The following is a 72,089-nucleotide window of genomic DNA, read 5'->3' on the forward strand; positions in this document are numbered from 1 at the left end:
GACACCTAAGGAAAATTATAAGACCTACAAAAAATTACTGTGTTTTTCTTAAGAGTATTATCTCTTATATTCAGAAGACGACATATTGCTTATACATAAAACTCTGTTTCTGGCCACTTTTCATACACATTTTCACTGAAGTAGAAATAAGTAACCAATGTCATTTGCAGAAGAAATAGCTTTTGTGGTGAAATGGGTTTCCCACCTTTTAAAAAATCAGTTCCAATATTGAACTGGAAATTATCTTTCTTTATGGTTCTGCCTGGAAAAAAAAAAATTGTACAGCTCTGAAATAGTTTTTTTTACCCATGGCAGTTTTACTCATGGCAGTTTTGGCACCAAAAAAAAAAAAATAAAGATAATCAGTTCCCACATGTATAATTCTGTTTAAGCCTGTAGGACATGAAGCTGCTAAGCAATATGCTACTTACTTAGCTGTCCTGACAGGTCTTAAGACCTTCCCACTAAAATTTCATGTTTAAGTTAGACACAGAAATAAATTCAGTGATCTGAGAGAGGAAGAAAAAAAGTACACCCTTTCTCAATAGATTGAGGTGATGATCCCTTTTTTATTTATCTTAAAAGTAAAAAGTGTTTTAAGCTAGAAATAATGCCTTTCACATGGCTTCACACATAACAGATAAAGTCTTTTAAGGGACTACTGTAAACTGAAGAACTGACAAAATCCAAAGAATATTACAAATACCGCTGCAGACTGATTTTGTTTGACTTTTATTATAGTTTGACAACTTGTATTTCTGTTTCTAGAACACATGATCAGTAGAGACAATTTCAAGAGAAGATATACTTACTTAATGTAAGTCCTATGTCACGGGGTTTTCTTCACAGCTTTAGAGTGAATGAAATTAGTCCAGTTTGGAGAAAAAAAAGTGAAAAATAGAAGAGGGATTTTTCACAAAAAACAGTAATATCTGAGTTTTTATATTCAAATTACGTGAATGAATATGCAGTGTACTACATATCTCCTGAAGTGTTCTGGCTCTTAGGGTTGGTAATTGTGTATATAATACTTTTGTCACTTTGCCTTTTCTTTGTTGCTCACAGGAAAAAAATATAAAAGTTTATTAGTTGGCTAGATGAGAAGTATAAATGCCGAAGATTTATGAGAAGTATAAATGCTGAAAATGTACCTTGACTTGTTCACTGTTTGTAACTCAGCTTGGTTGTCTTTTACCCCATATGCTGTTTTATTTCATTCCAAAGATGTAGGGAGCAAGTTACTTGGTCATCATAAGATAGATGCAGTGTTAATATTTATGTTAACTAGTGAAATTAAATGATCCAGATGTGTTATGGGAAACTCTTGTTTGACCTGGGGTCATATGATAATTATCAGAAAGCTAGTTTTAAAATATGCTCTAAATAATCTCCCATCTCTGTCAATTGCTTTCTATCTTTACTTGTCACTCTTAGGAAATTAAATGAAACCCACTTCTCTACAAAGGCTACACAACCCGTGGAATTAATAATGCCACATTTATAAATACCAAAGAGCATCACTGAGAACAAGTGTCTCATTTCATTTCTCATTCATTATCATAGAAAATCGAAGTATTTACGAAGGACCTCGGGACAGTTCTGTGAGATATAAAACAGAGCCAGGGGGCCTGAGGCAGGGTTTTGAAGCTTTGAAGCAGCCTTCCAGTGTATTTGAAACAGTATAAAGAATAGTAACTTTTTCTTAATCCTCTCTTTGAATAAAACAGTGACATTTCAAAGGCTGAGACAGTTTTGAAAACATTACTAAGCTAAACCCCTTTAGCTTTGCATCGTGCTAATTCTGTGGGATCATATGTAACCAATGGCTAAAGCGAATAACTGGATCAAGATATATGCCCCTAGTTTAGCAGGACCTCTGGTTCATACTTTGAATCAAGCCAACCCTGAACATTTTTTTCCCCTCATTGATCCCTGCTAGGAAGTTCCATGAAAAGCACAAGCAGCACAATGCATCAGCTGTTTTCATCAGGGCTTTTTAGGTTCTCGAAAAAGTGAACAAAAATACTCAGGCTGCTTTGTTTTTAATGAAGGTCGTGGCATTGCAATAAGTTTGTATCCCTTTTAGTGTAGACAGGGAAAAATAGAGCTAGAATTAATGGATTTGCTCCAAACAGGCCACAAAACAGCAGTTTATTAAGACAAGTTCTTTTAAAATAATATCATTGCAACATTTGTCTTCTCAATATGTAGAATAATTCCTAGTATTCCTTTATTATTTCTAATGTCTTATGTCAGAGGGAAATGATGATTTCCATCATGAATTCAAAAGAAAGGAAAACCATTGCAACCGATACTGTGATTAAAAAGTGAAATTAAAGGATCAAAATCATTGAAGGAAACAGTCTTGCACAAGTCTTCTCAATGCATCCAAAATCTGTGACAACTTACGTATTCAATTTACATCAGCAAGTATGGTTTGGGGCCTGGCATCAGGTTCTGAGGGGCGATGTGTGTCGAGTTACAGAGCTCTCTGTGCTCGTGGCCTCGTGCAGCAGCATCCCGGCACGCTGGGTACTGCGGTGGTGCTCAGAGCCAGAGCCACTGACTGCAGACCGCAGCACTGCGATTATCAGAAAACTCTGACAAAAGCGAGAGCCTGGGCTCACTGATTCCTCTCCCTTGCTGTGGCAGACAGCTGCATGACTGTAATTCTGTTTATAGATCTGATGTCCCTGCTAGAACACTGGGCCAGGATCCCGCTGCTGTGACAGTTTCAGACATTCTCCTACTTTTCAATTATGCTGGTGGCTGTGCTGAACTCTTTGCTGCCTATGCTACCAACCACAGATAAAATAATTGAACACATACAGGCTTGGCCTAGATTTTGGGAAGTTAATAAGCCAAGTTGTCTTAATTTTCTCTCATAAGAGAGGCTACCTATTCCTCTTATCATCTGAATAGACTTTCTTTGTATGTTTTCCAGTCTTTTACCTTTCTTGAATGTCAGTGATGAGAGTTTATCTACATGACCTCAGGTGCATTAGTACTAGGGCATGGTGCAATAGTTTCAGTAATTCCCTTTTCTACTTTGCCTGAAGCCTTGAGAGGTTGCATTTGGTTTTTTTAAGTGCTGGCAGTGATCAAATAAAATACCATGCTCATTTTCCTCCTTTTCTGCGTAAATTACAGTCTGTGAGCTTGGAAGGGAAATTCTGTTTTTCACTTGCTGATGTATTGCTGTCCATGCAGCTGAATGCTGTTAAGATCATTCCTGTGCAATACTCCTGCTTCCTCAACAGGGGCAGAGCTCCCTGGCTTCATGTGATCAGTAACTTTGAATTGAGTATTTCTATTGATTGTTTCCAAAGTCAATAAAGAAAGTATTAAATACTTCCTGCTCCAGACTAATGTTTTTTAGGTACATGTCTAATAACCTTCCAGTCCTTCAGGTTTGTGCTTTGTTGTGTTCTTATTTGGTTTGTTATATCTATTGAAATACTGGAACTAATACTCACCTTCTCGGTATTATTTTTTCCCCTATATCTGACATATCTGATGATTTTCTGAAAGCCAGATAATTTCCTTTTTCATATAGCAGTGTGTAGCATACTTTTGGCATACCTTTGACAAACCTCAGGTGTGTTTTATTCTGTATTCTTTTATGTTGAGAGGTCTTTAATTTAACCTTACTATTTTCTCCTAGGTTTTAGTACTGACTAATAGCCCATGATGGCACCTGTGATTGCTCAGACCACTCATTTCCCACTCTGAAATATAATTCTCTAGTTGTGTACTATGAATACAGTGGTATGAGTTAAGCTTTTTTGTATGGAGACTCCTTGGAGTTTCTTGACTTCAGTGCATTTAACTATGAGCTGTTCTTTCATTTCTGTTCATATTAATTACCTTTTCTTGTCTGCAGTTGTTCAATATCATTAGACAATGAGCTGCTCTCAACAGCAATAACAAGATCTTTGTGAGTAATTTCCCAAATATCATAATTAAAATCTATGTTTCATTAGGTTCTCAAGTGTTCTGTTAACTCTAGACAAAGGCAGGGATTTTCATAGTCACAGATAGGATTTAGACATCAAATCTCACCTTTTCACCTTTAGAAAGTCTTCCCACGAAAATCTATATGATTTCTGAGCTATTGTTTCTCAGGAGGCAGAGAGTAACATAAGGAGCAGCTACCTCTGACTCTTTTTAATACCTGCCAGCTCTGTAGCACCTCTGGCTTTTTTCTTTGGGGCTTCAGTAATTAGAGCTGTGTGAAGTTTCACACGTAGAATGGAACTGGATGATTCTGGCATCTAATCAGGTCAAAGGCTAAATTCCTCTGGTGTGCAACATGTTACCCTAGGCTGAATTATAGCCCTGTAAACCGGAATGGTTAGATCCTTAACTCTGGAATATTAACTTGTTCGTTTATTTTTTTGCAATGGATAAAGAATCACCACATCACACAACTGTCAATTTTATATCACTACTGACATCTTTTCCCCATACCTGAATCACAGGACGTGTTTCCATGCTCTGTTGTAGTATCTATTTGCTTTTCTAATTTCAAGAGGGTATGTGCATGATACAAAGCATCTCACAGCCTTGGCCCAACAGGCTGATCCACTGCTGACATAAAACAGTGTAGCTGCCTGATTGTGTGCTCTGTAAATCTGGCCCCAAATGTGGCAATCTCACTGCAAGTGGTAACCACTGGTGTACACTGGAATGTGTAAGCTGGCATGCTTGATTTAAATTGTATAAACTGGTTATGGCCTTGACCCTGCTGTGAGAATGACAAGCTCTGATCGTGCAAATCAGATTCCTTAGAAGAATCAGATGGTAAGGAAGCTTTGCAGATAAGTACACATTTGGGCACAAGTTTTAAACAACCTCTGTGTAAAATCCCACTTTGTGCCAAGTGCCTGGAGAGTTAGATACCCGTTTGTTATATGTTTTCTAAAGTTGATATATTTAAAGTACTGAAAGCTTTCCTTAAGATTTATATGTCCTTCCAAAGGGCACCCAATGAATAGGCCAAATGCCTGGCATGCTTTCATCCTGGCTCTGGCAAAGGCTATGGATAACTGGGTCCACAGTCAGAAAATGCAGCTCTCCCCCTTTTCCCAGATGAGAGTCTTAACAGTTCTCTTTAGTTTGGCAGTCGATCATTTCTATCAAGATGAAGTTGCCTTTGGCCAAGCCTCTGAGATCTCTGCAAAGCTTTTCTCAGCCACAAATCATTTCTTCATCCAGTATGTCACTTGACATCTTTGTGTTATAAATTAGTTCAAGAGGGTGGACACCCATTTCACCTCCTCACCAAGAACTCAGTTCTCATGTTTTCTGAAGTTATTTATTTTTGCTTTAGGGGACAATGCAGTTTTACTCTCTTACTGTGCTATCAAGAGAACAAGTCCCTTTGAGCCAAACACCTGCTTTCCTTTAGAAAGAATGATGGGGAAATGCCTTTTGAAAAGCCTCTATTTAGCGACTTTTTTAATTTACAAAAAGTCTCTTATTACTCAGATCCCCAGAGGTCTAGTCAAAAAGTATAGTGGAGCAAAGAAAGAAAAGGAGAAACAAAGTGCCACCTTTCTCTTGCCACAACAGGGACAAAGCCATGGCAATGTGCCCTCAAGGTTACCAGACCTTTATTCTCTCATGGAGTCAAAATCCAGAAGCAAGTGGTCTTCACTAAGAAAATGATATGTTACTTGGGAGACTTTGCTGGCCAATGCTTGCAAGCTGGAAACCATTTGAGACACACCGAATGTTACTTCTCCTTGCAGGCTCCAGTCCCCTTATCCATACACTTCCCCTCAAACTGAGCACAATGTGCTTGTTAGAAAGTGCCCAGGATATTCCTGGAGGCTATGACCTGTCATGATTTCATGCATTTTCTCTTCTCTGGCAAATCAAAAGAAAGATGGCACAAAACCTTATTCTCTTTTATTCTTATTCTTATTCTTATTCTTATTCTTATCTAAGAGTGTTAAACACCTAAATCTTATTAAATTCCTAATTTTTTTTTTTTTTTTTTTTTTTTTTTTTTTTTTTTTTTTTTGGGGTCACACCCTCAATTTTTTTTCCCCCACAGGTTTTAAGGTGACAACTAGCAGAGATAACATGACTGTTCTTAATGGCATTGCTACAGTTTCTGGCTAGGCCATGTCCTTCTGTCCATCTTTCTTGAGCGGTGTCTTACAGTGCCACAGGAAAAAGCTGGTTTTGTTGATAGTGCCAGAAATTGTAAGCAACAGCTCATGTTCTATGGACTAAAGAGCACAAACACTGCAAGTATACGTGCAATGGATTTGGCTACAATTTAAGCTGTTGTGACCTTAATAACTTTGTCATTGTAACAGTGCATGAAGAGCTCAGTCACACACTGCAACTGCATTGTACGGCACAAAGACACAGAGGAAAAGGTATTTCTTGCTACCAACTGGTTTATACTCTTGGGTCATCCTGCTTCTAGTTTATTATCTTGGTCTGGTATGTGCAAAACAGTGTGGTCCAATTTGTTTCTAGTGTAACATTCTAAGGCCAACACAGGACAGGGACATGAGTGTTGCAGTGACTCCTATGGCTACAGCTGCTCCTGAGATCTTCAAGCAGTGGTGTTCAGTTTTGGCCTTGGTAGATGGCCTGTGGCCCACAAGCCACAGCACAACCCTCGGTGCTGCCTTCACACTGCTTCCTGAATCTACCTAAAACAAGTTCTCTCTGAGGCCAGGTTGCTGCATCTCTTTGTGCTTTGCCCTCTGGGCTGCTGCACATCCAGCTGTTGGCTGAAAAAAGGAAGGCAGCATCACCTTCAGATTGGACTTTTTTCCTTTCAAATCAATCCAGATTTGGTAATTATTTATCAAAAATCACAGGAATATCTATAAATATCTATATATCACAGGAATATCTATAAAGAAATTACCTTAACTAATGATGGCTAATAACTAAAGTTGCCTTGTGTGTTGGGGGGTTTTCCTTGCTTCTTTTTGTTTTGTTTTTTCTTCCCATGGTAATCAGTAAATTCTAGTCAGCCCCAGAATGCGCAATATTCAGATGCAGGTCTCAGGTCAGGGTGAACTGGGGCAAGAACTGAGGTTTGTTTTTTCCTATCACAGGCAACTCAACTCTCCTAATCTGGAGACTACTGAAAACTGTGTGGGGAATTTTTCATGTTATTCTCTTTTGAAGAGAGTTAAAAAAAAAAAAAAAAGGCATGTCAACTTTTTAAATAAAATATACAGAGATTTTAGGAAAAGAATAATAATTTTCTGCATGGGCTGAAGATGCTGATTGACTCTAACAGATATATTTTGCAGTTTAGTGGTGAGAACAGAACAAAGTTTTCAGGAGAAAGCAGGGGCAAGAACCCCTGGCTTTCAGTGCCTTAAACTCTAAGATTCATCATTTCCAGCAGTTGGGTGGGGGCAGAGAATGAAAAAAACAAAAAATCTTAAATCTTAATCTGGAATCCTTTAGAGTTGCAGTGAAGAGCCAGAAAGTATGTTATGACTAACAGTGTATTGGCATTAAAATAAAATGTTGAGTAAAGGACAAATATTTGTGACATATATTTTCAAGCTCAGCAGAAATGAATTTTCAGCTTGGTCTCAGATATCACACTGTAGTCGAGATTATGTATACTGTAAATATCATGTGTAGAATATAATGTCTCTTTTAGCTATGTACTTAGGCACTATTTCACTGGCAACAGAGCATACTTTGAAATATTTTCCATAATGGTAACTTTGAGATTATATGTGACTTGAAACGTGAAATAGTTCAAGACACCATTGCACATCTAAATGGAAAAGCAACTGAAGAAGCATAATATAATATTTATAATAAATTGCATGCAATTTTACAGACACACCATTTCATATCTAGTGACCAAGCATATTTCCTCTCATTTACACACCCATTGTTGTACTAGGACAGTGTTTGTAGTTAGTGAATTTCTTTCATGTGAATGAATAACCTAGGCTTTATAGAGAACTGCAAAAACAGTTGTGTCTTAAAAAGAACAAGAGTGAGATGCCTTTTATTCTGAATAAATACGCACTTGGCAGGTAACCCAGTGGACTCTAGTTTGATACTGAGTAGTAAAAGATCTGAAAGTCTGATGAAATGTGAAAAAATATTTAATTTTCTCTCTCATTTTCTTTTTATTGCCTTGGAAATGTTAATTGAAGCTTGACTAAAAGTTTATAGTGAGTGTGAGTGGGTTGTCCAGAGGCTGGATGTCTGAAATATGAGGGAAATCCTTTGTATGTGCTTCAGTTGGCAGAGGGAAGCCTGTGTACTGTGGAGGCTTCTTGAATTTTGAATTCATTTTTGTTCAGGCAACATTTTTATTTGCTCTCCAGTCACTAGATTTGGTAATGACTTGCGTAAGAATGGCCCAGTACAGTTTAATTTTCAAAAATTACTACATTGAGAAAAGCAGTTATTCTCAAGAGCAAACACATAATCTCATACACGAAACACACCTCGGATTTTACTCATCTCTCACTGACATAAGGTGTAATTTAGTTGTCTGAAATGGAGTCATTCATGATGTACGTCAGAAACAGGCCCAGAAAAGCTATTTTTAACACACACACACAGAGCCAAATGACATTTAATTTTTTCACATTCACTCCCCAGTGTTGTTGTATACATCCTCAGTGGCATTATTAAGTGGAGCTTTTCAAACAGATGAAGTATGTTACTTACTGTGGCTAAACTGTAATGAAAGAAGAGATGGCTGTTTGCCAGTGAATGGTGTGTAGCTTGTAGAAGCATGTAATTACATAAATCACAAACATATGCAGAAGATGTTTTCTCTTTACATTTAACTGGTGTTGCCTGGAGTTATAGCTGCTTGCAACTCTATTTAATTACCATAATTATTTTAAATGTGTATATCTGGCAATCTTTGAGCTTTATGAGAATGTTAGTCATACCTTATCTGCAAAAATCTAGAGGGTCCCATTCTTCCCCAAGGGGCTGCAGTAACCAGGTTTCTCCAGATTTCAGGCATAGGGTGGCTGCTATGTTTATACCTTTACTTTGATTTACAGGTTTTTTAAAAACCTGAGCCTCTGAAACTAATCAGATCTTGAAATCTCAGTAGATGCTATAATTTCCTGGTAGGAAATTAAGCATTGTACATTGTTTGTGGAAAGAAAGTACCTGGAGAGGTCCTGATTAGCTTCTTTTATCTCTTAATTTGCTGACTGTGTAAATGTTTGGCCAAACAGATTGACAAGTGTCTAAAAAAGGTATTGATTGTGTTAAAATGGAGACTTTCTATGGGAAATGTAAAAAAACCGTGACAGACTAGTTAGGATTTTCCAGTTCATTTTGTCAAGCAGTGAAACGAGTTAGAGCAAAGCATTTTTCTAAATTCTCTTTTGCACCAGAGCAAACCCAATTCAAAGAGATGATGCTAATGGAGTTGGCCTAGAAACACTACAGTGTAATGTGAGCTTTTGTTTCTGCTCTCATTTATATCAGTTTTGTGTTGGCTTTGTGGCATTTGATATTGGTTGAGATACTCATGGCTCAGACCAATAGAAATGGGAGAAGATGTGAGTATTAATATATAAGCTGACTAGCCAATGTAGACACACCTCAGTTGCCCTCACTAATGTAATGTGGTGAGAATAGAATTCCTGCAGTTGAATCCATTGGAGGTGGTGAAACACCCAGGAATAAGAAATCTGATAGCTAAATAACCTCAGAAGGCCGAGCAGTAAGAACCATAAGCAGCTGTCACACACAAATGATGAAGAATTATTGTTACAGAATCCTTGTGCACTGAAAGACCAAGAAAGGCAGATTTTGTGAGAAAAAAATCAGTTCAGCTTTGCATTTATAAAAACACATATTTATTGACAAATGAGATCTCCCAATGTTACAAAAACCAGTCAAACATCTGAATGTAAAGATAAGTTGCAAAGGGTTCATATTACACTAAAACAAGAAATAGCTATTATTAGAAAATTTAGAAGTTTAGTCCAAGAAATCAGGTAAATATAAATAATTACCCAATGGAGAATCAGGATGAACCAACCCACTTCTTTTACTTCATTCAGTGTCAGGGAAATACGGTAATCGTTTGCACCTTGTCTCTTTTGTCAGCCACTATAGTTAACCTTGCAAGTGATGCCTCCTTAAGAGCTTTTGTAAGTCATGAGATTGTTTTTCTTTGGTTATAATGTGACATGCCAGCTGTAGATCATATGTGCAGTTTTGTGACATGGATTAGTCTTCCACCACCCAAGAGGCAACATATACAAAGCAGTATTGTTAGAGATCAGTTGCTGCAATCTCTTGCGGGGAAAAAAAAAAAAAAAAAAAAAAAAAAAGAGGGAAGCCTCTGGAATGCTAGGGAACGATGCACTTTTCACAACAGAGACAGCTTATTTAATAACCACAAATTACTTCAGGTAATTTGGCACTAATTTAATTGCACCCACAAGAATGTCCTTAACAACAACAACAAAAAGAAGTAACAAAAGAACCACCCCTACTATCAAACCCATCAGGATGAAATGAAGGCAGAGTTTCCATTCATTAATTTATGATTAGTCTTGCTAATACCTTGTCTATCAAAACCCCATTCCATGCTGCAGACACATGAAAGGGAAACACGTATGTGATGTTTTGAAAAGGAAGTTGATGGAAAGTGATGTCTCTCCCATGCATTAGAATGACAATGAAATCCTTCAGATGATGGTGCACAGCAAAACAGTCATTAAAAATGCAGGTTATGAACAGCTGAAATTAAAATCAAGCCAAGACATTGTCAGTTGATGTCTTTCATTAATCCAAACAGCAACATTTCCTAACTTTGAGGAGCAATTAATCTGGATTTTTTGGTAGATTTCATTCTGTTCTATTTCATTTCACATATTTCCAAATCTCTGTGTGATTGAAAGACTCTGATGGTTGCATTCGCCTACCAACTCTGTAGTATCAGCATCTACACAGAGAGTGATATATGCCCTGTCAGTAGGTTACAAAGCTCTTTACTGAATACCAGAAGAATGTGGGAATGGGAAATCCCCCTAGTTTTGCCTCTAGGAAGAATAAATCATGGACATTTGAAAGATTTGTTTTAAATGCTGATGCTGGAGAGCTGGTGCGAATTCCATTTAATTCAAGTGGTTTGGGTTCTCTCCAGCAGAGTGGAGAAATCTCCTTCTGGCCTCCCTGAAATGCTTTTACCTGCAGTTGACCAAAGGTAGTGCAACAGGAAGAACAAAGACCTTTATAAGAAAGGCTTTGTACATATCCTCATGAAAGCAATGTTCACTGTGGCTATATTTACAAGGAGATTTTACCCTTCTGTGGACCGAAGGAGAGCCCACAAGCCCAGTTATGATACAAAGTCCTTGTCTACAAATAAGAAAAGAACTTCATGCAAATTGAGTCAATATGATTATTCCTTAAATCTGAGAATAATTTTGTTTGAACCTGATCAAGGACTCCTTAAGGTAAAACAAAAATATCTGATTTCAAGACAGAAGGAGACCAGAGTCATTGTTCATTATTCTCAGACTACCTACTGTCCATCTTTCCAGTTTTGTGACAGCTGGCTATTTTGGCTCTGATCGTTGCATTCTCCAAAAAAATGTATCCTAACCTCATTCAAACCTACCAGTTTGTCATAAAATTTGCAAAACATTTGATCTTCTGTTAGAAAAACATGTTAAATTCCCCATCTTAAAGTTATGCCCACACAATGACAGGACGTAGTACTTGAGACTTGAAGAGAAAGGGGTTGGATGTGATTACAAATTGAACTGTAATGCAAACTGTACTTTTTCAATCAAGTTTTCCAGTGATGGTTGAGGTTGGCTAACAATGTCTTTCCTGTGCACTGCCCTAAGGATCTGTTCTGTTTCTCCAGGGCATCTTGGCAAGAGACTTGAAGATATTTAAAGTCCCTAATTAAAACCAGGTATTTCACTTCACTTTTATTTTTAAAACATGAAAAAAAAATTACTGAGCCAAAGTAAAAAACAAATATTTTCCATTTGCCATTCATTACAGATGTCAGACAGCCATAAATATAGAAATGGTCAGCTGCAGGTGTAACCTGGTTCTGTTGTGTAATGCACACTCTGCTCCTATAACATTACTAAAAATGGTCTGTCTGGCTAATAAATAGCACTACCATTACACAGTAAAAGGTGAAAATTAATGTGAATGCTGCTGGTGAGTTAGCTATATTAACAAGCCAATCTTGTAGTATTAGCAGTTATAATGGGGAACAACATAAACTTTTAAGAGCTTGTGCAAAATCTTTAAGTCCTTGCAATGTTGGGAAGTTAAAATGAGTGCTGTCCAGTCACTTTATTTCTTTAAATTTGGGAGGAAAGGTATGTAGGAAGTTTTAAAATAAAGTCACTGGCATCTACACCTAAAATATTAAATAAATAAATAAATAAATAAATAAATAAATAAATAAATAAATAAATATATATATAGAGTCCAACCCACCCACATATATCCAGCCCACTATTGTTTCAGATGCTCTTCTGGTAAAACTCCCTTGCCTTCATCAAAGGTTCTGGTCCATGTGTGATAACCTTTGATAGCCTACTGATAAAAAAACTGATAACCCCTTACTGATAGCAAAACCTTTCCACACCAGAGCAAGAAGGGAGTGCAGCCTGAAATGGCAGTAAGTAAAGGAAGGCAATAAACAAACAGAAGACTAATTGATTTCTTCTACTTAGAGCTATGTCTGTTCAACAGCCCATCTGGCCCCATGTCCTCTTGCTGCTGTTGCATAGAACTTTGGGAAAAACTTAAGACCAGGTCATATAACCAGTGTTTCCTCCCTGGAGCTTCTTTCCAGATTGTGTAAACATTTGAGGGAGTTTCTGAAATAGATGTATCTTGGCCATTATGGGTAATACCCAGTAACAGATCTACCATCTCCAAATTGTCTAATCCTTCTCTGAATCCAGTTTGGTCTCCAGTATCAGTACTATAATTTAATTGTGAGCTGTGTGAAATGCAGCGTGCTGAGAGTTACAGCCTTTGCCAGGGGGGTTCATAGGTCCCACTTGTATGTCCTGAGAGACTTGCTGTTGTGTGTAGCTCTAGAATGTCTTCTTCAATATCCTGCACATCTGGGGAGAAACCACACGCAGTGTGGCCCAAGATGATAAGTAGGATGATGGGAATCTGCCTGATTAGTAACATATTTTGTGGGTTGCTTATATTTGAGTCAAATGTGCTAATTCCCCCTCTCTGTCTTTCGCCCATTCTTTTAATTTTATTCTTGGCTGCAGAAAAGTCACTAAAGAAAAATGTACCTTGAAAGGCAGTTTGTTATTCTTGGCAATGCTTTATTATGTTGCTGTGCCTCTGCACCATATTTGATCTGAACTTACTTCATAGTAGTAAGGAGATAAGTAGCAGATAAGTAGATTAAAAACAAAATTAATTGGAAATATTCCTATTTCATTTATTGGCTGTTAGCAAACATCAGAAGGTAAAAACTAAAAGACAAATGTCTATCAACTTTAAAAAGCAAGTCTGCTCTCAAATCTAGTGCTATGAGCTCCTGTGGAAAACTTCCCAATGACATTCCTAACCTGCCTGAACAGGAGAGTGTGGAAGAACTGATAGTCATTTTATTCTGCTCCATACTTCTAAAATTATTGCAGTAAAAATTTTGTATCTTCCAAAGTCAAGTGCCTATGAATTTGTACTGCAACTGCATTTTTAATTGCAGTTTATCAGTACTGTGATTGGATGCATGTTGTGTTGAAGAGGAGAAGGAGGAAGGAATTTAATTATTATTTATTTGTAAAGTGATATTAAATTCTGGTCTCAGTCAAGTTAACGTCAAAGTTGGGAGTTCAATGGAAGCTGATTAAACCCAAAGAATGTATTGTTACTGCTTGTGACTAACAAGCTAACAGGCAACTTCAAAAATTTTTTGTCTCCAGTCCCTCACAGCAGCTTTGAACTGCTTTGGTCAAGAGCATTGCTGCCCAAGAACTGTCCACTGTTTTCAAGTGTAGGGCCAGAAGACATGGAAGCAGGTCAGGAACAGGGACCCAGCAAGATAGCTCCTCTTTTCCCCCAAGTGTGTGTTCACATGGGGTGTGATCCTTACTGTCTTTAAACAAGTGGAGGAGACAGCAGTGCCATTTTTCATGGCAGGCACAGCACTTGCTAAGGAAGGTACTGTAAGCAGATCAGAATTTGCTGCCTCTGGGTTTAACAGCTGGTTTGGGAAATGGCTGTGATTTTACAAGCCAGCTCCACTAAACCAGACAAAACTGCCCTTGGTGGTCTCTGCTTTGAGTTGCAGTTTAAAGCTATTGAATTTCCATGGTTACATTTAGTATTCTCCCCTAGTGAAACCCAGGTGAAATGTTGCTGCCAGGAGGTATCACCTGGGAAAGAAAGGACAGGTTGCACAAGGAGACAGGCTTAGAAGCACCCCAGAGGGGTGAGAGCCCCTATGAACTACTGCTTCTTGAATTATCTTTGATGCCTGAGGGGAAGTGGACATCTTTCAAGAAAGCAGACTGCATGGAAATGCCTTGTTGATTTTGCAGTGCTAATGCTACTCTGAGTTAAAACATTTGATGATTACCCATCCCTGCTCAAAACACAAGTATCTGTGAAATATCATTGAAGAGAATGATACAGAGCCAAAACAGTTTTTGGCACTGTGAAAGATGAAGAGAGCATAACAAGGGTGCAGTAGTGATTCTCTGCCTCCTGTGGTATTCTGGCATTTGTAGATGTCACAGAAAAAATTTATTGTAATAAAGTGTACTTAAGAATTATCAGTGTCCTAAACAAACTTCCAGTCTAGACACTGTATGCCACAAATGATGCTTCCAAATTCAGTCTTCAATTATAATTGAACTGGCAGGAAACACCCCAGAGAAAACAACATTGTTCTATCTGTATGAATTAGAAGGTGTTTTCAGGATACTTTAAGAAATATCTGCTGACTGGCTCAAAAATAAACACAAGAATTGTTGTTATGTTGAAAAGATGGCTTTTTCAAAAAACCTGTATTAGACAATATCTACATGGCTAGTGAGCTAACCTAGTATTTTTTCATTGACATGTCATCTCCACCTAGTTTGCTACAGAGGAAAAATGAAGAAGTTTATCAAAATATCATTTTCTAAAATACATTACTGAAAATAGGAAAATGAAAAATAGGAAAGTGGGAAAGAGATAGGGCCATTTAAAAAGTCAGAGAGAAAAAAAAGGAGCAATAGAAAGGTAAAATGAAAGCATGGTGAAAGAGTTGATATGCAGGTAAAATGTAGTAGCAAAAAAGAGAAGATTGGAAGAAAAGGTAGTAACAAAGAGAAAGAGACGGAAAAATAATCACAGGCAGAAATTAAAGAGAAAAGAATATAAAATAAAATAATAACAGAAGATGGAAGGAGAGCTAGACAGGAAACAGAAAAATAAGGAAAGGAGAAAAGAGAAAAGGAAAAAAGAGTTGTATTTAATTAACATCTGTTGCTACCTTTTATCAGAAGGAAGCTGATGCAGGGCAGTCAGGCCAGTTAGGGCTACAGCATGGAGCTTTAGAGGGGCAATGCCTTTTTTCCTCTGATTTTTAGAGCACTCTTCAAGCTTTTTTAGCCAAGGACAAGCATAATGAGGGCCAAAAGAGAATGTTTAAAACATTGCAAGTGAAATACAGATACTAGCAGCAGCCCCTCCTGAGGAGGTCCCCATCAAGCATGGCAGGCACAGTGTAGCACTGACATCCCTAAATTGTTCTGAACTCTGACCTCTACTTCCAGCACTTACAGTGTTTACCCTTACTGTGGTGTGTTTTACAGGAGAAAAAGCAAAAGGCCAGCTGGGGTTGTTGGGCTGCTTTGTAGGGCTGCAGAGGGTTACAAACAATCCTAATACTCGATACTCTGGCTTTGCTGGCGAGACCCTGTGGTGACAAGGTGTGTCAATGTGAACCAGACAGCAAGCTATCAGATGTGGGGAGCCGCTGGATAATGGACTCTTTCTCCTCCCTTCTGTCATATTTTCATGACAGAAGTCTAGCATTGGTGTGGTCCCTGCTTCAAAGGGTTTTCTGTAGGCAGTTTTAATAAGCAATATTTTAAAATGTGAATTGCAAGCTCTTTAATAAGTGTGAGCTGGTGAGCAAATTTTGTGCTGAAATGTGTAACAGTAACACTCTTGCCCTGGCGTGGAACCATCAAGAACAAATCCTAGACAGGTTTTGCTGAGCATTAGTTACCTTTGAATTCCAAGGGGCAGTAGCCAGAAGAAGGTTAGTTTTTGTGGGTTTAAATGAAAAAATTTGCTTTTATCATCCATCAAGTTTAAGAGTCTTACACCTTTTTTTTTTTAATTTTGAAGGCTTACAATTTAATTTTTTAGGCTCATAGGTCCCTGCTCCAGGCTATAGCAGCCAGGGGAAGCACCAACACCAGTATCACAAAGGTAAGCCCTTGTAGTGGTAGGTGAAGCCTCCTGATCTGAACAGGAGAAATCCATAGGACAATGGAACCTCTTCTTCCTTGGGCTAAGAGGAAGTATCCATCCACAGCATCTGAAATATTTCTGACATGCAACCCAAGCATAATAAAGGTGTGAAGACTAAAAATGGGAAATACATACCACAGCTCTGACAGCCAAAGCAAACAGAAAACAGTTGAGTAGTTATGGCTTCAAAACAGCCTGTTCCTCGGTCCTTTTTGTGTTTCACTGGCATCCTCACAGACACTGGCCCACATACTTAGAAAACCCCAAATGGGTTTTAAAATTAGGGAAAGAAGAAAAAACAAAAAATTCTGTGGGTCAGAGATGACTTCCTGGCCCTAGATTCTCTACTACCTTAACATGTTTTGTTTTCCTTGTTGCTTTTCCCTATGTTTGTTTGATTTGGGAGGGGGAGTTGGTATTTTTTTTTTCAAACTTTCCTGTTCTTTTCTTTCTTCAACTTTTCCAAAGTACCAAAAAAAGCTAGATTATCAATTTTTTTCTACTCTTATTTTATAAACCACTCAGAGAAGCTGTAAAATTAATTTTTTGTTGTCTTCTTAATTTAATGCTAAAAGAGAAAATATCCAGAATTAATGTGGGCAATAATGTGATTTTTCCAGCAGTCACATAATCATCAAGGAGACTCTTACTGATGCTTGATTAAATAGCTCAAATTAACAGTGATTTTTATGAGAAAATCTAGACAACAAATGGATTCTGTCTTTACTACTGTCTCAACATTTCTACCAGTAACCTCTTTGCTACATTTACATCTTGAAAAAAAAAAAAAAGAAGAAATTGAAGTTAAGCTGGTAACATTAATCTAGAACAGTAGAGAGATGATGCTTTTGAATTTGCCTGCTCTCTCGAATAAGAAACCAAGAGTGGTCTGCTTGGCAACCAGGTGCACATCACCCAAAATCTACCCATGTGCTCATTGTTGCCAAGAATTGAATGCATTAAGGAGGAGGAAAAAGTGGTCTCTCCAAGAAGGGCTGGCAGTGCAAACACCCCAGACCTCCATCTTCTCTCCCTACCTGCCCACATCTGCAGACCTGTGCACGGACATACCTGACTGCTCACATTTTGTTAGAGCCCCGTGCTACAGGGAAGCCACTTTACCAGTGGCTGAAATAATTCAGGTAACTTATTTTTTGTATTATTTATTTAACTCCAGGTTCAAAGGTTGCTCAGCACAGAAGCCTCTGAAAAGGAGTAATCATATTTATCTCATTGCATTTATTTAAACAAGAAAGGCACCCAGATTGCATTTGGGTGCAGGTTTGGAAATATGAAGTTTTCTTCAACTTGATTTTGCTTGGCTATAATTAACAGATTCATGCAGATTTCCCTAACTTTGAACTCCATGTGGAGCTGTAAAAATCATGCTTTGCTTTAAGTTCCCTGGTCTCTCAGTCACAACCCCTTCTGGTGCATACTGGCATCGCAAACCAGCAAGTACTGAACACTATGGGGCTGATCAGGAGAAGCATTCCTGTAAAAGTTTGATTTCAGGTCTTGTTTCGGACGAGTTCCTGAAAACATAAAATAATCACACATTTGACTGCTTTATTGGATCCAGACCAGGGCACAAGGGCTCGGAGATGGGCATGTCCACGCTGTGGTGACAAACATCTGCACGTGGCGATGAGGCTGGCTTCCCACCAGGCTCCGTGCTCCACTTGGCTATTTTAGGACAGGTTAGGTACCAGAGCTGGGCGGAGAGGGATGTTTTATTATGTGAAAAAAGGTCAGAAGTTTGCCTGCTTGCTCAAACCAGCCAAATCTGGTTTTAATCTATGAAAACACACCAAAACACCCTCTTTGAGAAAAAGGTATGTTGTGTTTTCCTGACCACCGTTTTCCCTGGTGGCAAGTTTCTCATTCAAAATTATATCCACAGCTTTGTTTATGGGACTTTATAGAAGGCTTTGTATGGGTTAGAGAGGGGAGGGAATACTCCCATATGCAGAAACACAGAACCCATTAAAGCACAGGAGGCTCTGTTGGTTCCCCCTCCCCAGCTGCTACTAAGTTTATTTGCAGGCTGCAGCCTGGAAAAGGGGTTGCGGCCCATCTGCAGCACATATGTGGGAATTAATTTCCAGCACAGCCACAGGAGTGTGGGTCCTGCAGACCCTCTCAGATCCCCCTCCACGCTGCCTTAATTGGAGCCAGCGCAGCCACCGAGCTCTGCAGTGTCACGGGGCAGGCGGGTCAGGGGCTCAGCCGCGCCGCTGGCTCTCCGCGGACCGCCGGCATCCCCGTCCTCCTGCCAGAAACGTGGGGTTCAACAGCACGGGGAGCCTTGTGCGGCCCCTGAAAGGAGCGAGTGTCAGCCCGGAGCAAAGGTGGCAGCATGCCGGGCCCTGGGGCGGGAGATTGGAGAGGACAAGGCTGCGCTTGCAGCATCTCCTGGGGCTGAGCCTCTTCCCTCTCCGGCCGCAGCGCTGGCGCTCGCTGCTCAGTGCCACGGCAAAGGCATCGAGGGGTGCTGCAGCAAGAGTCCTGGGCCGAAATATCAAAGCCCCGTGTTGAAACTCAGCCAGGGAAAAGAGATGGGATTGCTTAAATTAGCTCTCGTTCCTATATTGTCTTCTGCACAGGAGGAACAAGTTAGATTCTATTTATATTTTAGGCCCGGCTGGTAGATGTTGGGAAGGGTTGTCTTGGAGTGGGAAGTGCAAAGACATCATCTCTTTTAAACTTCTGTTAAAGGGAAAAGGAAGGAAAAGGAAGAAAAGTAGGGAAAAGAAGAGATGATTGTAACTGCAATCAAAAGCATTTGTAAAGGGGCTTATCCTGACAAGAAAAGACCTAAGATTTTGAGGGCTCTTAACTCATTTTTGGATATAGGAATAAGCATTAAAAAAAAAGAAAAAAAACCCAGTAATTCCATTACTTAAGTGAATAACTAAACTAATGAAGGACACTCTTTTAAAATGATTGTATTTTTACAATCATTTTTTTTAATGATTTTATAGGAAATGATTGTACAGGAAGTATATGCAGGTCAAATGTCAGCAGGCAACCTAACTCTACCCTAAATGTTTTTAGACATTTTAGCAGGTTTTAAATATCCATTTCCACATGCATCTGTCTATTATTCAGCTGAGTATCTGGCCCCCAGGCCCATCTCTGCCCAAAAGCTAAAGTTACATTTAAAGTAAGCAGTGACCTGTGAATAAAAAAATAACAAAGTCATGTGCTGAATAAGAGGTGTGATGGTGACACTGACTTTAAGCTTCAGGTTTGTTTTGTTAACAGTAAGTTCCTTAGGCCTCCTTTTTTTTTTCTTTTTCTTTTTTTTTTTCTTTCTTTTTTTTTTTTTTTTAATAAATGAATTTTCTTTTCGTATCAATGAATTTTCTCTCTAAAAATTTGACCAATAATTTCTTTTGGTAAAATTCAAAGTATCTAGAAGCACTGAATTTGGCAAAAGTGTTTTGCTTTCCTTAAATTCATGCAGAGATACTGAGGTCCAGTTCATGTCTGTGGGAACTGCTGCTGTGGCCCCACATACCACAGCATTTTCCTGGGAGGGGTAAGCCCCTCTCCCACTGCTGTCTCAGCATGTTGGTGTTCTAAAGAGAACTCCACAGACACCCATTTAAAACTCCCAGATGTGGACACTGGGATGTGGTAACTGCTGGGCACATCAGTAGCTTTTTCAGGCTGCTACAGAGGGGAGCTGGGCTTTCCAAGGTGCCAAAAGGGCTTGCTGGGAGCTCCCCTCCCTCTCTCCAGCTCAGTGGTTTCCTTACCATTCTCAGCTCCTCCTCGGTTTTGCCTCACCAGTTTTCCTTACCACCTGAAAAGAGAAGAATTAAGTATTTATTTAGGATGTGTATTTTTCCGAAATAGATGAAAAGGTAATGGTTTACCTTGGAGTCTGGGAGTTTGGCCCATAAATAATCATCTGTAATACCTGTCCCCTTTGCTGTAATAAGCCAAAGTCTAGTCTCCTGGTCTTCAGAGAGAAAACCCTCATTCACTCTGCTATTAGCCGCCACCTAATTTATTTCTTTTCCATGGCTATTAGTATTGAATCAAAGTTTGTTTCTGAGGCTGAGAGGAAAGATGGTTTTAGTATTGGCTCTAATCATGTATTTTACCTCAAGCCACTGACACAAACATTTATTTGCTCAAGGATCACCAGAGAAGTGGTTGAAAAGCACCTAAAGATTTTATTTGGAATTTGATTTACATTGATGTTCAAAAATTTATCCTTTTATCAGAAGAAGGAAAGCCTTGAAATTCTGAATTGAAAATAATGCAGGCAAAAGTTTTCTTTGGTATTTACAAAAAAATTTGGTCAGGGCAAAAATTCCAGGGAAGCTGACTTCCCCTTGTAAATGTACCACTTCTCTGCTAAATTTGGGAACTAAAAGCAAAAGAAACAGATTTTGTAGTTTTTAATTCAAAATGATCCAAAGCTAAGTAATTTGACTTTCTATTCACTATAGGGGAAAGTGCTACTAAGGTCTAGAGCTCACCTCAACCATAACTTGTGTGACAGCTGCAAGCTTATTTCTAGGATTCCACATCAAGTAAATACTTGCTATTTGTATGAATTTTTTGTAGAGATGATGGAGTCAAAATGGCTGCTTTGCTGCTGCTGTATGTACCTTGGAGCTGGATTTTTCTATGAAGTCTGTGGAAGCTCGCTACCATGTTAAATGCCCAGCTTTCATTAAATCCACACCTGAAGGGTAAGTAAATGAATCCTGAATTTCACATTTGAAGGTATGTGTGCTTTTCATGGATTTATGCCAGCTAGATTTTAGATTTAAAGAAACATTGTCATAACTTTAACCACATTGTGGCTAGGCCAAACCTCAAAGATCTTGTTCCTAGGGCACTGCCCTTTGAAGTGGCACCACTGACAGTTTTAGCTACTGTAGGTATTTATGAGGTACAAAATTATAAAGTAAACAGGCATAAAATGTTACTTTAACAGCATACAAGCATCACCAAGCTGATTATATTCTTGTGTTCCAAGCATTGGTTTACTCAATTTGATCTTTGTTTTCTCTCACCTCTTCTCTTTTTTTCTTTCTCTTCTTTTTTTTTCCCCGTATGAACCTGTCCTCAAGGAACATAGAAGCAGTATTTGCCAACTGCAATAGAAAATCTCTAACAGCTCAGATGTATATGTTTACTATGAATTGACCTCACAGCTCCTAAGTAGTACTGTGTGTTTAGCCTGTTTACTCCCCAAAGTGGTTGGAGAATTATCTGTGAATTTTCCACATTGTTTTCAGTGTGCCGCTTTGTTTGATGGTGGTTTATTAATGATACTTGTGATTTATTACTGCCACTTTATTAGATTATTTGCAAATCGGTGACAAAGCACTATGTGGATCATGCCTTGTTAGTCATAAAAGCACTCAAGAAGCCATGAAAATCAGTTAAGCTTGAGCCTATTGAATGAAAGAGCATAGTGGTCTTTATTGATCAGTAGCCTTTAGATATGTAATGAATAGTAGTACTTTTGTAGCACTGTCAGATAGTGTTTTCCTTTGCATCTGATAAATTGCACTCTTTTGTACTAGTGGTTTGAGATTTGGCATAAAACATTCTTGTACTAGTATCTCTTTCAGCTCTAGTACTTGGGTGATCTTACATGACCAAGGCAGATAAACGTTATAAGAAAAACTGGTATTTGCTCTCCCAGCACAGGTTTGACCATTGAGTTAACACTGATCTAACTTTCGTATGTGGCAGGAGATTGAGGGCTCGATTGCAAATGGTTTGTAGAATATTTTTATAGCCTGTGTGCATGATACTGTCTGTCTCATATGAATACACATATGCACATTTGGACTGTGGCTAATTTCTTTGTAAATACAGATTCATTTCTGAATTTCTTATTGAACAGGCAAATATATAAGATTAATTTTGCATTTGTTGTTGGTTTGAAATATACTGTGCTTCTATTACAATACCAGTACTTGATTTCCTCCTTTCTTTGCAACTTGTGCAGTCCTTTACACTAAACCAGAGTTGGGTTGTAGGTAAAATGTTACTATTTTAATTGTATGAAGTTAAACGCAGAGTTTTTGATGTAGCAGGCCCCAAGTTTTACATCTATGTCATTCTCTGAAGGATATCCCTATTAATACTAATAGTCAGATGCTTTGGAGGTGTTCACTAGGGTATTCCTCTGGATTAGAGTCACTTTCTCCTTCCAATCATTCCTCTCCCTTGTAAAAAAAAATAATCAGAAGAATGAGCCCAGTAGCCTATTTTATTAACAGAACTAGGGACAATAAATTTTCAGCAGCCTTTTTCTTTTTTTTTCCTAGGTGTTTTCTAATGCTCCTTCAGCTTCCTTCAGTGTTTGCTCAGGTTATCAGTGTTTGAATTAATTTGTCTGAAATGAGCTTGATTTAAGCAATAGTTGCCAAAACCTCTGGGGACTGCTTGGCAGCACAAAAGAACAGTGACAGTAGTTTGAACATCAGCAGTGCCCTGGTGTGTAAAATAAGGAAAAGGTTCCATTGAACTCAATTTAAGATTTCTTAGCTGTGTTTGCAGCTACAGGCAAAATGCCTGTCACACTTCCAAAAAGTCACACTTCCATCTAACACTCAAAGGAGAAGCAGTGTTTGGTAAAAGCTTTGTCCCAGTGTTTTTGCCTTCAATGCACAAAAGGATTCAGTTCCCTACTCCTCCTAAAGACAACAGCTATGAACCCTCAGAACTGAATTTTAAAAATACATTATCAGTAGAAGTACAGTAAGCACAGTTTTCTCTGACTGGAAAGGCTAGGGTACAAGGAAAAGGAAGCTTTTATGGGTCTTAATACTATTTTTCAGTCTCTCTGGGACATCTGTTTTGTGACTGACTCTGGAGACTCCAGTTGTAACAGTTCTCTTCCAGCCAAACACCTCAGTGGTTAACCAGCAGTGACAATTTTTGCACACAAATAAAAATTGTTTGCTAAGGGGGATGAACTGTGTCCTGTCTGTTGGTTTAGCTACTGAATTCAGGATAGAATGCCTTTAGCTGATATTTTGACCCTTTTAAGTCTTTTCAGTTACTTCTGAACGAATTAATAAAATTAATTCTTATATTAAGCTGATTCAAAAGCTCTCTTGGCAACACTGCAACACAGTGACCACCTAAACAGTAAATGAAAACATAGCTAAAAAGCCTCAAAGCTTGGTAACATCTGTGGTACATTAAGAAAGGTTTCAGAGCTCTAACACATGACCCAAGTGCCAGCATCCTTGCAGAATGTTTTTTACTGCAGCCTGGTTTTGCTCTGGTCTTTCTCAGAGCTGGCTTAAAGGGCAAGTAGTCTCTAAAGACCACATTAATTGACCCAACAGAATAGATTAAGGAGGGGGAAGTGATTACCATCTCAAAACACTAATTTCTATGTAAATTTTTACATTAAATGAATCTAGATCAATGTCTAACTCATTTAATAAATGTTTCTTAGTCTAAGAAAGCAATCATAATTAAGTTATAAAATTACAGAAGTCTGGCTGAAAATTTCTAGCTACAAAATATTTTGAGGTTAAAAAAATAATTTCTTGTGACTATGTAGCAATTCTGATAAAAAGCTCTCTCTGGCTGCTGTCATTAAAAAAAACAGTCACTGCACTTTAAATGCATTCCATCATTTAAATCTTTAATAATAACTTCATTTTCTATGGACAATACTGAAATATTGTCAATACCTAGATTAATCAAATAATGATACCCCCACCCAATCATGTTTTGATGAAAAAGAAGAAATCATAGTATGACTTGCCATAGAAATCAGGTAAATTGGGCTTTAAGACAGTTTGATCAGGAAAGCTTTCCATTCATTTGCTTGCATCTTTAAAGGTATCTGTAATCCTATATCCTTACCTACTCAGAAGAATTTCATCTGTGTGACAATTTTAGAGAAATTGTGTGCAGTCCTTCTCATTTATAAGTGACATATTCACATCCCATTTGAAGATTCAGTCCATCTATGCTTCCTAGAGTCAGTGAGGGGCAATAGCAAGCAGTGGATATTATTCTGTTCCTATTGAGTAAAATTTGACTCTGTGGCCTGTCCTGCAGGAAATAATACAAAAAAAAAAAAAAAAACAAAAAAAAAAAAAAAAAAACCAAAAAAAAAAAAAAAAACAAAACAAAAAAAAAAAAAAAAAAAAGAAAAAAAAGAAAAAAAAAAAAAGAAAACAACAAAAAAAAACCCAAAGGGAAAAAAAAAGGCAAAATAAAATCCAAAAAGAAAGAGTTTGCCCCTTCTTTTCTTCTATTAAATTGCGTCTTTCTATATCCTCACTTGGCTTTCACACCCCAAGTTTAAATTTTTTACCTAGTGTTGTGTCTGTTGTTACCTGCTCTGTGTGACTTAGAAATTTTAGTAAAATTGAAACTCAGAAGGCTTCTTAAATGTGGGAAAGGACTGCCACTGTTGGTAGTGTGACAAGACCTAGCACATTGCTGGGACTTTAATAACAATAAATAGTAGCAAGATTGACAAGAGCCTGACTTGAACACAGCTCTGTGGCCTTTGCAGCATGAACAGTAGAAGCTTCTAATGTTGCAATTTGAGTAGTCGTTAGGAGATCAGTAACAGTCCAGGAAATTTACTTTATGGTTTCTCTCACTGAAAAAGTGAATTTACTGACATATAGCTTAAAAAAAAGAGATTTATTACTCAGCTAACCTGATCTGGCACAAAACTAGTATTTTCTACTAACACACTAAATAGCAGAGGTAGCAAACTGTGTGTTTGATGTGTACTGAATTACTATGCTTAAAGTAAAATAGAAGAAAAATTGAAATAGTGCTTCCTGGGAACCAGAAAGATTGACTTCATATTTTTTTGTATCTCGTATATTTTCTTAGTTCTTGATTTGGGGACAAATTAAGGGTCTGACAGTGTTACCCTGGGGTAAGTCAGATCAAGACTCTCCTAAACTGCTCTGTCCTCTGTCTCCCTTACTCTTTGTGATTCATGCAGGCTGCTTTTTATTCAGGGGTTTTTCTCATACACCAGCTATGGAGAACCACCACCATCTCTAATGATGGCTTTGCTAACATTATTATTATTTTTATTATTATTACTTGCTTGCAGTAATATTGTAAAGTGAAAGTAGATTCTTGATCCACTTAGCCTCCACTTCCCCAGGACTAGTCTAAAGAGAAGACTTTTATTGTTGCAGTGAAAATCTCTCAGTATCAACTTCATTTGGTTAAGAAAAGAGGGGAAAAACATGAATGGGGTTGATTTCCTTAAGCAGTTTAGCACAATGCTGATAATAGCTCACATAAACAAAAAAAGCTCACCAATATTCAAGTAGATAACAAACCCACTTTTGTGAAATGGTGTTTTCTTTGTATAACAAGAAATAATTCCATCCATAGAACATTTACAAGAGATATGACATTGTAAAAGACTCTTTGAATCCAGACCTCACTATTGCATTATTCCATGAGTAAAAAAACATGTTAATAATGCAATTTCTGTATATTCTACATGAACCCATGAAGTTTCATCTTAAAATTAGGGTTGCTCTTCTTGTGGTCTGTTCCAGTATCCCATTTTACTGAAGATTAGATAAAATCTTATCTTTAATTTTTGTCCCACTGAACATTTTTGTCATATTTTTTACAGTTTTCAGCACAGAAAAAGAACCCTCCCAAATACAATGTAGCCATGACACAAAGTAACAGTTATGTCCTTTAGAAAAAATATTTGTGTTGTTGACATTGGAAAGGAGAGTTCAATCTTCAGACATCCACTCCAGTATTTTAGGTAAAAACAATTTTATGAAAAAGAAAACTAGGGTTGAGCTTGCTTTGATTATTTTTGATTTTCTTTCCCAAATAGAAAGTTCCAGAAAGGAGGCCAAATGAGTGCTATAAATTATTTTATAACATGACTGTAGGTTGTGTTGCAAAACAACTAAACCAAACAAACCAGAAAGCTCTGGTATTAAGCAAATGAAAAAAAATTCCAGATGGAAAAGAACTCAAGAGTCAGAACTGCCCAGAGTCCAGAATGCTCTGTCAAAATTAGGTTATATTAGAGTAGTCTTGAAAAGGAGGTTTGGAAAAGAGGCAGAGTTACAACAGGAATTAAACTATGTTTGACAGGCTAAATGGAATGCATTTCCTAGCTCCAAATGGCTGCACAGTACTCCTGTAATGGGTGTTGTGCTCAAAGCATAATGAGAAGAGAAGAGGGGAAAATTATTTAATTTATCCAGACTATAATCAATCACTTCCAGGAGAAAAAGTTTTTCATTATTTTCCAGCAGCAATAGGAGTTGTTAAGTATATCACTTAGATGTACAAAGTGCTTTATGAAAGAAAAAAAAAAAAAAAGTTATTAAAGAAACAAGATGCACAAAATTAATCTGTAAATTTTGTAACTATTCATAGTCATTCTGCTATCTTTGTGACTCAATACCTGCCTTTTTTCTTTATTATCTCTAAAGTGCCAATAGTCATAAAAGCATGAAACCAATAGAAAAAGTGGAGCAGCCTCTGAAGTAAAGGAATTTTTTCATTTGGTAGCAGGTCCAGCCCCGAAGTCATAAAGACCTTTCCTGAAACTTTTAGGACTGCAAAAGTATACTGGATTTTGCTGGATTACTTACTTCTGATGGAAATTCCCAAATGGTACTGTTGGTTTCTGGGCAATGATAGAAATTATTACATAAAATGATGGTAGGAAAATGATCAGAAAATATTCTGCACAGCTATAATATCCAACAATTTCTCAGTGCTTAAATTTGTATTGTCTTCTCTGGTCATGAGAATAATATCATTCCCAAATTTAAAGAGCATGGAAGCTGAATCACAGGAAAGTCAGTCTTGTTCTCATTGAAGTCCACACTATAATGCCTAGAGACCATCTTTGGTATATAGAGTGGAAGACCAAATGCAGAACAATAAGGACTTGATTTTGCTTGCCAATGTGAATTTCATTCAAAAAAAAAAAAAAAAAAGAGTTAGAGAAATTATCCTTTATTTTCTAAGTGTGCTGCAATGCTCTGAAAGCCTCTTTAATCAGGAAGTACAAGAATAGATTCAGTGTTTCTATCTTTCATAGAATCTCCAGAGTCTTGGACAGAGGAAAAGCCAGATGAGCCCAAACCAATCTCCCCAAGTGAAAAAAGAAATATTGAAAATTTACATGAACCAAGCAAAGCCAGGAAGTTAGTGGCTGCACTAATTATTAGCTTCCAGAAGTCATTTGACATCCAGGAATTTCCTACAGGCAATATTGTGCCTAAATGCAAAGCTCTGTTACTTTGCAGGCTCTCTGGAAGGCCCCTTGCACAGTTTGCTATCAGGTAAATTCATTTTCCAAGCAGCAATGGATGGATGGAGTCTCAGCTGTGCCCTTGAGCATGCCTATACAGAGCTCTCCAGCTTTGCAGATGTCAGCAAAGTCGTCTCTTGTGACACTGTTCTACTTTCAGTGCCAAATCAATCTGTTATCTAGGAAAAGCCTGGGTTCTTTAAAATAGTGAGCCAGTTCAGAAGCAGGCAGGTCTAAAGTGTAGGTTTAGATATTATGTAGCTGTGTGTCAGTTTTATGGACATAATCCCACAGTTTTAACTGAGCTTTTTAGTTTCACCTAAAAGAGAAGCCAGCTGAATTCTTCCAACCCTTTTTAATTCCCATCTCTGTGTGCAGCTTCACTTAGTGTTTCTTATAACAAAAGGCTTTTAAAGTTGATAAATGGCTGCAGAGATTTTGCTTTACTTTGTTGCTTTTCTATTTATTTAACCAAGAGCAGTTCTTTTAGTCCTGACCTCAGCCTTGTCAAATAGACTGTGTTTGTCAAACTGCTCATGCTCCCATTAACTCCTAGCTGTTTCAGTTGTCAAATTTGATGAATGGCTCAAATGCTGTGAGCATCATTAAAAGCAGGGATACTGAGGAAAGTATTATGCTATGCTGAGTCCAAATACACACCATAAATAGGAAAATTCCAAGCAAAGAAAATCTTTTATTGCATAAAGGAAATTGCAAGTGGTTTAAACTAATCTCTTTTAATGCCATCTTTCATATGTGCAGGAGACAAGAAAAAGCCGCTCAGGTTTCATGGTTGGTATTATCTCTTCATAGTGAAAGAACATTAGTAGCTTTATAACCTTATTTATACAAAGTTCATGTAAGTGTTTGGGTCTGCTTGGGGGAACAGGCCTGCTCAGTGCGAATAAAAGAGACAGGACTGTTCCCACAGTGCTCTGTAGGTCCGGAGGGTCTGTGCCTTCCCAAAACAGAGCCTGCTGTTTCTGTAACTCTGGGTTTCCCCAAGTGGAATCACACAGCGCAGCTACTGCTGCGGTTTGCCCCGCAGGACTGGCCGGGCCCAGCGCTGCCCTCGGCTGTGCACAGAAAGCCCAGCCGAGCTCTGTCCCAGGAGCCGCGGAGCGCGCCTGGCGCGGCCCCGCTTACGCTCCACGAGCCGCGGAGCTGAGCTCGTCTGGGGCTCCGTCTGCCCTTTGCCGTACTTACAGCGCAGCCAGGAGCGCGCCTCAGGACTAGTGCTGGGAAGTTGGGCAATGGCTTCAGCACAAAGAATAACTGTTGTTTTTGTGGGGCTTGTGGTGCTGTTCTGGATTCTGGGCTATTTTTAACTGTTGAAGTCTACCTAAAGGCCAAAGAACTGCTTTTGAATATTTTTTTTTTTTTTTTAACATTCTTGAAGCAGATAAAATTCTTCAGATGAATATTTATACAGATATATATATATATATATATATATATAGATATAGATATAGATATAGATTAGATATAGATATAGATATATATATATAGATATGAAAGTTATACCCTTCTAGACTGGTGATACTCCTCTGCTTATTAAGGTCAAGACAGAGTTACTGGGGTATTTCTTTATTATTTTTGTTTTTAAAATTTGTAATCTAAGAGCATATGCATACAGGCTGGTTCTAACGTTCCTGAGTGTTACTCATGTGGAATTTTCATCATGAATAAGTACACTGCTGCAGTAGATTTTTCCTAGGCAGTGGTAAAAACCATTACAATAAGGACAGCAGGCAAACCATTACAGCAATTCTGAAACAGAATCAGAAGTAGGTCATCAAAGTTTATTTTTTCCTAAACTACAGCAGCATCAATCTTTTGTCTTATTATTAGACGATAGGAATTATTTCTTGATCTCAGGTTTTTAGGAAACACAGAGGAAGCAAATATTTCAGTTATGTCACGAACTGCATCAGCTAGGGTTTGCCTTCAGTGAGTGTAACTCATCATGGCTGCTTGAGCACAGATCAAGAAATCCTCTCTCTGCTATTGCAGCTAACTCAAACTTTAGTTTTGGAAAGAGGATGCAGGATGTCAATTACTGAACATTACTCTAAATCAAAGATTTGCACTACAGCCACAGCATAAATGATGTTGTGGGAAGCATTGACAGTTAATCAATTAATGTCAGTAATTTTTCCTTTACCTAGATGCCATCAGTGGCACAGTGCAGAGGTGAACTCTGGGGTTCCACGACTGCCTGGGAGTGTGAAAGGGTGGACAGTGAGAAGCCTTCTCCTGCCTGCTGTCTGCACCAGGGATATCCAAACTACCCTACAAACTCAGTGGCTGTGATGAGAGAATTTATTATTTCCTCCCAGGTGAAAAGGTGCTGCTTTTTGTCTGGACTAGATTTCTCAGATTTGCCTGTATTCAGATCACAGGGACTGGATGTGGACAATACAAAATTCATTTATTTCATCCAGACAAGCCATGACATGGTATTGTTGTATATAATCATGAATGTGTGTTACTCTCCTAGGGTGTATCTGATGTTTGTTTCCAACGGCCCTAAATATATATTTGGTTTTCTGAATAGTTCTGGGGTTTCTTTAAATCAATGGAGTTCACAGTTCTTTTGTTATTCACTGGGTGGTAATACTATTAGCAAGCAAAATACTTTCATTAGGACAAATGCTTTTTTTAAGTCTCAACTTATTCTTATTTCTGCCTGTAGCAGAAATTAAATATTTATTAGGCAAAACAAAGTAGGAAAGCTGCAATCATTCCCTAATGAGGCTTCCTGCACTTTTAATCATGATTTGTTGGTGTCTCTGGATTTCTGTTACTCTCAGGAGTACTGACTTCATTTGATTAGCCACATTCAAACTGAGTCTATAGGAACAGGCTCTGTATTTACTATTTCATTCTATTGGACAGAATTATAACCATCAGGATTGCTGCATCTCTGAATTAAATATAAGTATGTGCATACACAGGTGGGTACCAAGCCCCCAACTCACACATGCTCTCCCACTAAGATCAGTGAGTCCAGCATTTATGAGAAAATATAGAGTTCTGCAGGCTCAGTTGGTCTCTAATGAAACATGACCTTGACCTGGGAAAGTGGGATTGGAGATGTCAGTATCTACACACTTGTTAAAGCAGTGAAATAAGGAATTTGGCTCATAGTTCACTGAAAAGGCATTAGCAAGGTTAAAACAAAACATAAGAAAAAACTTGTTTGCTGTGCCCTCTTGTTCAGCAAATAAATGATACTGTCAGGAGTTTTGAAGCAAGCACTTCAGCCTGTTCCTGGAAAGCATCACTGGCGAGAAAAATAATTTTCAGTAGAACTCAAGAACTGAGAGGAAAAACATTGTATAAATCAGTAATAATTTGGCCCACAGGCAGCCAAGCTAAAGAGGACTCATTTCCTATGGATTTCTGTCTCTCCTGCCTCACTGTCTGCTTCCCAGCTCTCGTCCACCATCAGCCCTGCCCATCCTTCATGCCTGCAGCACCTGGCAGGGAGCACTGTGTCCATGGCCAGGGTAGCACTGCTCTGTGTGCAGCCATCAGCTGTCCCCAATTTGCACGGGACTTGTCAGAACTCGACTCACTGAGACCTCTGCCCTTCTGTAAAAGGGAGTTAAAACTGGGGGGAAAGAGCAAACAGATGACAGGCAAACATTCATATGACACAATTATGTTGAAACCTTGTTTCCCTAAGGAACTGTGTACTTTTTAGTAGTCAGTATTTTTAGAGATTGGATATTTTGCTTATTTTGGAAAGCAAGTAGAAAGATGCACAGAAACAATCACTGAGGTGGCACCATGTTTTCTCTGAGTAAATACCCACAAAGACATTCCAGATTACCATATTCCACAACACACTTATCTTTACATATATAACACATATCCTAACCCTGCTGCTTGTACCCCTTATACCCCTGGATTAAGCTGCACCCAGACACTGAGGGCCTGAAGTGCAGAAGCCCCATACCTAACCATCCTGCTCCCCTTGTTTGGTAGTCTCCAGGACTACTACATTTATGTCATCTAGATATGTTAATGTTTGGAAGAGAATTTGCAATTTAACAAATTACTCCTACTCAACAGAACAAAAGAACAACACCAATTTCTCCCTGACAGTGATGCTGGTGATGTCAGTAGGATTGCAGGCTGTTAATTTATCCCAGAATTTCTGAGTTGGGTGGTTCTCTTTAATAATTGTCAGATTTTTCCTGTTATGACTGATTAGTTGTAGGACTAATTCAATGCAGCTGTGATACCCTCAGTACCTTGCAGCAGAATTGTCAGAGCAAGTACACACTTTTCATTTTCTTGCCTGTTTTGCTTGCTTGCTTGTCACTTCAGTTTGCCCATGAGTGTTTGCCTTGTGTTGTTGCCACTCAGAAAATGCTAGGGCTGGGCAGTAAATAAGAGACAAAGATAGTATCAATTTAGCTAACAAGGAGGGTTTGTGTGTGTGGGTTTTATGAAAGAAACTTTGAAGAAATTTTGCATCACTTGAAATTTTCTAGCTTTTATTAAACAATAAAAATTACATCTTTTAATTTTTTATATTAATCAATTAAGCTATAAATAGGGGGGATTTTTGCTTAGTTTTGAAATTCACAAAGGTGTGACAGAAAGGAATGATTTTTCCTGACATTAAAATATTAAATCATCATCAGAACTTGCCTCTGGACTCATAGACAATAATTTATGTATCTCCTGTTCTCTATTTTACTTTTGTCTCACAGGCATAATGTAAGAGCCCTACTTTTGTCACAGAATGTGTACGTCCAGTAGTGTGTATGTTGGACAAACTTAGCTAATAAGTTACATGGGCAACAAATCCTTGCTGTTCTTAGTATTTCTCCTTTCATTTTCCCTTTCCAATATATACATCCTACAAAGTTTGAAACCTTTGGAAGGGACTAGATGTAATTTAATCATTTATTAATAATTTAGAAATGTTTACTTGGACCTAAATTTTGTTCTTCCCTATCTCTTTCTTTTTGTCTTTTCTGGATGAAGAAAAGTATTTCTAGCAGTGGCAAAAATATTGGCACTATCCCCCAGTGCCCAGAAACCATGTCACTGCAAATGGTAAATGAAGTTTAGTCATATGGTGTGATCTCCAACTCCCTGAGTCACTCACCAAAGTGAATGGGGCTGAAATTCCCTCATGTTGTATCTCTCTGCTGTAAGTTATGGTTTTGTCTCTTTGCTACAGAAGCTTTGATTTTATTCTCTAACACTACTTCCTTCTTGTCTTTTAGGTTTGTTGTCCTTCTAGTTGTGTAAATTTTCAGCCTACCCAACACTCTTCTGAGGTACCTGATACTTGCAGCTTTTGCTTCAGCATCCGAGGAGTTCAAGATCTTCTTGACTTCTACATTATGGGAGTTATTGCACTCAGATAAACTGCAATTCTAAAGAATAATCAGCTTGCAAGAATATTTCAGATGACATCCCTGTGATTGTGTGTTGTTATTTTGTTTTACTATTCCTAAATATTCTGTTAGATTTCAGCTCCTACAAACTATTTAGAAGCATCCTTCAGACAAGATTTTTGTCCATATTTAAAAAAAGATAGTTTGCATGGGTTGCATGAGGTTATGGGATCACTGCTTTTGGGACGAAGACTCACTGAAGACTTAAGTGAGGCAGAGAACCTGACTAACTCACAAAGGCTAAAGGTATCCAAATTGTTATGGTCTAACTCATAACTGTCCTAAGAAGGAGTTAAGTATAACAAAGAGATGAGATTTCCAGGCCTGAGTTCCACACCAGAGTTCTTAGATTCCAAATCATCATAAATGCTTGTTTTTCCCAAAACATAAACACCCTTCTGACTTCTCTGATTTTCTGACATAAACTAAGAATCTTTTCATGATAATCAGTCAAGTATCAGTTCTAAAAAGCCATTGCTGTGTATTATAGGCACTTATGCACATACGAAAACAAAACAAAACAAGCGGTCTACCGCTTTCCGCTATGAAGGATTTTATGGGTGGTCCATAAGTGGACAGAATGTTGCACTAATGTGTGACTGCATGGCAATTAAGCTTAATTAGGGAAGGTTTTGAAAAAGACAGATGAAAGTAAATTATGGGAATGAAAGCAACTGTGCTTTTGGGGACCACACTCTGCTGCACTGGTTCAGCAAAGTGTTGCTAAAAATGTCCCCCTTCTGTCAGGTTCTGACGCACAATCCAGCACTTCGTCAAAGTAAGCATTTTTCTTGGGAAGGGGGAATCTCTTAAGAGCACATTCTTCACCCAGTCTCTGCTGAACTCCCTGGTTTCATGAGGAGACAGCTCCACTTCCAGAGTAAGAGCTGCAGCAGATGACCCTGAATCCATGGCCATCCGGTTTAGTTCAGCATTGCCTCTTTTCTGCATGGAGTAACAAAGGTAATCATCAATGTGGATTTTCATGCGTGCTCTGGGGACATTTTTTACAATTTTGTATTTTTAGTGCTTTCTCAGATTTACAGCTGAGCACCCCATATGGAACATCTGATTCTGGTTGAAGTGATTTTCTCTGGTGAGAAGCCCTCAGTAGGCAGACCTGGAGCAGTTTCCAGTGAACCTGGAGCAGGCTTCCACACTGCATGGTTTGAGAGCATTCCATAAAGCAAGCTCTTTCAGAGCAGAGGATTTCAGGGTTTCTGTGCTTGAACTGTTTCAGAGCTAGGTGCCCTTCTTCAAGAAAGTTTTAAAGGAAACAAAACTCAAAATGCTGAAATTCTTAATGGAACAGATTTGCTTTTTTTTCTGCTCTGGACTAAATGGTTGTTACTGCAGGCACTGTTATAGTATGCTATGTTATATTGGATTTTATTAAATTATGGAAAATAATTAAATAGAAAAGCAGAGGAAAAATGCTACACAATCTGCAGGCAGATCTTTTTTTAGCTTGAATAGTGTCTGGTATTGCTTTCCACCAGGACATGGGGATGCGTTTTTTCCCTAATAAACTTTTTACATCCGAAATGAAATACTGATTCTGTGGACAATTTATTAAGAAAAGCACCAGTTTCATGAGAGGAGTTTTCAATCCAACAGGGAATTTATATGTGAAAATCATATATGGGTATAGGGAAACACCTCATAAAAATAATGGCTACATGGTCAGCAGCTGAAATTTATGTTCATTCTCTTTTAATAAAAAAATACGTGTTCAGATCGATCTTTTATTTTTTTATTGCAGCTCAGCAAGGTACCCTCAACTGTTGCTGTTTAACCTCCTGACTTTCTTTGGTTTGTTTTTGCAAAAAACAAAGCTAAACTTCGTACTTGTGTTTTCAGTTACGAAGTCTATTCATACGTGAAAGGTGCGACAACGACACTTTTCTCCACTGAAGGATATTGAAGGAAGTGTTGATAGAAACATCACACATAAAAGTGTGTTAAAAGAAAACAGAGACAAGAGGATGGTAAATAGAGAAAAGAAGCAGGATCTCGGATTTGATGGCTGACCATGAACAGCTATGCACAGGTAATCCAGATACATGTCCTAATACCTAAACTCTCCAGGTTAAGTGTATATTTACCTGAACTACTCAGATAAAAATTTGCAAATTAGGTATGTGTCCATAAATCACAATCTTCTTCAGGTCAAATGTTGTGGAAATCTGTCAAATTAAAAATTAGATTCCTAGAAAGGATGCTTCAACAAAACCTCAAGATGGGATCTAATATTTAGCAAAGTGCTGTATCTGAAGAGAGATCCCCTTAGCTGCAGAACCTTACTCAGGTCCCCTACTTGCCTCTATCTCTGTAGCTGGAAAGTGAAGGCACTTCTAAAGAGTTGCTGGCATGTGAGGTAATGAGAAATTCCAGGGTCTGGTGGGATCTGTGGTGACAACACTTGTGAGAGGAACTGGCACAATCTCCTTGGCAGAGCTGTTACCCAGCTTCCATAGACTCATTCTATAGTGGTGGTGATCAGATTTTGATGGAAGTCTGATGCAGGCTGTGAAGCAGCAGGTGAACAAGCCATTTCTTTGTCGGAACCCAAGGTGTCCCTCAGACACTCTTGGATGTTCCAGGTCCAGGGCAGAAGCCTCTGAGACCCTGGCAGGCAGCCAGAAACCCCTGTGGTCTTGAGTTTGACCCATGGAACAATTTACCAACTTTGCAGGAAGAACAAGAAATCACAAAAGTTTAGACATTATAATAGAAGTAATCACAAAGTGAAAGGTAGGATTTTTGAGTACTGTACAGGGGGGTTTTAGGCCTTGTACAGAGGGGTCTGAGTTTTGTACATGGGGGTCAGAGGTTCTAAGATGGAGGGATTTGGGCATGCCCTGTCCTCCTTCTTTCTTCTTCCTATTGCCCATGTTCTTGGTGGTGTTGGCACTCACAGATTGGTTTAGAGTAGAAAGTCACTGTTCAACATAGGTAATAGGCATTGGGGAAAAACTATAAACATCTAATACGTAATGTGTGATATAAAAGATGGCACCAGCCCCTCGAGAGACAGAGAGAGACAGAGACAGAGACGAAGGAAGATGAAACGAAGATGGAGAGAGACGCAGAGAGAGAAGGAGTCAGGGACGTCAGGGAGTCTGTGTGCCTTGAGATAACATGCAATAAACTGCCTTGAGACCAGATGACTGAAAACTACTGAGTCTTTCTTTGAAGGCACGGGTTGGAAGAGAGACTTTACCACCACCCGGAGTCACCCCAATCGGAGGGAAGGCTCCGGCATTTCTTCACTAAAAGCCTAAACCCAGCATTTATTACTTCCTCTTAGGTCACAGAAACATCACTCATCTTTCAGTTTGACAATAGCCATGCCCTTTTCATCTTCATCTGCCTAAAACACTCTGTCCTACATCTCTTTTGCACATGCTGTAAATACCCCTCCTCCAGCAGTATTTCTGCTGTGTTCCTGCTGGCACCTTCTGCAGCAGCCAGACCTCTGGGCATTCCTGGGACAGACTCAGAGGGAATTTTCTGAGTCAAATTAGTAAGGACAAAGGTCAGTATTGCTCAGTTAATAACAAGAAAAAAATCACCTGGATTAGTACTGGCTACTTAATAGGAACCAACAGGGAATCAAGATTTGGCCTTTTATGATTTGGATACTTTCTAAATTATATTTTTATGTCAGAATGCTGCCATGTTCCTTGTTGGAAGACTAGGGAAAAGCAAATTTTTACAATTTGAAGAGAGCTGCAACAGCAGCTGGAGTTATTCTGCCTACTCTTTCCCCACATTGCAAGCCTTCACAAAGCTTTAAAGCCAGAGAAAGTGAGCTGCCAAAGAAAGTACACTGACAAAGCAGATGAGTCCATTATTCTCGGTTTTCTAGGAGATATGTTTCAGTCTGTGAGTTCTGTATTTCTGCAAGAAATTTATTTAATTTTTAAAGGTGAAAGAACTCAAGCTTGCTGGTAATTTTGGATTATTTTCTAACCTGCTCTCTTTCTTCTCCTCCCCACCTCCTTCCCTTTTTTGTGGCTTTCCGGTGTAAGTGGCCACAGCAAACCCGTGTTCAGGATCCAGGAGGAATCCTTCACTGCCAGCCTTAGGAGAGCATAGGTGACAGCTGCTGAAACGCCTTGATCACACACTCCCAGCACCCTGCCCTGCCAGCAGCAGAAGGAAAGTCCAGTTGCTCTTAATAAGGTGCAGAGAGTGGCCAAAATATTTTGTGAATTTTCTGGCTCAAAAGGGTAATGAAGCTACCTCTGTCTCAGTGCACTGGCACAGGAGCAAACTAAACAACTGGGAAACATGTTTCAGAGGAGAAATACAGAGCACATACTTCTTAGATTTCACACTTCCACTGGAGGCTGAGCTTTGCCTCTTTCTACCTCTTTTCCAGGCTGGCTGAACTCTTTTGCACAAAAAGTGGGAGGGATGGGGGAGGGCAAGCAGGATTTTCTGCAGATTAGCTTCAGGCAGCTCTTGCCAGACCAAAAGTTACATTGGAAAGCATTTCTTAGTTTATACCAAAACAATTAATTTTTTAATATGTAAAGTAAAACCAGGAAGCTATTCCCATAAATTTGGTTTAAAATCTACCTTTCTATTAGCTTTGAGCAAAAGAAACCTCCACACTGCTGAGAGCACAGTCAGATTCTTTGGGCTCTCTTCAAAAAGCTCGCTCTTTTTGTCATTCCTCTCTGACCTCCTCCCTGCTAGTCCTGGGATGAAAAGCAAGCCAAAGATCTGCTGAGAAATGGGCCGAGCCACTGCTGACCTTTGCAAATCCAATTTCTTCAAAGCGAGAGCTAATCGACGTGTTCCCACGCTGTGTATTGCTGAAACTTACGATGCAATTCAAGGAATGAATTCACCATGGTGCAATCTCATTTTGAATCCAGTTTTCTTGTTATGTGTCAGAGGGTGAAGGAGGCAGAGTGTGGTACAAGTTATAGAGAGCAGTCACAACCAAATTTCACATACTGTGTAAGTCTGTCTTTGAAAGATTTTGCACTTTGGATGGGCTCTTTCACTTAAAATCTAAAATACATTGGCATCCCCCTGACCTCCTTCTACCTTCCTCCCCCTCAAAAACAGAGAGACATTTTGCAGTTATTTAAAATAAAAATAAGCTAATGAGAGTTTGCACTGAGCAATCTCCAAACATAAAAAAAAAAAAATTAGGCTCTGAGGGTACTGTCTGATGTGTAACTGATGTGCCTTTTGGGGAGATTTGTATGCACAGGAGCTGTAGGTGAATGAGATTGTGCTACAGGAAGAGCTTTAAAATTCATATTCAAAATTCATTTTCTCTCACTTTGCATATCTGATCTGGTATAAGCACTATTCTGATTTTACAGCAGCCAGAGCGGTCCACTCTGTGCGATGTTTTGCAATCTCTGCTAGGTACCGCAGCTGTGCCGGCAGGATCCGTGCAGGAAAAGCACATTGGCATTCCCAACCTAAATCTTATAATCTTGTTTCAACAGGTGCCTGCTGAATGGCCCCCTCCCTGTTTCCCAGAAGGTGCTGCCATTTGTTTCCTGCTCCACTGGCCAAGCCTTGGCTGAGCACAGCCCTGGGCAGCCACTGGACCCAGCGGGAGCAGCGGCAGCGCTCCACATCCTGCTGGCATGCTCCAAGCGGGGCAGGTTTGCGCAACGCTGCAACTTCTTGTCTGGGGCAAAAGGGACACAAGAGGACTCTCGTTCCTCATTTAACTACTGTGGGGCATATGTCATGGGTAGCAAATCCCAAAGTGATGCATTCAGCATCCAAAAAGAGCAGTTATGTGATTGCCAGTGGGGGTTTGGTTTGGTGTTGCCTCCCTCGGGATGTCACCTCTCCAGCTGGGAAGTCCTGGCATGACAGGTAGCAGCCAAGCTGCTCCACTTTTGGTGCTTGACCACAGACCTCCCAGACTGTGGGGTTCCTGGCCAGTTTGGCCATATAGTAGAACCAGAGATATCGTCATTTGTTTTTTTAGCTCATTGCCACCTTCACTGCACAAGTGTCATTCCACTATGGCTGATGTAATGGCGAATCAAGTCCTTGGGCTAATGGACTGAACTGTGCCTTGGCTGTAAACTGCAGATTTCCAAAGGAAGCATCAAAGTTCTCATTTTGTATTTGTCCCTAGGCAAGCAAATGAAAATATATCGTTGTTCTCAAGATTGCTGAAAGAATCAAGTCCTTTTTTTTTAATTTTATTTCTGCAGCCATGAAAAGTATATTTCCTCCATTCATGACTGGTTTATAAAAGAGATTGTGAACTAACCAGACCTGAAGAACTTTCTTTCTCAGCAAGTATTGCAGTAAGAGAATTGTTTGTGTTTTTTATTACTTTCTCAATATTTTTGTTATCCTCTTTTCCCAGACACGATTGGATTTTCCAGTCTTCTGGACATCAAAGATTTTGGAGAAGAGATTGTATAAACTGGATAGGTAACAGCTGTTACCAGATGGATTTACTGGTGAAAAGGAGAGAAGGCTAATTTGTTTTATGTGTTTCTTCCCACTGCTGGTACTTTTCACTGTGGCACACTGTTGCTGTCCTGTGACAGGGAGTGTCCTTGCACAGAGGGAGCCCTTGTCCACAGGATTGCACCTAACTTTGGGTTTCACTGTTGGTTATAAGTGACTTTTCCAAGTGCCTTCTTCAGAGCTCTTTTACCTGGTCCTCCAGTAGTTTATTAGAGAGAAAAATATGAGAGAGCGGCTCTAATATTGTTAGATAATAGCACTGATTGACAGATTTCCATTTCTAACCTTTTCAAGATAGAAGGTGTAGTTTGCTTCACTTCTGGATATCTCAGGACACTTACAGTTGGATTTATTTTTGTAAAATAAATAATTAAATTCCTCAAGAAAGATCACAGTATCAAAGGAGAGTTTCAGCTGTATCATTTCTGTTGTGCCCTTCTATTTAACATGTGAATGAATACTCTTTATTTTTTCATCTAGTATAAAATTCCTTGTGCAAGGAATTCCTCTTTTAGATTGCTGACTGTTTAAGAAAGGTCATAGAGGGGAAATGGTGATTTGCAATATTGCAAAGCACTAACTGGTAAAAGAGACTGTGTGCATGTATAACAACCTGATGTTTGCATATTGCTATACCAGCAATATCTGATCCCATTCAGATAACAGTAAAGCAGCCTACAGCTTAGACCAGGTTCAAAGAAACTCACACTGCCTGTTCTTTCTTATTTTAGGTTTGACCGACTTGCTTTTACATTTGCACGTTGTGTTCTTAAGCACCTACCCTTGCGTTTTTCAAGCTTCAGCAAGGGAGAGCACTTTCAATATATATCATCTGTAAAAGTGTCCCATGTCCTATGAATATGCTGACATTCAATCTGATCTAAAAGTTTGAGAGGGACTGGCATCTTCTCAATCTAGTCTCTTTCTTCCTGGGGTAGCCTAGATTAATACTTTGATCCTTTCCTTCTCTGAGCAACTTCAGAAACCATTGTCATTGCAGGAGAGGAGATTCTGGCTTCACCCAGTCTGTGAGGAAATTTGCTCGGAAAAATGCTCAGATTCTCATAGATTTTTAACTCTTTTAACTCTTCTTTGCAGCTGGCCTGGGGGAGCTAGCTGGGGGAATATCACTGGAGCAGATAGTCCATGTCAATGGCTGCTGGACCACTGTCAGGAGAAGGGATCCTGTCTGGAGAGGGACAGAACAGAATCCGTATCCAGAAAAATCATCTCTAATGTGATTTTAGGCTTTAGGCCTTAATTAATTTCAAATTGTTTTCCTGCATTTCTTTCATTCACTCATTGAGTACTGTTCCATACAGTTAAAGCAAATGACCTAGAAAAGAAAGGGAGTTCATCTAAAAGAGCAACTGAGCTTCTGTTCAACACTCATAGTATTTTTTTTCTGCATAACTAGTGGAGAAATTGGAACAGCTCTACCAGTTTCAAGACAAAGTTTCAAGTTCATCTTTAGTGAACATTCAGATGCCAATTAGAATCAAACTACAAAGCCAATAACAAAAATGTGGAGGAGGTTCAAGACTAGCTCGGTAATTTGCTGCATGAACAGGGAAGTGAGGTCCTTGATTTTTCTTTGAAGAAAACAAGTTTTCTGTGTGCAGTTCATACAAATAGGGAGAGAAAGAGGTGTCTGACTAATAATGAAAGGTATGGTGAAATCTAGGTTGTAGTCCCTGTTTTATAGACAGCCCATATGCCAAGGCAGGAGCCATGCAGGTGAATTAATGTAACCCTGTTATCTCTGGGTCCCCGGGCTGGGTGCAAGCACATATGGAATTAATGTAATAGAATTACATTTAATGCTTGTACAGTGGCAAAAACTGGTGTAAACACAGCCTTTTAAAGGTGTGTTAAACAGGACAGTCTCATTCAGAAGAAGGGATCTTCTTGGCAAGTCTAAGAATCAGCAGGAGCTTGTACAAGTGGTAACAACCATAACAACCATAACAAATGGTTGCCAAGCTCTGAAAGCAACAGGTAATTCAGGTGTGGTATCTCACAGCCTGTGAGATAACTGTTTTATCTTTAAAGTGAGGTTTGTGAGCCTGTGTGCAGGCTTGTGCAGGTAGTGTACATCCAGTTAAAGCTATATTTCAATAAATCACAGAATCACAGAATAATTTCCGTTGGAAGGAACCTTAAATATCATCTTGTTCCAATGCCCCTGCCATGTGCAGGGACACCTTCCACTAGACCATGTTTCTCAAAGCCCCTTGCAGGGATGGGGAGCGGAGTATTTTTTTTTGCTTTACTCCACAAGGTGTTTGCACAGGACCTGAAGGGCTGTTTTCAGTGCACTATGGATAGACACTGCTGTCATTATTTCTATTGCTTCCTTATAATGTATTTCAGGCTCTGCAGTGACAGTGATGATTAAATAAAAAATAAGTAATCATTAGCTTGACTAAGTATTTTCCACGAAGGAACATTTATTTATGGTGACACAAAAATACCATAGCGATGCTCTGAAGCAGTACAGAAACTGTGAATTTTAACGTATGTAGCCAACAGGAGATTAAAGGTCTTTGGTTCAAGAGCTTTTACTTTGAAGACATTACAATACTTTTCTTTTAATGTAGTTGCATCTTCATAAAAATCTGTTAAACTGCAGCTTACAGAGGAAGTGTAAAGCACAAGGCAAATTAAAGTACAATAACCCTGAAAGGACAAAGTGATCCAACCAGTGATGTAGCACTTACAGGAAAAAGAATTGAGATTACTGATGGCTCAGTGCACAGAAGCAGCATTTATTATGATGGAAAAGTGTATACCGTGAATTAATTCTGTCAGTTTTGTGCTGGCCTGTTTCTCATTTTACATGGCAAATACTTTGATCCCTGTTATAATGTAGGTACTTTTACAAGCCTGGGAAATTTGCTGTCCCAATCTACAGATGAAATAATTTAATCATAAGTATTTCACCAGACATTTTTTAAACCAATTTAATTAGGTTTCATTGTTTACAGCCTTTGAGTATAGCATCCAGAGATAATTTAGAGCACAACCTGCTTGTCATCTTGAAAGAAAATGAAAAAATTGGTTAGCTGTTATTATTTAAAACTCCAAAGTGTTCAAGCTGGAATATCTGCGGGTTTTTTTCCTTTGAAAGTATTTCTTCTTTTTATGAATTTCTCTCTGAAATCTTTCCATTCCTGTGCCTGTAAATACATATATTCTCATGTAGTTTATGAAGGAACTATGGCATTACAGTAATTTTGAATGGATTTTGAGCTCTGCTGTATTCCTATAACATTTCAGAATTTCCAGGGGCCTCAGAAAGGTTGTTCCAGATTTATGGTTGTATAACACCAGTAGAATTCTATCCTTTTATATTTGCATTCAGAGCGAATGCATTAGTCATCCAGGTCCCTAAACAGGTTAATTATCCAGTCCAGTTCTTCAGTACTGTTTTAACTGTTGCATTTATAACTTGTATGAATTTTATATAACATTAGATGATGGTAAATAGGTTTAAAGATAAGCTGAATTTTTAAAGATGGGAACTACTGACATTTTTTACTAATTTCTAAATCTGTTGTATTACCAGTACTCTTTGGGAAAGTTCTAATTTACAGAATATGATCTCACGGGATGTTTTATCTTATTGGCTTCTTGCCATATTGCCAGAATGCAGTGTATTCCAACACAGGCACCCAAAGTGCATGCTTCAGCATGCAGAGAAAGAGTGCAAAGCTGGTTTTCATTTTCTAGAAACAGATCCTAGTAACAGTGTTCCTCCTGCTGAATGGCTTTTCATTGTTGATTTTGTGCTTTTGATTGAGTTATGTGGGTTTATATTTTTAAGACATGTACCATATATTCACAGGAAAGTCCAGGTTTCAGAAGTTTTCTTAAAGTGGATTCAATGCTTTTGAAATCTTTACTGGAAACCATCATTCTCTGCCTGCTCTCAAATATAGCACTTATCTATAGCTCTGCCTGCACAACTCAGGAAAGATCCCCTACAAAACGTGTTTCTCCACTGTTTCTCAGAAGGTGATACTCTAGAATAGAAAAGATAACTGGTTTGGTATGATGTTGAGTTTTTTAAATTGCCAAAAAATCCATTTAAGAAAGTTCATCTTAAGAAATGCTATCTTGAAAATGCTAACTTAGAAAATAACACCTTCTCACTAACCCCTATGAAGAATTTTTGGTTTTCAAGCATCTATGTTTTTCAGTTGAACTGTTCATTCCCCTCCCATTAGTAATTTAATATCTGTATTTTTCATAGAGCAGCTCAGCAGTGTGCCAAATGTTATTAGCAGAAAAGCAAAGCAAAGAAAGATTCTGATCAGAAATCAGAACCGCTTCAGTAAAAGCCTGGCTCAAATATGCACTGAATTGAGGTGAAGTTGAGAGTTTCATTTGTGGGCAGTTCATGTGAGATCATTTAAAATTATCTGGGAAAAGGTCTGAGGATCAGCTCCTCAGTGATCTCTGCTTGTATCTGTATTTTCACATTTAGAATATATATATTTATATATATATTTAGAAAAATATTTTATATATATATATATATATTTTTTTTTTTTTTTAGAAAAATAATGTATTTCTCTCCTTGTGTTCTTTTCCTCTTTATTCATGTAGCTGTATGTATAAAATTAGTAATTAACAATAGATGAATACAGATACAACAATTTCTTTTTTCCCCACGTCCTTTATATTTTTGCTCTCTTTCTCTCCCATAGCTTACTTGATCAGTGTTTTAGCTCTGTTGAAGGCATGTAAATACTGTTGCACTCACTTCTTGGATAATTTTTCAAACCAACAACATTTGAATGACTATAAATTAAAAACCTGTTTTTGCTGAACCTCTGGTACCTCTGATGTACACTCTTCTTATTTGCATTTAGGTCCCTCTGATAATATTCTGGTAAGATCTGAGATAGAATTTTCATTTCCAAGTATAGACAGGTCTCTGAAACTGACAGTAGAACACTCAGTCCAACTTGGGTGATAAGGTAGCACTCAGTGAAATAACAAGCAGCATTTAACAGCTTTGCAGAAAGGATTATTTCCATGAAAGTGTTCAAACCAGATAGAACCAGAGAGTTTAGAAATTAGTCATGCCTTCACAGGATTTGGTCACTGTCTAGGTCAAGAGTTAGATGAGGTTTAGACAAGGTTCATGTGCTGATGCTTTGCCATCCATAGTGAAAAATCTTTATATGAATTTGAGCATCTGATGATGCTGCTGATACCCAATTAATTTGTTGTTAGCCTCCTTAAGTACTTCATTTTAGAAATCTCATATTTTTTAGCCTGAATGGTGTTTCTCTGGCAGCACCTTTTATGGGATTTTGGAGCTGTGACCAACAAATAGTTTTGTTCTTGCTTCTGTAACATTTTCTGCAATATCTGCCAAGGCATTGACATACGTGAAGAACTGTGCATTTTTTTTAAACTCTGTGGTAATTTCAATTTTGTAGGATTTAGTCAATAACCATCAAGTACTGAGATAAAGTGATATTCCCTGGAAGAAGACCAGTATAGTCAAGTGCATTGGAGGATGAAAGGATGATATACAGAAATACTATACTCCTGGGAATTCTAGTAATGTCAATTTCAGAGTTCTTCCAGATGCTAGCATAGGAGGTGGTTTGCTTCATGTAACAGGTTCAGTGCTCAGTCTTACCTCAGGAGTGATTCCCCTGAGCACAGCTGACTCCAGTTTGCCTCTCTTAATTTGAGGACAGTGATGGGGGTGTTATGCATGCTCCACCACACCAGCAAAATAGTCTCTGCACCCACATGAAGTTTAGCAGAAAGAGGCTGAATTTGGCAACTTGTGTCCATCCCTCTCACTTTCATTTGTAAAACCATTTGATAAAACATATCATGTCAGGTCCCCTCAGTTTTGATAGTGATGGTTAACCTCCTAAACAGCTTGCCTTCAATGATAATTTCCCATTTAGAGTCTAATTCATGTTCAGTACTCAGGCAATGTATGTTTCATGAGTTGCCCTGCTGTCTGAGGAAGCTTCAGCTATTTTTTCATACAAAAGGATACTTAGCCTTACCTCCCCAGCTGGACAAAGCCAGTGATAAATAATCACTCATCACTTTTCTGAAATATTAAAGTTGTCTCTCCTCATGGCAGAGAATTCCAAACTGTCCTGGAGAAAGCAGGTCATGTGAATATCCTTGCTGTATTCCTAATTGTTTGCTCTGGCAGTTCCCAGTGAAGCAGCTGGTTGTCTTTGGAAAGCTCTGCATGTTGTTTTGGGTTTGAACATCATGTGTCTTTAATTTTCAGCGCTAGCCACAGGGATAAGTATCACAAATATCTGCTTGAAGGCCTTTTGCCCTTGGGAACCCAATATATACTTGGCAGCCTCTCTGACATTGGGACTGAGGGGAGAATCAAAGTTGACTCATTGCCTTATATCCCCTTAGGGAAAAGAAAGAATAAAAATGGCAATTGTTGCTTCATTCGGTTGCCCAAGGCAAGTCTTTCCTGTTTTGTAGAGAATAAACTAATGTAATTTCTAAAAAAAATCTTGATTCCTTCTGTAGGAAAAAAATATTCCATCCAGTAACATACAGCTAATTCTGAGGTTTGGCTTCCTCACATCCCACTGTGGTCCTGGGTGGACTTCAGAATTCCATAAACCTGTACATAACCAGAAATGGACATTCACATCTTCCATTCAGTGCCTACTTCTAACAGAATCCACTGTCATATTCTTCAGCTCAGCATACAGTAAACTCTAATGAAAATTGGTTTGTACAATGCTGAAAATGGTGCTGTACAGTAAAAATTGTTTAAGCCTGCAGGTGGAGGGAACGTGGATTGTGCTTTATTTATTGTGCTCAAGGTGTTCACAGACTCTGATCTCCTACTGCATTATCATGACCGGCCTAAATGAGCATCTTGCTATGACTTCCAGTGAAGACATGCATTATTCTGCCTGTAGATATAACTTAACAAATATTTCCCACTTTCTATGCCACACTGAAGTGGAACAATCATTAGTGCTGGTAACAACATGATACAAAGGGAAAGCCTGATCTCCAGTGTATGCATTAGCTAAAGATTAAACAGAGTGCCAGTTGAGCCCTGATTCTTTTAGAAACGTGGCTCGGCAAAGCTCCAAGCTCACATCAAGTGATGCCAAGACATTTGCTCATGTCTCCATCACCCCTTATCTCAAGTGGTGAAACTGCCAGAAATAATTTTCCTTAACAGAAAAACTACATGCATTTTGCATGTTGCTCTTTGTTATGTAAATCTGATTAGTTTATGATTTCAATTTGAAAATAGAATTCAACTCTTGTATTTTAGATTTGAAAAGCACTTTTCTTTAGGAGAGCTTTTCCATTTTTCTAGGAAACTCATTCCTTTTACTTTATAATCAGCTCAGCTCAGCACAGTAATCTTATGGAAGATGGTGGCAATTATCAACTATGCAAGTCAATAATTTTATTTTCAAATCTCCAAGTTTTGCTGTTAGTCCTGAAATTCATTGCTATTCTAGGGAATATGTTCTTGAGTTGATGAGGGATTTGTGATACTACTTAAATACAAAAGAGAATTTTAGCTGGGGAAGAAGCTCTTGAAGATGAATGGATGTATTAGCTTAACATGGATCTGAACTTTGTATTGCAAAACACTGCACAGTCTTTCAGTGATACAGATCCCATTGGAATCAGCTATTGTCTAACAGCTGAAAATAATAGGGCTCAAAATGGTTCCAATTATTCCTGATTGGAAAGGTAAGTTGGTATGGCTTTTTTGATGCTTCATTTGAAACATACTTGTATATTGCTTAATTATATTAATATATGTATTTAATCACAGTGTCCAACACAGAGAATATGATCTTGATCTGTAAGCAAGACCCTGTCTTTAGACTTGAAGAAGTATATGCCTGGACCTGATTGTACAATTAGCATGGGTTTTGCTTTGTAACAATTTCTTTAAGTTATAAGCACTTCAATCTTCATTAAAATATGATTCCATTTGCATTTTTTATGTCTGCTTCCAGTAATTTATTGACATGCAAGAAGCAAAGCTCCTAAATCAGTGTTTTGTATTTTATACAGAAGAACCAGACAGAGGTGTGGCACAAGGTAAAGTTCTTCTATTTCTCCTTCCTTCTTCCTTTTAGCTCTGCTCCACACTGAAGTATGGAAACCATCTTGCACAACATTACACAGACATAAGAAGGCACCCCGTACTTGAGAAAGGACTGAAGTGAGAAAAACAAGTGTGATGGTAAGAGCAAAGCACAGCAGAAAACACTTTAGGAGGATCTATAAAAAGTTTAAATTGGTAAAGCATGTATGTGGGTGGGTTAGAAAGAATAAAGCATAATTAAGTTACTGAAGCCTCAGCAGGACTCTGAACATTGTTCAGCGTGCATTGCAGTTCACTTTAAAGAAATGTCAAGAATACCCACAACCTTAGAATGGGGACTTTTTTTGTAGTGTAGCATTAATTTCACCAAATGCATGAAGGCTGCCCTTTCTTGGGCTTTGCGTCATTGTGCTGCAGGGTACTGGGTGTATTACAGGAACACCTGAAGGCAAAAGTCCCACCTTCTGCAAGCTGGTGACAGAGCAGTGCTGTCCATATTAGGCACGGCTGAAAGTCAGAGGAAACTTTGCCATCCTGCATGACAAAGGGTGCTGGGTCCCATCTTCTCCCCACAGTGGGTATGGCCCCATCTGGGTGTCCCTGCCTGCGCACTAATACTAGGAGAAGGGTGGATGGATGAGAGGAGGTAGCTTTGCCCTCTCTCCCTCTGAAGTATCAGGGAGCAGAGAAAAGCGTGACAATCACAGAAAAGTCTCCTTGCAGCTGCTGAATAGCATTTCTAATTGCTCTATGATGTGAACAGTTTAGGTCCGATGCCCTCGTGCCATGAGTGACCCAGACACTGCCCTCTTCTGCTCCTCACCAATCCCTGCTTGCCCCCTCAGTGACCACCACAGCAGAAGACCCAGGCTTCTTTACAAAAGCCTGTGTAGTGCCTGAGGCTCACAGAAGAAACCACCACCGTGAGCTTCATAAAGCATTTTGTTGGATGACAGCACTTCTGCAGTCCTTGGAGCAGATCAAATCTGGGCCCAGCCACGTGAGTGGCCTCATGCACACAGTGCAGGACAGGTGGATCTCAAAACTAAAGCCAGATAGGGAATTTGGCCCCCAGTTCAATAGGCAGCCTTACATTTAACACTCCTTCTCACAGCTCCCAAAGCCCAAGGCCTCTGGGAGTTGGTTCTGCCCCTTGTCCAGGCCCATGTCCTCCCCAAAACACCCTTGCAGGAGCACTCAGCAGGCTCTGTCATGGTGGGGGACTCCTGCACTGGCAGATTAGTGCAACATTGTGGCTGGGAAGGTCATGTACAGCAGCTATAATTGTGAAATCATGAAGAGTAATGAGGATTTTAGCTGTTATTTTGCTCATAAATATACAATCTAATGTGCAGAAAAAAACACAGCGTTGAATGAAAATATTGTGTTCTTCAGGGAAAACAAAGATATTAGCCAGAAGTGTCGTGCCTTTCCATATGTTCCACCTAAAAAAATAAAGACCTTTTTTTTAAGATCGCTGCCAGCCAACATTTCAGAAATATTTCCTTTGTGTTCTGTTCAAAGTGATTTATGTCCAAGTAGTCTCTAGCTGGTTCTCAAATTGCAGTAATGATTTTGATTGTTTGTTTATAGTTTTATCTGAACATTTCTGCCCGCCATGTCATCTGTTCTGACCAGAATAAGTGTCATTTATAGGCAACTGCTGTGCCCATGTAGAATCCATTGTTCTGTCTTGTTTCTGACTGTTCACATGTATTGGACATAAGTTTTTGGGGAGAAAAGGGAGAAAAAGGACAGTGTTCTCACATTGTTGACCAAGAAAACAAGTTTTTAAGGAAATTATTCTGACAGATGTATAGGGAAGTCAGGATGCCTGGGCCAAGTGATAGTTTTTTCCATGAGAAAAGTTGAAATACTTTCCCATGAAAGAGGTGAGTCCAGAGCTGCGTGTCATCAAGCCAGAAGCTGTGAAGCAATTGGACTGTAAGGGAAATGCAGTTGGGCCCAGCTGTGGTAAACAAGATCATTGTGCAGGACACTGCATGGGGAACATGCTCCAAGGCTTCAGGATTGGCCTATGCAATGTCACAGAGGAGATTTAGTTGAGATGTTTGAGCTGAAAAGTCTGTCTGCACACCAGGCAGCTTATTTTGCTCAGTTGAGACCCACGTGCACATTAATGGCTTGGATGTTCTTTAGGCAATTTTGCATGGGAACAAGAAAGGGAGAACAGATTTAAAGCAGGAAAAGAAAAGGGGGAGAATGAGGAATTGACAGTAAAGCAAAACAGTATATTTATTGAATTAAAATTCAAGAACATAATGTAGTTCATATCAATATAAATATCCATATGACAAATTCGGCTGTCTGTTTCAGCGAAACAGCACTGTTTTTTTTTTTAAATAATAAGCTCCAACAAGTACTCCAATGTTTTAGAGAATCTGAATATGTCCACCATCATATGATAAAACAAAATAGTTATCTATGTGGGTTGTCTTTTGCTCCTGTTTTTACCTTGTGGAAACAAGAGAAAAGCAATTAAGGGACAATGAAGAAATTTTATGGTTCAAAGAGAAAAACAGTATGCAAAGAGTTTGTTTGGTTGTTGGTTTGGGGTTTTTTTCTGCAGAAAGTACCTTTTCTTTAAGTGTAGGTATTTTTCTTTTCAGAAGACATCAGAGGAATTAAAACTAAAAAATATCTTATTCTCTCCTTTAGTTGGGACTCCTAAAGATTCATACACATCAGCCAACAGTCTATTGTGATCACTGCCTCATCTGACTCAAATAAATCATCTTGTATCATTTCACTCAGTAATTCCTTTACCAAGCTTATAACAACATACAATTAAAAGGTTGTGATCTGATAGTGTTTTCACTTATGCTGAATTCCAATTAGATCTTTAAAAGACCTAATCAGACCCACATTAGAGATTAAAATATCACATTAATCTTAAAATGTAATGATACCCAAAGCATGATGAACCTACTGCTGTCACACATTCTGAGTAAGGAATCCACGTTTTTGTGGGGGTTTTTGTGCTGGAGGGAGGGTCTTGTAGGTGAATGCATGGTTCTTTGCTTCATCCCCTTCTGCAGCCCTCAGTCTGCCTATAGACAGCCCTCAGGGGATCCTCACAGGCTGTTGCACAGAGAACTGTGCAACATGGAGCGTGTAGCTTGTAAACTTAGCATCTTTGTTTTTTTTGCAAATAATTTACCAGACATTGGAGATGCATCATGGTGAGAGAAAAAACATGGGGTTTTTTCTGAACAACTGTCATCCTTCATCTTCCAGACAGCTTCTGTTTTCCAGTGTCACTCTGTCAAATGAAAGTCCCAAAAGCAGTTTTGTTACTGAAGGCAGGTGTGCTCAGTGGTAAAGCAAAGCCCGCAGCTCCAGTCCAATTTGTCTCACAAACACAGCTCAGGAATGAGCAGGTTCAAGGAGCACCCCAGCTATCAGCAGTCAAACACTGTATCCCACATGCTAATGTTAATTTTAACAACACAGCCCTAAAATTAAATTTCTAGAAGGCACAAAGGGTACTGGGAGTGGACAGAACAGAAGTTTTTGATAGAAGGAAATAGCATTCACATTTTGATAAGCTCCAAAAATGCCTTTTCCAAACAGAGGTGCTTTGTATTACACCATTCCTGTTGCCTGTTTAGGGGTTTTCCATTAGATGTAGGGACTTCTTGCGACAGTAATAAAGGTCAGGCACTATTGTGCCTCTTTTATGATACTGACTAGCACAAATCATGTATACAAACTCAGGAAGTATTTATTTCTGTGGAATACATACTTAAATAGTGGACTACAAATGGTTTAAAGATGCCTGTGATATGAATCATGCCACAATTTCATGGATAAGTGGAAACATTATGCAACTTACGAGTTTTTAAAGCACTAACGAATCTGAACTATACAGCAGACTGGAGCTGGACCTTTTCACCCCTTCTAATATAAGCTGTGGCTATTTAATATTCCTCACTAGGGAATAATGCTGACCTACAAGTCAGCAATATATTAGGCACCAGAGCCATGAACCTAGTGAGAACATAAACTAAACTGATTTTCAATTTTGGTACATTACAAAAAGGACCATTATTGTGAGGTTAGAGATGTCAAAGTTGGTGACCTGGTATAATGAAGTATTCCCTGCCACATAGTCATGCATGAAAAGTAATTGGAGGCAGTATAAACTTTTAGAGGCTTAGGACTTTTTCCCTCTTAAATTAAATATTCTTTTCCAACCCCCCTTTTTTTTTTTAATTAAAAATATATGATTTTTGTGATGCATCATAAAAGAAGAAATTATGCTCCTGTAAAGTTTGCAGTTGATAGAGAAATGTGTGTTTAGGAATGAGGTCACATCTTAACGCTTGGGTTGCTTCCATAAGGCACTGATGAAAAGCAAGTTGCTACCTGCCAGCTAGGAATGACATTAAAATATTATGGCAGCATGTGACTAGCTTTAGAGCTTAAAATCCTGAAAGGACAGAGACAATGTCCCCTTTGAAGAACATTCCTGAAGATCGCTTTACAGTTTCTGCTAAGCTTTAAAACAGAGAGTAAACTCCTTTATGTCTAAGCAGCAATGATTAAACTTGTGCCTTCTTTGCTGCAACGTCCACATCTGAAAACCCAACTTTAAAGTCTACACAGGTCTTTTAGCTTGTCCATCAGACATGTGTCCTAGCACTTTGTCTAGGGAATGGTCTTTTGATACTGTGGACCCCATGCTTCAGGGGTTCATTTATGGCTCCACGTCCCAACTTTCTGTGCTGGATTTGACCAACTTATTTCTGATTTCCTCTACAGCATCATGTACAGCATCATGTGAGTGGGCACAGCATCAGCATCTCTCCCTAGGAACTAGACTGCAGAGGGCACTCCTATATAAGAAGGAATTGCAGTTTCCAGGCTCATTTACTTTTTTGCCTTGATGGTTCCTTGTAATTTTTTCTCTTTTAATAATTAATGACACTATTATTGCACTGAAAGGAAAATCTTATTATTCTTGACAATTGGTTTTGTTATGATTATTTAATTTCCCCCTCTCCCCAAGTTTATACAATTACAATGGCTGTCAGTGCTCATATCATGTTCGGGTCATCAGCCTCAGAAATTAAACATACACAGAAGTACAACCCATAATATGCCATCCCTAGGCATAACTTGAGCACAGCAGCTCAGGGAGTGCATGGATGAGGATAGAGATGACCTTTGCCATGTGCCTGGGAAGCAAGAGAAATGCTGTCTGAGGCAGATGATCCATGGAGCAATATGAAAACCCCTTTCCTCTTGCCCCGTTCTCCAGGAGAGTTTGTTGGAAGCATTACTTTGGTGTGGATTTCAGCTGTGACTGTGAGAACAGAGGCAGCCTCAAACAACAGTTCCTGAGCTTCCTGGGGTGGATTTCTGCCCCCTAAACTTACTGGGAGGTGGGGCTGGACAAACAGGCTACAACTCAGTGTGGCCAGAGGTCTGCAGTTTGCTGGCGTAGTGGAAGGAGTGTGTTGGATGGGGACTCTGAGTAGCAAACAGCTGGGTTACTGCTGCCAAAATGCAAACTCCTCTCCAGAGCTGTGATACTGGGCCACTGAAACCCTGAGAAGCCCCAAGATTAGGAAGAAGTGTCATTCATGACAGCCTCACACACACATATGTACACACACTCCCCCCATTTTTATCAGCTAGAGGTAAAACCTGCAGTGGCATCATCCAGCAACTCTGTCTTAAGGCTGAATATCTTAAACCTAGCAGAAGTAATTCTAGAAGTTGATGGAGTCTGTGGAGATCCTACATTGCAGTTTAAATGTCCTTCCAATATTTAGCTTTGTTTAATGAGAACAAGTCTGCACTAGCCTTGGCTTCTGCAGGGGATACAGCTCACGTATCATCCAGCTGACAACAGAAGGGTCATTTCGTTTCCTGTGGGTAGTGGAAAGTGATCTTCCTTTTCACACTTACTTCTGGAAGCTTGTCACAGGGAAAGTGTAAGATCAGGCTAATGCTATGCAAAAGGCTGGCTGAGCAAGGAGAGTGGGACCTGGCTGTCAGAGCAACACTAACTTCCCAGCTGAGCCTTGAATCATGTTTATTTTCAAACCAAAGACCTCACATTTCAAGTGAGAGATTTGCTCAGTAAAATGCATGCATTTCATAGTTCATTACCACATGCTGTATGTCTCATACAGTGGTTAAGAAATGAAGGAGTGTGGAAAGGACAGTTATTCAGGGGAGCTGTAACCATAAATATTCCATTGGATAGGATTTTCCCTTGTTCCCAGCTGTTATCTCACCAGATAAAAACATTGTGCTTTATGATTAAGCTTATTGTGTTGGACAAGCCAGTCTGTAGCCCTAGAAGCCTGGATTTTCAAATGTGCTGAGCACTGGCAGCTGCAACCAAAGTAAGCGGGGACATTTAAAGTGCAAATAATGTGGAGTTCTTTAAAAATCCAGGCCAGAGGCTATCTGTGAAATGGGAGTAGAGATGCTACCTTGCCTCACAGGGTTGCTGGGAACATTTGTGGCACAGCTACTTACACTAGTGAGAAGTTACGCTGAAAAGTCCAATTAAAAAAACATTTCTTTTTTCAGATCACGGTTTGATTATAAATATTAAAAAGGGCCTCAAGCCACAGAGTGAAGAGGAAACAAATATGTAGACTGAATGGATAATAGATCATGCCCCTCCCTTCCAAAATAGGTTAAAAATAGCATTAGGCACACCACATGAACTTAACTAATGTCATGTAGGCCTATCAACTCTAGAATTCCCTGCTGAATTCCCCCTGAAGCAGGTGTGTGGTACTTTTTTAAAATGTGTAGTAGTGTTTATATGCATAAACAAAGTACATTTGAGTTAAAAAAATCTTCATAGATAGTCCAGTAAGGGGAAAAGAGGATGATTAAGGAACGGATGCATCTGACATGCAAGGGGAGGCTGATAGAAGTGGCACTGCTGAGCCTGGACAAGAGGAGGCTTATGTGGGAATCTCATCAATGTGTGCAAAGGGAGGGTGTAGAGGAGACATACTCTTCTTAGTGCTGTCCATTAAAAGAAAAAGAGGTGAAAGGCACAAACTGAAACAGGAAATTCCATTAAAAACATTTAAGTAAAAGACAGTTTTACTACAAGTGTGATCCAGCACTGGACAAAGTTCCCTAGTGAGATTCTGGAGATATCCCTGAAGATATTCAAAATTCAACTGGACATGATCTTAAGCAACCTGTTCCCATTGACTCTTCTTATAGCAGGAGGTTGGACTAGGTAATCTCCAGAGGTGCTGTCCAAACTCATCCACTTTGAAATAAGTGAGGAAGTATTTTTTTAAATTTCTTCTTTATTCATTTCTTTGCAGAATTGATAGACTAGATTTAGAAGTTGCCTTCTGGTTTGGGTTTCTGCTTTTTTTTCCTCCTTTATCAACTTTTTTTTTTTTTTTTTGAGGATGCTGCTCTCTAATTTTAGAGGTCATTGTAATCTTCTGCCAGGTCTGCTGAGGTTGGAACCTTTATTTTTTTGCGCATGAAGTTTCAGAACATTACTGAGTGCCCCACTGACAAATTCAAAACAAATGAAAAATAGGCATGGATTGTAGCAGAAACTGAAATGAAAATATTCTCCCTAATGTCACTACAGAAACTGATTTTATTTCAATGTACTTTTCAACTGAATAGGGAAAACACTTGTAATAGCTAAGGACTAATTTGCCCATAACTACCTATAAACTGAAGAACTGAGCAAGAATGAGAGCTGACATCCTAATGATAGTGGTAAGGTGAAATTTTTGTATAAGAACAGAAATTCGTAATTTAAATCTTTTGGAGGAGTGGTTTTAAGGAAATGGAAAAAGCAAAGTTAAATACCCATAAAAACAATAATTAGAATTATCAGTAAATATTGCCCTGCAGCCTGCTGTTACAGCTGAGATAGTTTTGTGATGTCTTAGGTGCCATGAAAGTTATTTATATGCTTCTCTTCCTAAATGTTAGGGAAAACTATATTCTGTTGCCTTAACATATTTCCTGCCTTTCCATGGATGATTGTGCCTGACCTATATATCACTTAATAGTCATTTTTGCTAGGTTTTCAAATTAACACTTGACCATATAATGACTGGCATAACATAAACTCAGCATTGTGTGATGGGAACACTTCTAAATACTGCTGTATAAAGGATGGAAATACAGCAAACCATTTAAATGATTAACACAGTTACTATTACACAGACTGGAAGAAAATTAGAGAATGATTCACAATGTTTTGTTATTGTAATAATTGCTTGTATTTGGATTGTGGTAACATTCAAAAATTGTTCAACACAGCTGCAAAAAAAAAAAACTCTATCAAAATTTATAAATACTTCACAGGCCAGCAGAGACAGCACTGTGTCACATTGCACATATTAGTTATGGAAGATCTTCGAATCACATATCAATATTTTTTCTTTCAGAATTTCTTCTTTTTCTCCTCTTTAACATTAGGGTTTCTTAACTATTTGTTCCAGTTGGCCTGCACAGATATTTCTTGCTGGTTTTGGTTTTTTTTTTGGTTTTTTTTGTTTTTTTTTCCTTGTAGTACTCTGAAAAATACCACTGTCTGGTATACTTATATCATGTAAGCATGTAATGAATATTATTAGATCATCTTTTTTCTTCATCCAATATTCTAAGTAGAGTGGCTCTTCTGTGCCTTATCTGACTAGTTTAAACAATGCCCCAAGCACTGAATTTGTTATAGTGGTATCCAGGCTGATTTCCAGATGGACCAAGTAATGTATAGTTAATGGTTGGACTCGGTATTAGAGGCCTCTTCCAATCATAATGGCTCTATGCTGAATGGAATCCCTCACAACATTAATATGCCTGTTGATCAGATTATTACCTGTTGAATAAGATGAGAATGAATAAAAGTGAGGCTTTCTTTAAGTGCCTTGAAGGTGGAAGACAAAGTGGGGCACTGGCAGTGGAAAGATGAAAACATCCCTTAGGCCCCAACAGAAAGACCAAGAAGCTTGAACCAGAATTTTCTTCCTTTGAAGAAATCTACTGATGAGTGTTCTAAACCTCACTTTTCCAAATTTCCTGAGCTATAGCGAGGATTATTGGTTTTGGTTAAAGACTGTTTCACAAACGGAGGCTTGTTAGACTCACTGAGGTGTTTTGCTGACTCCTTCCTGTGCCGTGCTTGGCAAACCAAAGCAGGAGGAAAATGGCCTTTTTAGAAACAGCAGTTAAAGGATCCAAAGGCAATTTCCATCAAACATTAGTTATTTTTATGCTCAGTTGGGGGTATTTGAGCTATATATGAAATCCAGAGAGAGAAATTCATATTTCTGAATAATTTTATGACAAATTATGAGTGAAACCATGCTGAGTTGTATACCATTTTCTTCTATAAAAATATTTTCCATTATATTTTGTGAGACACTTCTAACCCAAAGGATTCATGCAAAAAAATCCAGACCATTATTGCAACAGTATAGAGGGAAATGGCACATAGCAGAATGATAATTGCATACCATAAAGTATGGATTAAAATGTAGTTAATGCCTTTGCTTGCTTCTAACTTTTGAATGAATGCATGTAATACCACAGGGCTTATATAGTGCAAACAAAACTGTGTCAAATATTTCTGTCTCTTTTCCTATTATTTATTAAATTCACATGAGTTATAGCCAGAATGCTAAACCGGAGAGATAGAATATGAAGAATATATCTCTGTCAAAAATATTTATTCTTCTAGGTGGCATTGGGGGCCATAGAGATAATATTTTTGTCAATATAATCATTTGTACTGCAAACACACTGGACACAATGGCTGGAAGGGGGAACCTCAGGCAGTGTGTTATCACATGATAACATGTTCTAAAGTTTGTGTTTAAAGTACCATCAGACAGCAAGGAGAGGGAGAGGGACACCAGGATGTGGCTGGAAAGTGAGGCATGAGGCTGACTACCTGGCTCGGTATGACTCAGAAAGCTGTAGCAGCAGCAGGAACTGCTCTCTCCTAAATCTTAGCCAGTTCTTCAATAGCAATCTCAAGTAAAAAGGACAACTGGAAGACAAATAAATTGACTTACTTTTAATCTTCCTTCCATGGCAGCTTTAACTGCTTCAATTTGAAGTTCAGATGAAGGTTGAGTCTTGTCTTATTTTATCTAAATGAGTTCATCTGTCTCATATCATGGCTTTACTCTGTTACGCATTTTAGCCTTCTGCTCTTTTTCATGTGAGGTAGTAAATACTGGCTCTTTTCAACAGCTGAAATGTCAGGACACGATCATTTTGCATGCACTAGATAAAATCTGTGAAATGCTGCATTTCTTTTCCAGTAACCTCTGGAGTGAAATCACAGTTTGTAGGGCTAGAGGACTGGAAGTGACGTCCGGGGTCACCGAACCCAGTGCAGAGAGTTCAGTCCAGCACACAGGCATCATGTTTACATACCCACAGACTGCTGAGGGTCTTTTGGGTTGATTTGTTTTCCTTTATTTTTGAAAAGTTTGAACACTTCACTGCAAGCAGCCACTAGATTAGGAAACAAGTTATTGCTCTTTGGTGGAGACTGAAGCCAGCATCCTCAAACAGAAAAGAGCTTGAGGAATCAGTCATATTTTATATAGGTGATCTGGTGTGGGGATATTGTTGCTGGATTCTGCCTCTCAGATCAGTGGGTGTGGTGAGATCCTGACACCACTATTACTCCTCATCTCAGGGATGCTGCCTACCTTATCTTTCTGTATTTCAGTTTCTCCACCTATCCCTGGGAACAACAAATGTGGAATGCCTACAAATCTGCTGGTGAACAGCTTTATGTAAGAGTTGCATTCAGTCTGAGGCAGGCCAGAGCATTCCAGGCATTTTCAGCTTCTGTTATTTGTGAGTACTTTACCCTAAATTAAAAAATAATCTTGATCTTGTCTTACTTTTTTTACAATCAGCATTTAAAGTTGAACAGGTCACTCCTTTCTCTGCTAGGTCAAGTTCTGTGGGTTCAAGTATTTTCAGGATTTATCATGTCATAGGATGTCAGATGCTACATTCCTCTGCACTTTTTAAATCATTGCTTCTTTCTATGAGAAAGTAAGACTTTGTTAGAAACCCATTCAGGTTTACTTTCCTTTGAAAAAATATGAGGCTTTTATCTTAGAAAACATTTCTTCATCCAGAGCTTACTGATATCTACCAGATCAAGTTTTAGACAAAAAGGGAATTTTTAATAGGGATTTAGCACTCATTAAATCTGAGATACAGTTTCTCTTTTTTGTAGGAATTATGATATATTTTTCAACATGACACCCTTTTTGAATCCAATCAGGCTTTTTGGAATGCAATGGAATAATACATAACCTTCACTATAACTTCTCAAATTCTACAATATAATACATTTGCTTAAGTCTGGGAGAAGGAAACCAAACCAATTTATTATAGCCTGTTGATTCACACTCACATGCTGTGCAGTTCGTGTGAAGGTCCCATTTACTTTTTCACATGAACTGCCACAGCATGGTTTAAATAGAGATTTCTCTAGGAGTAGTGTTAAGGTTTCTCATTAACATCATTTCTGGAGTCACTGGGCCAAGTATATCCCTACTGCAATTCCACTGATCTCAGTGGGGTTATCCTTGAGATATATTTGGTCCATTGTTTCTACAGAATATCTCTGTTCTTTTCTGATCTCTTAAAGAATTTTGTTACTTTGAACATTTCTCACAAAACAAGTCATTATGCTGAAAAGTTTGCAACATTTGTAAGTAACTTCTCAGGTTTTCTACCTATTTGTACACAGAATTACAACATTCTATCCAATAACATGCTGATTATTTTTATTTTATAGCATACACATATATCCTGTTTTCCAGGAATATCAATAAATTTACTACAAGTTTTGTTCTTGTTTATATTTTATTTAGATTCCAAAATTTCATATGACTCCCAAAAATAACCTGAGACAGACTACAGGGATAGTTGTAATTATTTTCTGACCAACTCTGCCACCTGCAAATTTTTTAAGCAAGTAATGAGTGAGTAGTGACAGTCTCATACCAATATATTTTTACACTGAAAACTAAGCTAGTCTGATGTTCTGTCTGAAAACTGAGTGTACCTAACTTCATTGGGGTTTTTGGGGAGCGTTATTTCTATTAGGAAAAAAATGTATGCAACATTAAAAAAAATGTTAAATTCCATCTTTACACAAAATTTTGTACGAGTTGGATTTGTAGTTAATGTTTATTCTGTACATTATATGTGTGATTTACATGACTTATACTTTTCTTCAGGAGAATGAAAGTGTGGCTTAGGGAATACAGAACAACAAAATTAATTCCTCCCTGTGATAAATGGTTAGGTAAATTGAAAACAAATCTTCTTTTCTCAAATCTCTGATTCCTTGCTGTACTTAGATCATTACAGTTTTGCACAGACTTTTGGTGGCCTTAATCATGTATATTAATTTTTCCCAGCAAATTATGAACTTACTACAGGAACTTCTTCGCTTGCTTTTGCATTCAAAGATTCTGTCAGCTACTGCAAGGATAATATATATAATATATAAAAACTAAATCTGATTTTTGACAAATCCATAATCAACCAGCAGAGGAAAGTGACTTGGACAGGGATCCCTGGTTCCCTGAGCTCATACTTAACTTGCTGTCAAGGTCTTTTATTTCTCCAAACTCTTAAAATAATTAAGTTCTAATATGAAATTGAATTCTGCAGAGAACAGCCTACAGGCCCCAGAAAAATTAAACCACTGCCAGTTAATTGCTGCTTGCAAAATAACTTTTGCATCTGGTGATAACAGAAAGTGGAAATGGTGGCATGGGAAGCTCTGCTGCTAACATGGCCTTTGCTCTACACACAGACACACTTCTTCAGGAAAGTGCTGCAAGAGAAGTGCACCTGTGACTTGAGCTGCTGATTTTTTTGTAAAACTTTCAGTCCCCTTGAATATGTTATTATTAACGGTCAAAGCAGAAATGATACTGCTTCTAAGGATGTGAAAAACTCTCATTTAAAGCAAATGAGAATCAAAGCTTGTGTTCAAACTGCACGCACAGGATTGGTTTATGTTTTTAGAGATATATATGTGAGACAAAATGGAAAAATGTAATTTAGTTTTATTTAATGTCTCTCTCAAAATCCTAAAGACCACATTCAAATGAATTAGGTGCTGGTGAGTACAGTGACTGTGTAGGCAAATATTAACAGCCATGCTTCAGTCAGTAACAGCCCTGCATGTTATATGATGTGTTAAGAAAGTGAATGTTAGCTAGAAACCTGGGGTTGTCCCTGTGCTTTTCCCAAAAGTGCAGTGTGATCACTTATCTACAAAATGCAAGAGCTCAGATAAAGAACTGAGGGTCTCATCTGAGAGCTGAAGCCTTCAGGCAGCACCTGGTACATCACCAGATTGTTTGTATAATTTAACAGCTCAAATCTGTGTGTTATTCATGTCTTCCTGGTCTGCAGGTCACTGAGACCAAATGACAACCTGCTGAACCATATTTCAACTCTGATCTTTGCACAGAATAGTCCAGAAAATCTGTCCATCAACAGAATAGTCAGAAAATGAGGCAATAACCTGTAATCTCCATTTCTTGAGCAACTCCTTGCATTTCCTTGATTAGCATCAATTGATTTCACAGGGCATACATGAAGTCATGACTTTGTGTCACCTAAGAGCTCGTCTTGTGCAACACAGCAGATCCTCCTGAGGTTCAAACACAAGAAACAGGACACACAATTGTGTGTGATGGAAACACTCTGCTGGGAGTACCATACCATCCTTGGGATGTGCATCCTGCAAAATGCAGCAGAGAGTCACAGAGTGGAGATGCCATTTTGGCATTCTCAGAGTGCTATAGGGGGATCACTGCACCTCTTCTTCCACTGAGCCTCAGTGCCAGCAGGTACTGATTGGAAATTAAGGTTACATGGGACTTTTCACAGATATAAACCTTGCATGCACATCCTGGAGGGACCCTTCTGACTGGCAGCCATCCTTGGACAATTATGGCTGGGTCTATATTGTGCTCCAAAATCACTCCTAGGGACCTTCCTGAGAGCTGTGCAGCTTGGAGCTCTTCATCTGCAGGCTTTCAGAGAGCTCCTGAGTGCCACAGGGCCTTCACATTCTCACTGCCCTTTGGCACAAGCAGGGAAGAGTCCCTTGAAAGGCTTTTTAGAGCCCACGGTATTGACTTTTGTTGGTTCCCAAGATCTCCATTGCAAGGGCAAAACCCAAGTTTTAAGCAGGGGAGAACTTAAAACATGAATGACTTTCTCATACTGGGAGCATAAGAAAACACTATATCACCTTATTTTTTCCACCATTCCTTAGCTCAAGGGCCTGCCCTCAGAGTACAAAGCCTTGGTCAAACTAGCTTTGTGAAGAGGAAAAAACCCAAGAACTTAGACTCTCAAGGTGTATAGATCTGTACTGTGTAGTAACAAAGCCATTCAGGGCACTGATAAAATCTACTTTCCCGATAAATCAAACAAAATGAAATGAAAAATACCTCATCAGTTTTTGTCTTTAATTTAATTTTAAAAATGCTCCAATTTGCAGAATCATTCATGACCATTTTAACAGCACTGGACGCACTGTTAGTTGAAAGACCCAGTTTCTTGGATTATTTTGGTATTTTCATTCAGAATCACTAACAGTGATGAGTAACTTCCTGGATAATAAGTGCATCAGGCAATGCATGTTTTTCCTCAGCCCATTAAACTCATAACAGGGCAGTTCCCTTCTCTAGGGTTGCTGCTCTGCACCAGGTTTTCATCTCTTCATGCAGATTTGTATAGTCTAGAGTCAAACTTTGAGCAATCAGTACCACCAGGGCAGTGCTTTTAATGAGAAAAGCAGTTAAATAAATGGAATGTCATTAAGACATATGATTGTTTTGGAGATGATTCCAAGAGAATAACAGAAAGTTAGTTTAAAATATTACTTGCTACACATTTATTTTTAATGCATATGAAATTACAGAAACAAAGCACTTTAACTAGCTGAAGAAATAGAAACTTTTTGCACACAGTTTCAAATCCCAGTAGTATTTCAACCTCTTGGAGTTGTCTCTTGGACTGTAAAGGAGGGATCTGGACAGTCTCTTAAAGTCTCTGACTCTTAAATCCTCAAGTGACATGTATATATGCTTAAGGAATGGGTCAGCTTGCAGGCAGAAATGTCCCAAACTTACCAAAAAAAAAAAAAGAAAGAAAAAAAATAAAGAAACAGATTGGTGGTTAGAACAGAGCTGTGAAAGCTTTTCCCCTCAGCTGGCTGTGTTTGTGCCAAGATTCAGTGCTCACTTACACATGATGTGAAGAAAAAGCGATGTGGTTGAATGTTCTTGTCACATGCTTCGGCTTTTTTTCTGGTTTTGGACAATGCTTTGTTCTGTGACTGTTTAGTTCAATGCATTGAACTTTCACTTCCAAACCTGCCATGCCGTTTCATCTGCAGCAGTTAGAATTTTAAAGATACCTTAAGCTAATAAAAGACTATGTTTTTCTTGGTTTTTGTCCATAGTGAACTTTTCCCAATCAGAAAGGATAATTTTGCAATGCCAGTGAACATAGGTGAAGATACAGCTGGCTTTAACTTGTTAGGAACTACATACAGAATAACCCTCTTCTGGGTCTTGCACCCATCCTCCTCATCTACAACCCCTTTCTTCTTTGTTGTAAATTTCCCATGTAATTAGCAGCTCATAGCAGAGTCACAAAGTTTACTGAGCCAGAAGAGTTTTTAAAGTCCTAGCTGTTATTGTATTCTTTCCCAGGTGAAATGAAGACCAGCCCTTTCCCTGGAAATCAGCCTTTGAGTTCTACTAGCAATGCACAGTTCTAAGACCACAGCTCTGCAAAACACAAGTTAGTGGTGATGGGAAGAATCACTGGAGAAACAGGAAAGTAAAAAGAGAGTTTGAATATTAGAGTCCTTAGACCTGCTTCTTTGTATTTTTCCTTGATTCCCTGCTCTCAGGATGGGAAGTAATTGGGCTCACTGTTTTCACAGTATGAACACCACTGACATATTTAGTTTACTTTTGGAAAATTTGAAAAATGTTTTGTAATCAGGGTAACACAGGCAACAGGACAGAATATGTTGTGAGTCATCACTTTCATTCTCAGTCAAAGTTCTTTATTTTTCAGCTTTGTGGCATTCTAGAAGTACCCCCCATGGGAACCACACCAATGATATAATAATTGCTGTTTCCGCACAAGAAGTTTATTACCCTTCTTTGAGGGGGAACCAAAACTCTTGGTAAGCAGAAACTTTCCAGATATCCAAATTGCCCAAACTGTTTGGCTCTATGCAGTTGCAAGGAAGACCAGCTTCAGAGAAAGACAATTAAAATTATTGTATGACAGGTAATTTCTTATTGCATTGTAATTAAATGCAACATCTCAACCTGCAAGCAGCTCTATAAACTAGGTAATACTGGATAAAAAATATTAAATTACTATTTTCAGCCTAGATAACTAATGTTCTTCAGTATCAGATTCCCATGAGATGCTACATGAAGTAACGCGTTAATTCATACTCATATTCTCTTTGAAGTAAGTTTAAAATAACTCTACAGAGACATTGCAGAGTTAGATGAGTACAAATTTAATATTTTGACAACACCTATGGTCCTTTTGCCTTTCCACAATAATAATTTTTGAAGGAAGAGACTTGTAGAGGCTTGCAGCCACCACATCTTTTGGATACTGAGGATATCTAGTGCTGAATGATTTTGCATATTATGATACCTGCATCTAAAACAACAGGGTTAATATTAGCATTGCCATCCACTGCAATATAATAAATTTCTTTTTTAATATCAAAGATTAACCCATCATCCTATAGACCTTTGGGTATAAAAAAATGAAAATTATCTTCAGTGCTTTTTAACTGTAAACCCATTGAGAATATAAATTGTTCCCTGCCTTTGGGGGAAAAAAAGAAGAAAACGTCAATTGTAGTTTTACTAAAAGTCTATCCAAATTTTTTGCCTCTGGAAAAATTCTTGAAGATGATAGTATGGAGGTTATTTCAGTAATCAAGAAACGCCAGGAAAAAATGTAAATGTATTTTATACATCCTGAATTTGAATTGCCTCAAACAGTGTGACTGACAAACATTGACAGGGGAAAGAATTAAATACAGCTAAGAGTCCTGCAGAAGGCATCACACCAATTCCAATCCATAGCCATGCAGAGTTACAGCATAATGCTTTCCATGTCTTGCTACAATTAGCAGAAGAATTTATTTTTCATTTAATAGGAATTTGATAAAGAATAAGAAAATAATTAGAAATTAAATGTGCAGAAGGAACTTCTAAATATCCCAATTCACCAGACCCTAATTAGGTGCCAAGGCACATAAGAATAAGCTTTGCAAATTCTGACACAGTGCTTAGAGAGGCACCGAAGCCAGGCAACAGGAAATGCTGAGCACAAAATTCCAGGTTTCCCTAGAGTTATACTGCGTTCATACCCTTCATACCTAAGTTTGGGTGGCACATAAAAAAACAAGCAAAGAAATGTGTGAATAGGACTTTAAAGTAAGGCTTACTTGGAAGGAAAATGCTAGAGGTCTTTTCCCTGCTTGGTTTAACATAAAATACTGAACTATGAATCAGAGCAGTCCAAAACATCCATTTCTCCCCTTCCAGGCAAGTTCTCTAACCTCAAGGCCAACAGCTTAGCAAGTATTGAATTATTTCATTCAAAATGGAACAGTTTCCACAGAAATATTCAGAGACTCTTCTGATCCCAGATTTCCCCAAGGCACCCTCCAGAAACTTTTGGAGAGAGATTTTTATGCCAGAATTCTGTTGGACAAAGGGAGGAAAAAAAACCAGGTTTTTCAAGTCCCAAAGGGATGATCCAAGTGCTGAGGTGCTGGGCAAAAGCACAAACACAAGAACAAAAGCCAGTGTGCTAAAAACACTCAAGAACTCCATGAATCTTCAGTTCTAAATTTTTCATGAAACACATAACTGACTGAAATATGGGGACCACAGTCCCAAAGGCTCCACTGAGACTTGTTGTGGAACAGAATTTTGAATAGAGATTGTTTTAGCTCTGCTTCCTCTTTTTTGAGGGGGAACAGGAGGCGTTGGGGTTTTTTTTGTTTGTTGTTACTGTTAAACCATTTTTGTTTGTATCTCTTATTAGATTCTCATCCATCACTTCGTTTTCTTCTCAGATCTTCATTTGTTACTGCACATGATTAGCATCAGACTTTTGAGTGACATCATCATTTCCAAAATTCCTTTTAGCCTCCTGTAATTATGTTTTCTAGTTTTTGAATTGTTATTTATGAATTTTTAATGATATGGAGACATTCTTTAAAATGTGAAAAATAGTAAAGAAATTGAGGAAAGGATTTGTGAGGGAGTTCTTGCAATACTCTTACAGAAAAAAGAAGCCTTGCTGTGAAAACTACCAATGGAATTGTTTATATCCACAACATTCCTAGCAAGTCTTTGCTTCAAATGTGTTTTAAAAATTTCTCCTGGAAGACAGTCCACAACCTGTTCAGAAGCTTGCCCGACTGACAGGGAGACTAAAAAATATGGATTCTTAGACTATGATTTCCAGAAGATACATATTCAGGTTTCTATAAAAATCACAGGCTTTTTTTCAGGTCCCCCCAACCAGAAAGTGGTTTTACAGAATTACTAGTTTTCAAATCGCAGCTGTAAATGAGGTTCCTGCACCAAAGAGCCTGATATTGAGTCAGATTACATATAGGCTACAGGTAGAAAAACCACTGATACAAGCACCAAGTGGCAAGCAGGTGAACTGAGGGTTTGGAGCTGGCAATCAGCACCTTCATTCCTCGCATTTGTCTCTCCAGTTTCTTGCTTTTGTCAGGGCCTCATGATGGCGTTGGGGAAGTTTCCTTCTTTCTGACCCTTTTCAGTGGTTCTCCTGTGGTTTGGTGGGAATGTCACCAAAAAAAAAGAGTGTATTTTGAGGAAGAGACCATGGAAGAATTCTCAGCAAAACGACAGTGAATGAAAATAATGGCATATGTGCGGCAGTAGGAGACAGGGCATTTTTTATGTTTTTTTAATAGGACACTGAAGAAGCATAGTGAAGACAAATGGACCTTTGTTGTAATCTCCATATGGCCTATAACTTCACAGTAATTGCATCACATTGCTAACCACTGTTGAACCTTGCTACCACTTATCTTCTGGCATTAGAGCAGGCAACCAGTGCACCAGGAAGAGGGGAAGGCTGGAAGGAGAAGTACACAATCAGTTCCCCTTAGTGCAGAGGGGAAGTATGCCCCAGCCTCACCACTTGGTAGAGAGGAAAGGGAAGTTCTCAAAGAATCTCTTCTGGTTTTAGGTCCTTTTTTCTTAGGGAAAAAGAAGAATTTCTGGGAGCAGGATGCTCTCCTGAGACCAGTAAGGATCAGCAGATGCAGGTTTATGGAAAGAGGAATAAGACTGAGAATTGGCAGCTTTGTAAGTGTGAAAAATACAAGATTAGCAGCTTGCAGAAAGTAAATGGCACAAAGAAACTGTGTGGAAAAAGTGGAAAGGGCTTAAGAGGTCTCACAAACCACAGAAGACTGAGGAGAGATAAAACAGTATTGTAGGGTTCAGCATGTTGTACCAAGCCCTGTATAAAATAATAGACACAAATCTAATGCAGAAGTTGAAAGAAAAGGAATTTCTAGAGTAGCTGATTTGTATAATGGAGAACATCCAGATCACTGGATTTCAGTTTTGGTGATCTGGTGGTGCCTTTATTGTTACACACAGGATAATCAGCTGTGTGACCTCACATGTGACAGTATTTTTGCATGAGCCATTTTCATCCCAGGTAATTTCTTATTCATATCTCAAAAATATGAGGGGAGTTACTGCATGTGTTCTTGTCTCAGTCCATGGAATACTACAGCCAACAAAAGGAGCTGCTGTAAGTTGTGGGTAACAAGAAAAAGTTATGGTAACTTTTTCTTTTTTAATTGTTATGTGACAACTTCCAGCATATGTGAAGGGCTACAGGCTGCTGTCCAGCTGGAAATTTGCTCTTCTCAGCCAAAATAAAATACCTGCTCTGTCATAGCTTAACTGTGACTTTCATGGGCTGGTGACTGGTGTAACTTGCCAGGTGCAAACAGCCTGAAAGGAAAAAAACATTGTAAAAAGCATAATATGAATTCTGTATTGTTGCTCATGGGCTGATGTTTTGAGGAAAAAAGTTGTTAATGTTCAATTTGGTTACTACTCTGCAGTTCAGAGCAGCACCAATTGCCTCCTTCGCTGTATTGGTAGAGGGGTAGCACACATAAAATGTAATGCTTTTGTGTAATGTTTATTTCAAGGCCATACTGAAGCTGGAGAAGGTGAGTCACTGAAGTTTATTTGTAAGAGTGAAAAACTGTGTGTTCTCAAGGTTTGAACTATCTGAAAAAGATCCAAAAATGTTAAATTATTTTTAACATATATAAAATAGCATTTTATATTTGCATTAAGTAGCATCAAGTTCCTAATATTCAAAAGGAGACTTTCCAGATACAGAGGAATGTTGGACAAAAGAAAACAACAAATTTCCTGACTGCTCTGTAAAATTGAAGCATGAAAGCCATTTTGGGTTGCCTAAACAATTGTAGGAATCAAATAGTCTGGAAAATATCATTTAATGTCTGACAAAGTTAGGCAAAAAGTTCCTGTCATCCAAAGTGCTAAATCTTCAAGTATTGCATTTTTGTATATGAGAATTACAAATGAAGATTTCTAAATGAAAAACGATTTCCTCCATCCTCCTCACTAAGAAAAAAAAGAAACAAACCCCAAAAAACCAACCAAAATGCCCACCAAAACTTTTACCTGGTCAATATTCAGGAGTTTTGCATTAACGATAAGATAAAGCATAAATGGATTTGTGAAATGCTTCAGTTCACTATGTTTTATTTAAAAGAAGTTAAAAATGCTTTTCTGTATCTACTGAAGAGCACAGCCTATCAGATCCAGCAGAAAGCAGAACACTTGATCATATATTTAACTTGAAACATGTGAGAAGGCCTACTTATTTTATTACTCTTTGCAAGTAATCAGAAGTAATTCTTAAAGCTAACACTTCAAAGAAAACTAAACTAGTGGATCTGCATTTCAGACATATTCATGCCTTTTTCCTCCATTCAAAAAATATAACTTCTTTATGATACTCAAGCAATTCTTCTCCTCAGTAAGCAAATCTGTGACTTAAAAAATGGAACAAAAAAAACAAAAGCCTTTTGCTAAAGAAATATCTTGAACTTGAAATTCAAGAATCTGACATTTTCAATGATTTTTCTTGGGTGAACTCAAATGAAAATTTCCAGTGGGTTCTCTGAGAAGGACTTCTTTTATTTGAAGCCTTTTTAATTGTAGAATTTCTTGTTCTTAGTAAGCTGTATAAAGCACTTTTTCTTGAAACATGATTTTCAAAATAATATGGTTAAATACAGACCAGCAAGTTCCCTTCTCAGTCCTTCACATTGTTCCTGATAGCTACAAGCAGTCATTTCTTGGGTGTACAAAACACAAAGTCTGTTGCAACCACTCTTGAGCAACACGAGCCACACTAAAATGGGCACAAAATATACTGACAGCACAAAAATTTAAAAAATAAATAGAAAGAATAAAAGGAAACCAGTCATTCACAGTAGCTCAAATCTTAACCTAGTTGTCCAGAAGAAAAAGAATTATTTTTATGGTAAAATTAGTAGCTTTGAATATTTTATGGCTCAAAATGGAACAAGAAAAAAATATTTAAAGGCACTCTCTTCTGTCATTGTTTTGCTTCATCTGTTTCTGACCCCCCATGGCATAATATCATATTCCAGGAAAACAGTTGTTTTCACTCTTTCCACTTGCTCCAATATTCCCATACTTCTGATATTTTGTTTCCACTGATGCAAGAAAGAAAAAAAAAAAAAAAAAAAAGAGGAGGGAAAAACAATTACTCACATCTAAAATTATACCAGCAAGGAACTAACAATTAAACAAGAAAAGCCTTGGTTGTCCAGCATTGAACCCTTACCTTTAGACTGCAGAACACATATAAGGGGGAAAAAGGAAGCCTTCTGCACCCTTCTCAGAATACTGAGAGGCAAATATTTGGTTTGACACATGCACTGCAAATTCCTTTGATCCTCTGCATGCTACCAAGACTGTCAGTCAGGCTGTGTCTCCTCTTAGGGTCTTATCCCAACCTTTTTTTTTAGGACTGCCATAAGCACTACAAGGAAAGAGTTCCATTGGATCTGTCCTTGATTCAGATAGATCATGGCATACAGATCTTAAATTGTTTTTGTGAAGGAGTTGGTAGCTGGTGCTGTTTGGAGACTAGTTGCCAATTCAGTTTTAATGAGATCAGCTTAATCCTTATAGCAAGAAAGCAAGCAAAAGCTCAATGTCAACCTCAAAAAAATAAAAAATAAATTACTAAAAGTGTGAGTTAGTTCTCGTGCCTCTACTTTCTCTGCAACCAAAAAAAAAGAAAAAAAAAAAAAAAAACCCAAAACAAAAAACCACCAAAGGAAGAAACTGACTAAAAAAAGTAAAACCCTGAAACATAAAAAGGAGGAAAATATTTTAGAGGAGCATTCCACACTTAAAAATTTTTATGCAATCACAGAATCTAGCAATTTGCTTTCTTTCCCATTTTAAGGAAAAATGAGATCTTGATCGTTACAGCCTAAAAACAGTCATGAGACTCAGGTGAAGCAGAACCAGAGTCACATGTGTGATAAACAACCCTTCCTCAGACAAATGGAAACTCCCAAGATCCCCACTAGAGGAGAGACAAGAAGTCTGTGTGAGTTGTGGTCTGACTGGGGAATTTGGACACAAATAGTTTGTCCTATACTTATACAAGAGGTTAATCAGAAGCCTGTTTGGGAGCATGTAGCTTAAAAAACTAAATCATGCAGCATTCAGTTTAAAAAAAGAGAGTAAAATTATGAGAGAAGGACAGAAGACAAAAACTGTACATCTGCTCTTAGAGAATACCACATTCCCAAGCAGATTAAACATGCTAAACTGGGATATTTGCTTTTAGTTCAGCTTGGTGTTGTACTTGAGGAGTAGAAAGATCAAAGTACTCTCTCTGAAGATTTTTGGCTTTCTAAAGCCTGTGCTGACATGTGGCACACCTGGAACAAGGTTGTAGTTACATGTTCAAGTAGCCTGCTTGGAACTAGAAGTATTTCAGTGTGTAATCCAGTGCTCAGGGAATTTTCCTCTATGGACAAGGGGATTGGGGTGTGAGCCCTTGTGCACCTACAAGTTACCACACATTTATCCTTCCCAAATTGGACTGGTTGTTCTTTAAATAAGGCAACACCATACCTCCATGTCTGTACAAAAGTAATTATTTCATCTGAAAAAGAAAATTAAATCAATCCCCTTTGTTCAGCTGTACAGACAAAGCCAGTTTTTATAGATCAGCCTTACTCAAAAAGAAGCAGGGCTGACAACACTTCAACATTTTGCAAACCAGAAATATTCTATTTGGAATTTTTTTCTTGGATTGATTTTTGTTTTGGAACTTCTCTAAACACTATTTAACTTTAAAAATATCCTGCCCAAGCTGTACCATATGACATGTTGTGAACACAGAATCTACAAGAGCTGCTTTCATTCTAAAAGTCAGGCGCTTTTATTTAGCAGGGCAGACTTACAGATGTTTCAGTAGATCTAACACTAAGAAAAAAAGATTAGACAATGTGAGCCATGGTAAATTCTAAATAGGCTTTCTGTTTGCACCACTAATGCATAAAGCCTTGAGTTCTCACACGGCATTGAGGCACCGCTGTGCTAACAGAAAATAAACTCTGGTTTATAAACTGCACAGAATTGTGAGTGGGTATCCCCTAAGGATGTTAAAAAAAAAAAAAAAAAAAAAAAAAAAAAAAAAAAAAAAAAAAAAAAAAGCAGTAACTAATCATAGAACAGAGCTTAAACAAGGACCTATTTTCCATAAAGACCCCAAAGAATTTTTACAGTATCATCACTTTGTGTGGTGTCAAACAGGGCAGTTCTGTTGTGGTTAGCAAAGATTAACATGTCCTCTTCATAATCTTATCCATGCTTCAAGTAAAAGGGGCCCATTATCTTCCAGATAATGGCTCTGGCTGACTGCAGATTTGGGTTTGCTCACTTCCAAGGTGCTGGCATCCCTTTAACTTGCCTATGGGCAGCATCACCAAAACCCAAACTGCCTTTGTCCAAACTGTGTTCCAAGGTAGAACTTCAGCTCCAGAGGCTGAAGTGAGTGGGGAACTCAACAAGCTGCCTTGCCCTTAGAAGCCTTTTCTTACATGAGGACTGTGCACCTTGATTTTTTTTTG

This window comes from Vidua macroura, chromosome 3 (assembly GCF_024509145.1).
Source record: "Vidua macroura isolate BioBank_ID:100142 chromosome 3, ASM2450914v1, whole genome shotgun sequence".
Lineage (NCBI taxonomy): Eukaryota > Metazoa > Chordata > Aves > Passeriformes > Viduidae > Vidua > Vidua macroura.